General features: G+C 29.3%; 2 protein-coding genes across 2 annotated transcripts; one reads left to right on the forward strand and one right to left on the reverse strand.

Moving 5' to 3' along the window:
• Positions 1-15,808: 15,808 nt before the first annotated feature.
• LOC113375343 (protein TRI1-like) lies at positions 15,809-16,852 on the reverse strand. Its single transcript, XM_026615280.1, has 2 exons — positions 16,766-16,852; positions 15,809-16,273 (listed from the first exon to the last, which is right to left on the reverse strand). Exons 1-2 carry the CDS (start codon positions 16,850-16,852, stop codon positions 16,013-16,015), a joined length of 348 nt encoding a protein of 115 aa, XP_026471065.1. The 3' UTR covers positions 15,809-16,012.
• A 3,638-nt stretch (positions 16,853-20,490) lies between these two features.
• On the forward strand, positions 20,491-21,440 carry LOC113376869 (protein TRI1-like). Its single transcript, XM_026616949.1, has 2 exons — positions 20,491-20,577; positions 21,070-21,440. The coding sequence occupies exons 1-2, from the start codon at positions 20,491-20,493 to the stop codon at positions 21,328-21,330; spliced, it is 348 nt and encodes a 115-aa protein (XP_026472734.1). The 3' UTR covers positions 21,331-21,440.
• The last annotated feature ends 37,296 nt before the right edge of the window (positions 21,441-58,736 follow it).

The raw sequence follows: 58,736 nt of genomic DNA on the forward strand, positions 1-58,736 counted from the left end.
TTTATTACTATAATAATTTATTCTTGCAATAACTTGCTATCCCGTAAATGATTATCTGATTCGTCATGAAGTCGAAGTTAGGTGGTTTCGAATAGATTTATTTATTGGCAGGGTTATATTATTTTGCAGGATCCTAAAATAAGATTATGAAATTATGACTTTTATGCAGTTTCAACATAAGATACATCGTGTAAATAGGATTATTACTTAATGATATTAAAATTTGTTTTTGCTTATAAATCAGAACCGATGTTTTATTTGGATAATCAAAATAATATATATGGGATATTAAATTGTTAATATGGTAACATATGGTAATCGTCGATACACACATATATTTATATATATATATATATATATATATATAAAATATACTAGCTGACCCGGCAAACGTTGTTTTGCTAAGTAAGGTATATTCTAAACAATTTCTAGATAATCAAAAATATTAATACTTTGAGTGTATAAGGAAGTGTTGTTTTGAATGTTATATACAATGAAGTATTATAAAAACAATAAATCCTATTAGTTTGTCTATATACAAAATTTTCAAATTTCTACGAGAAGAGACAGAAATTTAATTAAGTATTTCTTCTTTGACCTGCTTTTGGAAAAGTTTCAAGTAACATTCGATAAAATAACTTTTATTATGGATTTTCAAAGATTACAGTTTATCTCCCGATAGCAGGATCATGAGAATCAAGGTTATAGCTGGTCATACATTTGTTCCCTCTAATTTCAAATATTGTTGTTAAAGAATGCTTAACTTTACTGGATTTTGACACATCGATGGTGGATCTTTTTAACCCCGGACCTTAATATTTACTATCTATTCTTCGATAAATTCTGGGAAATTATAACAGGGAAAATGTTATCCGACAAAATGTCCCTTTGATCGATACCTAATTTAGATTCTGAATTTGAATAACTTAAATAAAAAATAATATAACCTAGAAAATGTTTTATAAATACCAATGAGCATATAATTATACAAATGAGATCTTTCAGAGCACCGTGTTTGAGAAAAATCTGCCAAAAAGTGCATTTTTATATTAACATTTCAAAAAAGTTGATATTTTGAGTAATACTTGCGGCCCGTTTACTAACTTTTGTATATAAATAAAACTACAAACAAACTACTTACTACAATTTAATCATAATTAAATAATATTCACGTAAAACATACTATTAAACATAATTGAACGTCATCTGTCAAAAACGTTTGACATTTCACGTAATAGCCACCGTCCATTGTTTTATTTAAATTACTCTTCTACAAAAATTTTCGAATTAAAAATGAAAAGTTTTTACGCGATTTTGGAATAATATCTCACCTTTCCGACCATCTCTGGATTGGCACGAATTTTTCAAGACTAAGACTGACCAAATCGGTTTAGCCGTTTTCGAGTTTTACCGAATCATTTGATCGAGAGCTCCATTTTTATATATAAGATATATATATATATATATATATATATATATATATTTATGATTAAAATTTTATTTTAATATATAAAATGTAGGCTGCATAGAAAATTCATTAAAATTCAAAACGAAAAACTATATGACAAAATGTTTATTTAAATTTTCTATTTTTACCTTCAATTATTTTTATTTTAAATAAGATTGAACTGCCATAAAATAGTTGAATTACAAATAGTACTGAATAATCATGACAAAATCCTGAAATAATATAGCGTAGGCCACAAAGAAAGCGCTATTTAAAGTGCATATTTCTCTGAAGTAATATATGAAAAAAACTATAATTTATTTGATTATCATTTTGATTATAATTTATTTTACTTCAAAAGAATATGTTACAGATGTTTAAGTGAATATATAAACATTTTTTGATTATATTTTTTTACAGAAATAAATGCTTACAGTTTGAATGGTGATTACACTTCAAACTATACTCGATTGATTTTTATTGATAACTGTATTGATAACTGATAACTTTTTTATTGGTAACTGATATATATATATATATATATATATATATATATATATATATCCATATATGACCAAATACCGAGATTAAATTGAAAAATTTAATACGAGTAGAAATGCGATGCTTTCAATAAAAATCTTTTTTTTATAGATCAGAGATGTGGATTCCATAAAACTCTCTTGAGAAATGACGCTGTTGGGTTAATATTATATATATATAAATATATATATATATATATATATATATATATATATATATGAACGTGTATGCATACATATTACCATTTAAAATATAATTTTAAATATCTAAAAGCGTAAAAAACAGGTAATTTTATTTATTTCATTAATATTTCTGTGAATGATTTCGTTTCAATTTCCAAATCATTGTGTCGTAAAATATTCATTTTACATGTAGAACATTTTCTGTTGTATTCGTATATTCGCATAGGTCTGATTACGAATCTTTGAAAGGAATTATTGAAGCCGAAAGCGCACGTCTGCCGGCTCTTGTAGGAATTAGACAACGGAGAGTTGCAATGTCCTAACTAATAACGTTATGCCTTTAATTAAAATAATAACACAGGTTATTATGTTTGGGATACGTGAACTGTGTGCGAATACTGAAAACCACAACTACCGGATCATATGGAAAACGTTTAGAAATTTAGATTCATAATTAGACGCGTCTAGGCCATTACAATCGCACGTATTGCATTACATGCCGGGATAAGAGAAAATGAAAAGCCAGTGGATTTTAATTAAAGCTGAAATCGACGCGTTATTAAATACTGGCTAAACTTCAATACATTCAAAGCAATTTTATAATTTAAAAATATTATGTTGTTATTTACAGGCTTACACTCGATTTTCTATATCATAATAAATCTACAGTGTTAGAGCAGTGTCAAAACGACGATAAAAATTTCATAAATAAAACCCTTGTTAATGTTTTTTATAATATGTAATAATTTTGAAATAAATTATCCAGTTACATTTTTAATCAAATAAAACTAGTGATGCATGGCAAATATCTCGAACTTCCCGTAAGAAAAATTAAAATTTTTAAAATGAATTAAAATATTTTGAAAATTAAAAAAAAAACAGATTTTGACTTGGAAAAATTGACTTTTAAAAAATTTCTTTTTTTTTAAATTTTGAATTTTTTTGAATATTTTGAATTTTTTTTAATATTTTGAACTTTTTTTCAAAGCTATCGCTCTGCGTAGCAGTTTTAGAAACAAAATATGGAAAGTGCAAGCAAAGTATCATAGTTTAACGAAAGATCACTATAGTACGGAACCCTTAGAACTATAAACAAAATTTGTAAGTATTATTAAAATCTCTGTACAATATCTGATAATTAGAGGTGCATATGCCTATTCATCATTTTTGACCGCCAAATGGCATTATTTTACTTTTTATATTGGATCTCCAAAACCGCTGGACCTGGTCTTGCAAAAATTTAACCAGTTCTACATTTCTTAAATGCAAATAAAATGTTTTTTAGAATATTCAAATCGGACGCTCCGTTCTTTCAAAAACTGAATTACCATTTTTGTCAATTTTTACCCCGTATGTTTGACAGTTGAAAATGCCATTGCCCAAAACTATTCAGTATGTCCCTCCATTAATACAAATCAAATGCTTTTTGAATTATTCAAATCGGTTGATCCATGTTTCCGAAATCGTCGACAAAAATTTTTATTCACATACATCGATTTTTCCTAAGATATGCCAAAATGTTCAGAAACCTTTGAAACGTAATGATATGTAAAAGTTTTAATTTTTATTTTTTTGCTATTACTCTAACTTATCCTAAGGGAAGTTAAAAACAGATGGGTCATTCTGCAGTTGTCTGCCTCATTACTCATGTCTGATATATAAAATATTTTCAACCAGAATTTTAATAATCAGCGCATGTCATTATTTTAATTAAACTTTCATTTTAGAAAAACACAAACAACGAGCTTGCATGCAAATAATGAGCAAACATTATCAGATTTCAAAGATACTAAGATTTATACGGATATCATATTATCTTGAAATTCTCTGTAGTAGCAATATGAATAATAATAAATAAAATATTAGGTTTTGAAAGTTGAGAATAATAAACAATAAATACATAATAAATAAGTAATAATAATTTCTCCATGTAACAAGTAGAAGATCATCTTGAATAATATTGCTCCAAAGACGCCACGATTTAGAAATTGCTATTTGGAATTTAAAATAAACTGACATCGTCTCTATCCCTGGGGCTACATATATATATATAAAGCTCAATTTACGTATAAAAGGTTTTCATCAAAATCACTCCGCTTCCGACAGCAAGTGCGTAGTAACTCATGCAAATTGGTCAATGTACGTAACGTACGCACCGTAAAGCAAACGGAGTCTGCGGCCGCGCGCCAAAGTAACGAAAGAGTATCGAAGCGGTTTAGACAAAGGGCTGATTGAGATTTATTAATTTCAACCCTTTGAAATACGATATGACTCCACAAAGCTCACTTTTTTTTGAGCCAGACACACTCCTTAAATAAAATGCTATATATACATTTTCACTTTTAATTCATTTGTCACTAAGTTATACCTAAAATTTTCAAAATTTTTCACGTGCTATTCCCATAAAAAGTTTAATTGAATTGCGCACTATCTAAAAGTTAATATTAAGAGCTAAAACTTCCAGAGAATTGTTTTTTATCAATTTGGAACCATTTGAGCCCTTGAGAGCAAGGAAATTCGAAAATGTCCATATTAAGGACCACCCTAATATATATATATATATATATATATATATATATATATATATATATATATACGAGGTGTGTTCAAAAAGTACCCGGAATTACTAATAATTAAATTTCGCGGGTCTGGAGTGTCTGATTGTCAAAATTTTTTTTATTGTGTTGGTATACATGCCCCTAAAGTATGATGAAATTTTCAGCTATATTCACTGTTTACTTTGTCTGTGGTAGTCGCTAAGGTTCGACGTGTTTTTCTGAGCTCGGCGATTTTTACAATGGAAGAATTGAAAAGTCAAAGAATTTGTATTAAATTTTGCGTAAAAAATGAAATAAAGTGTTGCAAAGTGCAAAAATTCACCAGATATGGCTCCGTGTGACTTTTTCCTATTCCCAAAGTTGAAGAGACCCATGAAAGGACGGCGGTTTTCCTCGATTGAAGAAAATCGCTGAGAGTGCTCAAGGACATATCAAAAAGTGAATATCAAGGGTGCTTCGAAAATTGGAAAAAACGCTGGCATAAGTGTATTATATCTGGGGGGGACTACTTTGAAGGGGACCACATTAATGTAGACGAATAAATAAATATTTTTTTGAAAAAACGAAAATTCCGGGTACTTTTTGAACAGACCTCGTATATATATATATATATATATATATATATAAGTTAAAATTTTTTTAAAACAATAATTGTATGAAGGTAAAAAAAAGAATAGCTAGTCATTACCTTAATTCTTACGACGTCGCTATCAGGAGATAAACAACCATGTTTAATAATGTACAACAAAAGTATTTTCTTTCAAGTTTTTTTTGTTGTGAGCACTGTTGTTTAGTTGACGAGACCTTAATAAGTACGCGTTGTTTAATTGTTTTAAAGATGTATTGTTATTTTTAAGCTAGATTGAACAATTTATTTATATTACCTCTATTAAAGCTTACTTGTGGATATGGTAAAAAAAAACAACTTAACCTCTACCCTGCCAAAGATGTAAATAATAAAAAAATAGTAAATAGAAAAGTATATTAAATTAAAAAAAAAATTACAAGAGACAAGTTAAATTATTACTTATTCCAACGCCGCTGATGAATATTTCTGACAAAATACCAGATCATGTTTATACACAGTGTAATCTTTGAAAAAAATGTGCCCATAAAATTTTTATTTCATATTGGTTATATAATTTAGATATTTTTTCTTAAAATTTCTTTGTAATTAAAAATAAGATATTGAATCTGTCACTTTTTACTCAGCCTATGGAGTAAAAAGAGATAAATAACAAACTTTAGTAAAATTTCAGAAATTAGGAATTAACTGGAAATTTAACTAAACATATAGTTCGATAGATGTTACTCATACAACATTTTGTTCTTAGAATAATTTTGATTGCCGTGCAAATAATAATAATAAAATTAAATATTAACCCTACAACATTTAATTTAGATGTATGTTCTGAATTGAATTTTTTAACTTGAGCGGATGCTTGTACATGCTTTTTAATTTAATAGGCAAAAAAGTCCACATATAAGATAAATTGAAATCATCTTTATCCTTAATGCAATGTACAAAGCACAGTTTACATATGAAAAATTTCGAGTAAAATCTCTCCGATGATAGTAACTAGACAATTCTCAGACTCAATTGGTATTTAGATATTTCATTATTCTTATTCAATTTAGTAGTATCTACAAGTGCTAAATAATGTAAGGCTAGTATTTTATCCATCTGCATTTTCCAGACAAATAGATAAAATTTTAGATGTTTAATCCATTTCACAGTCAGCAAAAACACAATTGATAACTAAAAAATAAGTGTAGTAAAAGATAAGTAAAAAATAAGTGTAGTAAAAAATAAATATTGATAACTAAAAAATAATAAGAAATAAAATAATGACAAAATCATTCACTCTCTGAATATCAAATTATCAAATCATTTATAAAATTTACAAAAAATAAGTTACAATTAAATTTGTTTGCCAAAAAACTAAAATAATTAAATCCATGAACCAAATTAAAAAAAAAACAACTCAAATGCATCAAATTAAATCCTTTTGGGATATGCAATATAGTTTAATAATTTCAAAATTTTATTTAGAGCGCTGTTTCTTAAAGCAAATGTATTTTTTGCGTTGATTATTCCTTGAAGCTCCAAGTCTAGTCCTCGAATCTGTGCATCGAGCCTTTATTTGAAATTCATTTTCAAAAAAAAAAAAAATGCACAAAAAGCAAGTTTTTGGGATATGCTCATATTCATCTTAATTTTTTAAACATTAATAATTATTTTCATAATTAAAATAAAGATATTAGAGCACTGCAAACCTTCAAGAAATTGGAATGACATTATTGAAATTAAATCAAATTAACCCTAATAGAGAACAATCATTTTATATTTTGTGAATAGATATTTGCGAGTAGGATCAAAATATTCAAAATAAAATAATCAATTAGAATTCATAGCAAGTTTGGACTTAAATACGTTTCCGTAGAATGCTCCACCGTATTTTTCTAGACCAGCGCTCTATCTAACGCAGAATGAGCGGCAATTCATCCTCGTCGAGTGGCCGCGGGTCAAGCGAACCCAGATGGTCGAAACTGGGCCTAATCCGGGGTTAGCCGGTAATCCCGGCCAATCAGAATACGTGCCTCCACGTCTCGGGTATAACTTTAATTGCAAATATATGGCATGGCGTTGTGGCATGCTTCATGCATAATTCAGAGTGTAATCGAGTCAAAGATAACAAGAAATCCTGACTGCAAACTACGCCCTCCTCAGGGAGTTTTTTCAAAAAAAATAAAGTTTGAATGTTTTCAAATGTCACAATAATATTTTAATTTCAGTGAACAACGCATTCCTAACCAGCAATGAGTAAAACGTTTAAAATAAAATTAAAACTAGTGGTGTATGGCATTGTGTTTTAAGGCAAATTGCTGGAACTTTTTATATCGTAATTTAACATTTATAAAAGCTTTATTATTTTATAAATTTTGGAATGCAACCCAAACGAATAAAAAAATATTGTACTTGCTAATAAAATCTCTATAAAATATTTTGACAAATAACATTTTTTAACCCTATTTTTATTCCTGAAACCGCTGGACCTGCCTTCCCAAAAATTTATTCATTTCGTCAATACAAGAGAAATGTTTTGTGAACAATTCAAATCAGTCGTTCCGTTCCTCCCAGTGACTTAATTGTATTTTTTTACGATTTTTGCCACGTCTCTTCAAAACAAACCAATCAGAATGTCACTGAAATGGGTTGATCCGTGCTTTGGAAATCGTCGACAAGAAATTGCATCAAAAGTCATTTGTACATTAATTAACTTCCCGTAGGGCAAGTTATAGTAATCGCAAAAATATCGAAAATGAAAATTTTTATATATCTTTACGTTTCAGAGGTTTCTGAACATTTTGGCATACCTTAGAAAAAATTGATGTATGTGTGTGTGTGTGTGTGTGTGTATGTGTGTGTGTATGTATGTATGTATGTGTGTGTATGTATGTGCGGATACAAATTTTCGTCGACGATTTCGGGAACACGGATCAACCGATTTGAATAATTCGAAAAACATTCGATCCGTATTAATAAGGAGACGTGCTGATTAGTTTTTGGCAAAGGCAGGTCAAGCCGTTCCGAAGATACGGGGCAAAAAGTTCCGAAAACGGTAACTCAGTTTTTAAGAGAACGGAGCGTCCGATTTTAATAATTCAAAAAACATTTTATTTGTATTGACAAGATGAAGAATCGATACAACTTTCATGAAGGTAGGTCCAGCGGTTTCGGAGATATAGAGGAAAAAGTAAAAAAATGAGCCATTTGGCGGTCAAAAATGATCATTAGACATATGCACATCAAATTATCAGACATTTTATAGAGATTTTAACAATAAGTATACATTTTGTTAACATTCCTATCGGTTCCGTACCAATGCTTATGCGTTAGACAGCGACGCGGCGCTTACGCGCTTTATATTTTGTCCCTATGTAGTTAAAGCAGTACGATTGCTTTGAAAAAAAAGTTCAGATCTTCCACAATATGTCAAAATAAAGAAAAAAAATTTTTTTTTCAAAAAAAAAAAAATAAAAAATTTTTTATTTTTTTTTTTATTTTTTTTTTTCAAAAAAAAGTAATTTTTTGTCCATATATATAATAGGTTGTCAAATATCTCCCTTCCGCCTTTTTGTATTATAAACCAAGAGCAAAAAAGCGGAAGGGAGATATTTGACAACCTAATAGTTTCTCAAAAATCTTATTTTTTCAAAGTAAATTTTTTTCAAAAATGTTAATCGTTTTTAAAAAATTAATAATTTTTGGTACGGGAAGTTCCAGCAATTCGCCTTAAGGCACGATGCCTTAATTGCCTTAAGACAGAATGCCACTTACAGCTAGTTATCCTCTAATGCCAAAGCTGAATTGATCGCCACATCGCTTCCCGTCCTATTGATAATACATTATATATATATATATATATATATATATATATATATATATACAATTGCCACTATAATATGACAAAATAGTGGCTTTATCTACGAAAATAATTTAGAAATGGTTTCCTGTAGCAAATGATATCATATGGGTTTATAAAAACCTGCTCCAGGCGTTTTTGTTAAAAGAAAGACCAAAATATATTCTGCTTGCAAAATCCTATCTACCTGGATATCGCATGTCATCCCTTGCTGATCCTTTGGGATGCACTAAAGGATTTTTACTGATGCAAGCAAACACGCTAGGGATCCTATAATGGACATATTATTATAGCAAAGGTGATACAATGTAAATTGGAAATCAGTTCTGCCGCACGTGCACACATTGATATATATATATATATATATATATATATATATATATATATATAAAGTTAGTATGACATTGTTTAGCCGCGATGGACGCCTAAAATACTGAACCGATTTTAAATTTTGCTCACCGTGTGCATATAGATCCAACTTAGTCGGTAGGCTATATTAAAAATCTCAATTTTTACCCCCAGGGGTCCATGGAAACATTCAAGGGGTCAACGGCAGGGTAAACAAAATTTGAGGGTTTACGAATAAAAATGGGAGGTTTACGAATAAAAATGGGGGTCCACGGCATATTTAGAAATGATTTAAACTTTAAATGTTAGTATTGAGCGCGGAGCCAGCCACCCATCAACCTCGCATATTTCAGAAACGGTTGAATGTTAAATTTTTGTCAAATAATAAGTAAAGTGTAGTAACAATGTGTGTCAAGTTTCATCAAAACGAAATTATGCATTTTTGAGAAAGTACGATTTGCTTCAACACTAATATTGAGATCGGCGCCAGTCACCCATCAACCTTGCATATCTGAAAAACTATTGGATGTTTCAAATTTAAATTTTTATCAAATATTTAGTAAAGTGTAGTAACAATGTGTGTCAAGTTTCATCAAAATCGAAATATGCATTTTTGAAAAAGTACAATCTGTCTCAATACTAATATTGAGAGCGGAGCCAGCCACCCATCAACCTCGTATATGATGAGATGATAGCTTAATTTTGTGGCAAAGTACAAATCGTACTAAAAAAATGGTTTTGAAAAGTTTGAAGTTCGCTCTAATCGTTATATCGTCTTCGAAGAAACTATATTGCATAAAAAAAAGAAATTTGCCAAAAAAATTGGTTTTTCTAAGTTATTCTACGGATTTATTGAGTGATGTGAAATATATCGTTTCCAGATATTTGATGGGTAGTTGTAATTTTAGTATCAATCATTGCGAAGATTCGATTTAAACCTATACTTTTTGAGACCGCGGCACAATCCGGGCCGAAAATTGATTTTATAAAAACCCGGATCACTAGATAGAAATCCGGCGAAACTGGTACGTGTGTAGCTTTTATAGGGGGTCCATACCAAAACAAAAAAAATTGCAAAGGGTCCATGGCACAAACAAGTTTGGGAACCTATGATCTAGACCAACGACCTTCGAACAATTCGAGCGATGACTTTGGGATCAGTAGACCCTCTGCGTAGAAGACTACGCCATACCACAGGGTAAACAAAATTTGGTCTATGATTATATTGTAATAATTGAATAAAACGGTTTATAATGCGTTTCTGTGTCATCAACCCGTAAAACAGTTGAATATATATTATTATCTGCTAAACTAGTGGGGTGCATAGCATCGTGCCTTGATGAAAATTGCTGGAACTTCCCGTACCGTAATTAAAAATTCGAGGAATGGAAATAATCAATAATTGTTTTAAATAATTTCACATAGGTTATTTATTATAAATACATACTTTAAATTTATATGTGCTTATTGGACGACGAGCGTCCAAACAACTTATGTGTATTAAAAAAAAGTCTAGCAAATGTAATAAGAGAAGAAGGTTGTAGAGTGTAGTTCAATATATGTCATAAATTAAATAGTGGTTATTCACATCTTCTTATGGTGATGAAATATTTATAATTTACAGTCCACTCAATATCAAATTAATCAAAGTGATCCTTACCATAATAGATTTTTTTTAAATTTAATTTTGTTTTATAATTCTAAAATTAAAAAAAAATCGATTTTTTCAAATTTTTTGAAAATTTGGAAATTTTTGAAAATGTCCGATTTTTGGAAAATTTCGAAATATTCTCAAATTTTTGTAAGAAATCGTTTTTTTTTTTTAAATTTTGATGTTTTTCAAATTTTTCGAAATTTAGATATTTTCTTCAAAATGATGAGAAATTTCAAAAATTTGAGTTTTCTGAAAATTTAATTTTTTTTTGAGAATTTTGAATTTTTTTTGAAAATCTTCAAACTAATGAAATTTTTTGCACACCGTCTACACAAGCAAAAGGTTTTTTGAATTAATCTAATCGGATGATCCGTTCTCTCAAAAACTGCATGACCATTTTTACACCCTTTGCGATCCATAACTGCGAAACGGCAGGATGTGCTTTCTGCAAAAACGCTTCGCAATCGAGTACTGAAATATATACATTAAAAAAAATATTGAGAGTCCATAACCGTTAGATCTGCGTTTCCAAAAATTTTAACAGTTCTTCGTTTAATAAATACAAGTAAAATCCGACGCTCTGTTCTCTCAAAAATTGAATTACAGTTTTTAGACCTTTCTGTCCCGTATCTTTAAAACGGCTTGACCTGCATATGCCAGAAACTAATCAGCACGTTTTCTTATTAATACGAATCAAATGTTTTTTAAATTATTCAAATCAGTTATTCCACACTGTCGAAAATATCGAGAGCATTTATTTGAAAATTTACGTGAAATTTAAAATTAAAAATCTTGGTACGGAACCCGAAAAAAATTATACAAAATGTGTATACAATATTAAAATCTCTATAAAATATCTGATACTTTGATGTACATATGTCCAATAAACATTTTCGACCGCCAAATGACACTTTTTTAACTTATTTTTATTGAGAGTCAATAACCGCTACACCTGCCTTCCCCAAAATTTAATCAGTTATTCATCTTGACAATACAAGTAAAATGTTATATCGGACGCTCCGTTCTCTTAAAAACCGTGTTACTGTTTTGACACTTTTTGCCCCGTATCTTCGGAACGGCTAGACCTGTCTCCGTCAAAAACTAATCAGCACGTCTCCTCATTAGTATGAATCGAATGTTTTTTGAATTATTTAAATCGGTTGATCGGTGTTCCCGAAATTGTCGACGAAAATTTGTAACCGCACACACACGCTCACACGCACAGACACACACTAAAACACACATACATACACACACACATACATCCATTTTTTCTAAGGTATGCCAAAATATTCAGAAACATTTGAAACGTAAAGATATATAAAAACTTTCATTTTCGATTACTATAACTTGCCCTACGGGAAGTTAAAAAAAAGTATTTATTACATTCAAGAATTATAGAACACAATAAAATATCAATTAAAGTTATATTAATTGCCTTCTATAGGTATGTATATATATACATCATAAAATATATACTATAAATAATTTTTTAAAGCATAAATATTGGTCAAAATTATTAGTCAATTTTCTGCAAAAACAATATACAACAATGCAAACAATACAACGTGCTTTGCAGTGGATAAACTATTTATTAACTTCCCGTAGGGTAAGTTATAGTAATCGCAAAAAAATCGAAAATGAAATTTTTTATATATCTTTACGTTTCAGAGGTTTCTGAACATTTTGGCATACCTTAGAAAAAATGGATGTATGTGTGTGTGTGTGTGTGTGTGTGTGTGTATGTATGTGTGTGTATGTATGTGCGGATACAAATTTTCGTCGACGATTTCGGGAACACGGATCAACCGATTTGAATAATTCAAAAAACATTCGATTTGTACTGATAAGGAGACGTGCTGATTAGTTTTTGGCAAAGTTAGGTCTAGCCGTTCCGAAGATACGGGGCAAAAAGTGCCGAAAACGGTAACTCAGTTTTTAAGAGAACGGAGCATCCGATTTGAATAATTCAAAAAACATTTTACTTGTATTGGCAAGATGAAGAGTTGATAAAATTTTCATAAAGGTAGGTCTAGCGGTTTCGGAGATATCGAGGAAAAAGTAAAAAAATGAGCCATTTGGCGGTCAAAAATGATCATTAGACATATGCACATCAAATTATCAGATATTTTATAGAGATTTTAACAATAAGTATACATTTTGTCAACATTCCTATGGGTTCCGTACCAATGCTTATGCGTTAGACAGCGACGCGGCGCTTACGCGCTTTATATTTTGTCCCTATGCAGTTAAAGCAGTACGATAGCTTTGAAAAAAAAAAGTTCAGATCTTCCACAATATGTCAAAATAAAGAAAAAAAATTTTTTTCAAAAAAAAATAATAAAAACAATTTTTTTTTTTAAATTTTTTTTTTCAAAAAAAAGTAATTTTTTGTCCAATTTATAGTTTCTCAAAAATCTTATTTTTTCAAAGTAATTTTTTTTTCAAAAATGTTAATCGTTTTTAAAAAAATAATAATTTTTGGTACGGGAAGTTCCAGCAATTTGCCTTAAGGCACGATGCCGTAATTGCCTTAAGACAGAATTCCACTTACAGCTAGTATATTTTTTTGTTAGCTGCCTCTTTCGCTTATATACCAATTTGCAATCAATTAGTTATTTTTATACTAAACATGTTTTTCATGGCAAAACACCGTTTGCCGGGTCAGTTAGTATAAATAAATAAATAAATAAATATATATATATATATATATATATATATATATATATATATATTGAAATGAATAACAGCCAACGCGTCGAATGTAAAGAATTTATTTTATTTTTTATACGTTTCGAGACTAGATGTGTCTCATCATTCAGCTAAAAGAAATTTACATTATAAAAAAAAAGTTTTAAAAAATTGAATTTATATTCGAAAAATTAATTGAGAAAAAACAATTATACACACCAGATCAGGAAAAACCACACTATATTAACACATTTTACAACACCACAATCTTACTACTGTAGGAAAGCAAAAATAACTCTAGAAAAGACCAAAAAAGGTAAAAGTAGAATTGTATGAAACACATATTTTGTTTTTAAGGTCTGGATGTTTCAAAGATACGAGGCGAAAAGAGACAAAGATCTTAATTCAGTTTTTGAGAGCACTAAGCGTCCGGTTTGAATAATTAAAAAAATATTTCATTTGTATTGAAACGAAAAAATGTCTGAATTTCTGGAAAGCAAGTCCAACAGTTATGAACTCTCAATAAAAAAAAGTTAATTAGTAGTGCAAGGCAAATTGCTGAAACGCCCCGTACCATAATTAAATATTCGAGCAATTTCAAATGTTTCTGGCCTGAATTGAAATCTGACTAATTTTAGATATTAAAAAAAAATTAGCAAGAACCTTTTTTTCGCTTTTCCTAAAAATGAATCATTTCTTCAACATGAGCCAAATGTGTTTTGAACTGAAAACAGATTGAAATAATGAAATTCTGATTTTCTTCGTGCGTTTTATGCTTTCTACTTACATAAATCATGTTGTTTGTAAAACCAAAATTATGTTAGATTATTTAAAGAGCACTATACTATATATCATTTGTGAATTCATTCGAAAATGGAACGCTGGATTTACATATTATTATTATACATACTTTTGGATCTCAGAGATATCTAACATACCAGAATCTCGCGTAGCCGCAGTGAATTTTTTATTCGCAAAATCACAATTGCAAAATCTTCAAAAACTATAAGGTGTTTGATTTATTTGAATATTCCGTACTTATTCATATTACAATTATCAATTAACGTAAATTATACAGCATTTATTTGTATCAGAATGCTTTGAAGACGATACCATATACATCACTAGTTACAGAATCGTGTTTATTTTTTTCCTTTTTAGTATATTTACTATGTAGTAGTGTTGAAATATGTGAGATTAAATCTTCAGGACAATATGACAATTAAAAAATGTAGAGATCTATAAAATAATATTGATTTCGTAATATATTACTTTTTGTGACCATGGATTTTATTTGAATTTTCGTAATCTAATTTTATCATTTTTTTTTAACATACTATTTAGCATTTAATTTATTGATTAAAATAATAAAACTATACAAATATGTTAAATAAACGGATTATGTACTATTTTCTTGACTTACACTTATTATTAGATCATTATTCTAATTCTCATAAATTGTAACTGAATTTGATACCAAAGCTATCTGATATTCAAACTATTGGAGTATTATCATGAGCAGGAATTTGTTAACTAGTGGTGTATCACATTGTGCTCAAAGGCAAATTAGCAAACTTTCAGCTTCAATCAAATATAAAATAAACATATTATTTTGAAAATAAAATTTAAAAAAAGTCTTGTATTTCTTTAAAATTATTTAATCATTATAAATTTCTTAAACATATTGTATTTTATATGATCATTAGAGAACAATATTCAACCATTTGATAATCACACAATTTTGTATAGATTGTACAAAACCACGACAAAATTTCACCTTAGATGTAAATCAATAAACTATCTAAAATAAGTATTGTAAAATCAATATTGTCTAAAAACTCCATGTTGCCTGTTAGTTCTGGTCTCTCTGTTAAAGGCATCATTTTGTTTATCCTACTGATGATAAAATTTCGAATTGGCGTTGTATAACGTTGAAGCTAACTAAGTGGTTTATTTAAACTCCAGAAAACATGCAAAATCACTTGTTGGCGAATTTTGGTTGGCCTTAAGAGCAAGTTCAACCTTCTTGTTCTCTTGCGTTTTTGGTCCCGAGTGAAAACTGATAATTTTCGTTCATTTTCTCTTAATTTGGTACATTGATTTCTTGATTAATATTTAAACAATTTTTGTAGGCTATCGACGAGTTCCGGCTATGGCAGTAGTAATTATCCTAGAAAGTGTGGCCCTAGGTGCTTAATCACCGTAAACCCTTTAAATCTTGCCATACCGGTGACGGCCTCGAACTCATCGTCACTAAGTATATATGCAGGATCATCAGGATCCTGCAGCTGTCTTTTTTTAATCTGGTCCCAAACGAGTTTAATGACGTTGTACCGGGTCTGTGGCTCTGAAGACCCGATTAATTTCGCCAAGGATTCAGATAAGAAATAACGTCGGTGAATTCCTACGTTTGATGCTGCTCGTGTCTGCAAAAAGATACAAATACTTTTATCAAAAATGATAAATGGGGAGGGGGGGGGGAGTGTCGTATCGATTTTTATTGAGGATTTTAGTATTGTTAATTTGTGTTGTTTAGATTAGTACTAATAAAAGTCATAGGTGAAAATAAAGGTCAATTGCTTGGAAATATACTACATTATCTAGGAAACGTTTTTACTTAGTAACTAAAATCTATATTTATTGCAAAATAATCGTTATTTACATAGGTATTAATTTTTAATAGTATTTGTTCACATAGGCATTTATTTTTATGATATTATTTAAGTAAAATTGTTTCTTCTTTTCTCATTAGTAAATCTACTTACAGATTTTTTTTTTAATATGTCATAGAATAAGATTTTATTAAAATCTTACAATTTGAATGTGTAATATGAATTAATAATTGTAAAACAATATATCATGAATAAATCAGCTTTCAATATATATTTTCACATCTATTGTCTAAATCAATCCATTACCTGCTTTTTCTTGTTGAAAAGAATGTCAGACAGGGTCGATCTGTGTTTCCTTAACTTCGCCCCCTTTCTATGGCGCTTGGGAACCATCGTGCTGAAATTAGTAGTGTATGACATTACTGTTTCACATCAATTTATATATCTCCATTATAATTCAAACTATTTTTTTTAGTGGACACTTAATCTAAGCAGTAATAAAATATTATGAAATTTTGTTTTTTGGAATTAATTTTATCGAATATAATAGAAAATTGGCAGTAGGATAATGAAATAGAAAAATAGCATTAAAAAACTAATATCGGATAAAAGAAAAAATGAGCATACAATATATATTAAAAAGCATATTCATTCATATCAAGTTTTAATTAAAATAAAATAAATGTACACAAAATATTTCAATTAAATTAAAATGTTCAAGAATGTTGTCAAATTGATTTATAGTACGATTTTTTAGCCTTGAATTATATTCAAACGTTTTATTAGTAACGATCAAAAATAGTTTATAGCAGATAAGTGACATTTGTACGAAAACGAAAAAATCAAAAACTCGAAAAATTTTTAAAAAATCAAAATAAATTTCAAAACACATTGTGTAAAATCTAATATTATTATACTGAATTTTACTTACTTTTTTATTATGCCTCGTAATTTTTTACACTATATAATTTAGAAAAGAAATACTTCAAAAAATTTTGAAATTGGTTAAAATTTTGTAGGGTTTATTTGTTTTTGTGTTTGCAGCATACTATAATAATTTGAAATTTAAACAAAAATTAATTCATAATAAAAATGTCTAGTAGGTCATTAAAATAACTGATTCTAGAAAATTCAGTGTGCCAAATCGTTTCGGACATCTTGTCAGGCAAGTCAAAGGTGTTAAATAACGACGATTTCTAATGCATGTATTCATTTATGCATTTAAACAAATGCTTAAACAGCCAGAAGCAAAGAAAAGTTATAAAAATAAAAACATATTTTAATAAATACTCAAAAATGTATGTTGTAAATGATACTGTATAACTTATATACATTATCAACCAAGCTCCGTGTCATTTGTAGTTTTTAAATGCTTTACTTTTTGCTGGTTTGAATATTGAAATACCAAGAATGACCGCAATGTCTGACGAACAAGATTTTATTATTTTATTCAGTAAGGCTGACTTATCAGCAAATAGAGCATTTGTTAATTATATTATGACACTGTTAATTACAAAATTAATGAAAAACATTCTACGTCTGGCATTGTAAAAATTGCTTATACAAAATTTGAAGACTCTTATAGTATTGGTAAATACTCTTGTATAAAATTACACTTAAATTGCAAGTTGTAAAGGATGTGGCATTTTGCAGGATGTTGCCTGAATTTTCTAATACGTGAGTGTGTATATATATATACGAGGTCTGTTCAAAAAGTACCCGAAATTTTCGTTTTTTCAAAAAAATATTTATTTATTCGTCTACATTAATGTGGTCCCCTTCAAAGTAGTCCCCCCCAGATATAATACACTTATGCCAGCGTTTTTTCCAATTTTCGAAGCACCCTTGATATTCACTTTTTGATATGTCCTTGAGCACTCTCAGCGATTTTCTTCAATCGAGGAAAACCGCCGTCCTTTCATGGGTCTCTTCAACTTTGGGAATAGGAAAAAGTCACACGGAGCCATATCTGGTGAATTTTTGCACTTTGCAACACTTTATTTCATTTTTTACGCAAAATTTAATACAAATTCTTTGACTTTTCAATTCTTCCATTGTAAAAATCGCCGAGCTCAGAAAAACACGTCGAACCTTAGCGACTACCACAGACAAAGTAAACAGTGAATATAGCTGAAAATTTCATCATACTTTAGGGGCATGTATACCAACACAATAAAAAAAAAATTTTGACAATCAGACACTCCAGACCCGCGAAATTTAATTATTAGTAATTCCGGGTACTTTTTGAACAGACCTCGTATATATATATATATATATATATATATATATATATATATATATATCTTTTAATACTGACCATCCTATAATTTTATATAAAGAAAAAAATGTAGACCTTAGAAGATTTTCTGAATCATATTTTATCTTTTTAAATTCAAATTGTGTGAACAAACGCAGTTCTTCTTGCTTACTCTCAGAAAGTTATCAAAATATAATTAATTTCTGTAAATTTGACTCTCTACTACGCCCCTGATATCCCCACTTCTCCATGCTCGCGTTCTGTCAGCATAGCATACTACTCGTCGCCGACGCAAATAAGTCAAACCGTGTCGCTATGCTATCGGTTAAAAACAAAATATGTGTTTCATACAATTTTACTTTTACCTTTTTTGGTCTTTTCTAGAGTTATTTTTGCTTTCCTACAGTAGTAATATGTGATTGTGGTGTTGTAAAATGTGTTAATATAGTGTAGTTTTTCCTGATCTGGTATGTATAATTGTTTTTTCTCAATTAATTTTTCCAATATAAATTCAATTTTTTAAAACTTTTTCTTTATAATGTAAATTTCTTTTAGCTGAATGATGAGACACATCTAGTCTCGAAACGTATAAAAAATAAAATAAATTTATTACATTCCAGACGTATTACTATTACTATGCCAGACGTAGAATGTTTTTCATTAATATTGTAATTAACAGTGTCATAATATAATTAACAAATGCTCTATTTGCTGACAAGTCAGCCTTACTGAATAAAATAATAAAATCTTGTTCGTCAGACATTGCGGTCATTCTTGGTATTTCAATATTCAAACCAGCAAAAAGTAAAGCATTTAAAAACTACAAATGACACGGAGCTTGGTTGATAATGTATATAAGTTATACAGTATCATTTACAACATACATTTTTGAGTATTTATTAAAATATGTTTTTATTTTTATAACTTTTCTTTGCTTCTGGCTGTTTAAGCATTTGTTTAAATGCATAAATGAATACATGCATTAGAAATCGTCGTCATTTAACACCTTTGACTTGCCTGACAAGATGTCCGAAACGATTTGGCACACTGAATTTTCTAGAATCAATTATTTTAATGACCTACTAGACATTTTTATTATGAATTAATTTTTGTTTAAATTTCAAATTATTATAGTATGCTGCAAACACAAAAACAAATAAACCCTACAAAATTTTAACCAATTTCAAAATTTTTTGAAGTATTTCTTTTCTAAATTATATAGTGTAAAAAATTACGAGGCATAATAAAAAAGTAAGTAAAATTCATTATAATAATATTAGATTTTACACAATGTATTTTGATTTTTTAAAAAATTTTCGAGTTTTTGATTTTTTCGTTTTCGTACAAATGTCACTTATCTGCTATAAACTATTTTTGATCGTTACTAATAAAACGTTTGAATATAATTCAAGGCTAAAAAATCGTACTATAAGTCAATTTGACAACATTCTTGAACATTTTAATTTAATTGAAATATTTCGTACATTTATTTTACTTAATTAAAACTTGATATGAATGAATATGCTTTTTAATATATATTGTATGCTCATTTTTTCTTTTATCCGATATTAGTTTTTTAATGTTATTTTTCTATTCCATTGTCCTACTGCCAATTTTCTATTATATTCGAAAAAATTAATTCCAAAAAACAAAATTTCATAATATTTTATTACTGCTTAGATTAAGTGTCCACTGAAAAAAATAGTTTGAATTATAATGGAGATATATAAATTGATGTGAAACAGTAATGTCATACACTACTAATTTCAGCACGATGGTTTCCAAGCGCCATAGAAAGGGGGCGAAGTTAAGGAAACACAGATCGACCCTGTCTGACATTCTTTTCAACAAGAAAAAGCAGGTAATGGATTGATTTAGACAATAGATGTGAAAATATATATTGAAAGCTGATTTATTCATGATATATTGTTTTACAATTATTAATTCATATTACATATTCAAATTGTAAGATTTTAATAAAATCTTATTCTATGACATATTAAAAAAAAAATCTGTAAGTAGATTTACTAATGAGAAAAGAAGAAACAATTTTACTTAAATAATATCATGAAAATAAATGCCTATGTGAACAAATACTATTAAAAATTAATACCTATGTAAATAAAGATTATTTTGCAATAAATATAGATTTTAGTTACTAAGTAAAAACGTTTCCTAGATAATGTAGTATATTTTCAAGCAATTGACCTTTATTTTCACCTATGACTTTTATTAGTACTGATCTAAACAACACAAATTACTAACAATACTAAAATCCTCAATAAAAATCGATACGCCCCCCCCCCCCCGTCCATTTATCATTTTTGATAAAAGTATTTAAATCTTTTTGCAGACACGAGCAGCATCAAACGTAGGAATTCACCGACGTTATTTCTTATCTGAATCCTTGGCGAAATTAATCGGGTCTTCAGAGCCACAGACCCGGTACAACGTCATTAAACTCGTTTGGGACCAGATTAAAAAAAGACAGCTGCAGGATCCTGATGATCCTGCATATATACTTAGTGACGATGAGTTCGAGGCCGTCACCGGTATGGCAAGATTTAAAGGGTTTACGGTGATTAAGCACCTAGGGCCACACTTTCTAGGATAATTACTACTGCCATAGCCGGAACTCGTCGATAGCCTACAAAAATTGTTTAAATATTAATCAAGAAATCAATGTACCAAATTAAGAGAAAATGAACGAAAATTATCAGTTTTCACTCGGGACCAAAAACGCAAAAGAACAAGAAGGTTGAACTTGCTCTTAAGGCCAACCAAAATTCGCCAACAAGTGATTTTGCATGTTTTCTGGAGTTTAAATAAACCACTTAGTTAGCTTCAACGTTATACAACGCCAATTCGAAATTTTATCATCAGTAGGATAAACAAAATGATGCCTTTAACAGAGAGACCAGAACTAACAGGCAACATGGAGTTTTTAGACAATATTGATTTTACAATACTTATTTTAGATAGTTTATTGATTTACATCTAAGGTGAAATTTTGTCGTGGTTTTGTACAATCTATACAAAATTGTGTGATTATCAAATGGTTGAATATTGTTCTCTAATGACCATATAAAATACAATATATTTAAGAAATTTATAATGATTAAATAATTTTAAAGAAATACAAGACTTTTTTTAAATTTTATTTTCAAAATAATATGTTTATTTTATATTTGATTGAAGCTGAAAGTTTGCTAATTTGCCTTTGAGCACAATGTGATACACCACTAGTTAACAAATTCCTGCTCATGATAATACTCCAATAGTTTGAATATCAGATAGCTTTGGTATCAAATTCAGTTACAATTTATGAGAATTAGAATAATGATCTAATAATAAGTGTAAGTCAAGAAAATAGTACATAATCCGTTTATTTAACATATTTGTATAGTTTTATTATTTTAATCAATAAATTAAATGCTAAATAGTATGTTAAAAAAATGATATAATTAGATTACGAAAATTCAAATAAAATGCATGGTCACAAAAAATAATATATTACGAAATCAATATTATTTTATAGATCTCTACATTTTTTAATTGTCATATTGTCCTGAAGATTTAATCTCACATATTTCAACACTACTACATAGTAAATATACTAAAAAGGAAAAAAATAAACACGATTCTGTAACTAGTGATGTATATGGTATCGTCTTCAAAGCATTCTGATACAAATAAATGCTGTATTATTTACGTTAATTGATAATTGTAATATGAATAAGTACGGAATATTCAAATAAATCGAACACCTTATAGTTTTTGAAGATTTTGCAATTGTGATTTTGCGAATAAAAAATTCACTGCGGCTACGCGAGATTCTGGTATGTTAGATATCTCTGAGATCCAAAAGTATGTATAATAATAATATGTAAATCCAGCGTTCCATTTTCGAATGAATTCACAAATGGTATATAGTATAGTGCTCTTTAAATAATCTAACATAAATTTGGTTTTACAAACAACATGATTAATGTAAGTAGAAAGCATAAAACGCACGAAGAAAATCAGAATTTCATTATTTCAATCTGTTTTCAGTTCAAAACACATTTGGCTCATGTTGAAGAAATGATTCATTTTTAGGGAAAGCAAAAAAAAAGGTTCTTGCTAATTTTTTTTTAATATCTAAAATTAGTCAGATTTCAATTCAGGCCAGAAACATTTGAAATTGCTCGAATATTTAATTATGGTACGGGGCGTTTCAGCAATTTGCCTTGCACTGCTAATTAACTTTTTTTTATTGAGAGTTCATAACTGTTGGACTTGCTTTCCACAAATTCAGACATTTTTTCGTTTCAATACAAATGAAATATTTTTTGAATTATTCAAACCGGACGCTTAGTGCTCCCAAAAACTGAATTAAGATCTTTGGCTCTTTTCGCCTCGTATCTTTGAAACATCCAGACCTGCCTTTGCCAAAAACTAATCAGCATGTCATCTTATCAATACGAATCGAATATTATAACTCATTCTACGGGAAGTTAAAAATAATATTTTCAAACAGGAGTGCTCCTGCTGAAGGTAAATTTTAAAATTTTACGAAAATTTTGAAATAGATTTTTTAGAGAATATAAAAATTTCTAAAAAAAAGTTTATGCAATTTGTTTGAAATGTATAAGTAAACTTTAAAGATTAGGAATTTTGATACGAAACCCATGAAAATGAAAAAAATATATTGTACATATTATTAAAATCTCTAAAAAATATTTAATAATTTGATGTGCGTATATGTAATAATCATTTTTGACCGCCAAAAAGTATTTTTTCCACTACCTTCGTGGATCTCTGAAACCACTGGACCTGCTTACAGAAAAATTTATTGAATTCTTTAATCAATACTAGTGAATCATTTAAATCGAATCATTTAAATCGAACGCTCTGTTCTATCAGAAACTGAATTGCCACTTCTTGAACTTTTTGCTTTTGGCAAAATGGCTGAACCTTTCTTTGCCAAAAACTAATCACGTTTCCCAGGAATCAAATCTTTTTTAAATTTTTCAAATTGGTCAAGTATTTTAATACATTTGCATATAACATTTACTTCTTTATCACATAAAAAATATTCTAATATGAGAACACTGCTTGCGCTTAGTCTTTTATCCCTCCACATTAAAAATCAAACCACATCAATAAGCGTCGGTTAAACAACCACACTCTTTGTTATCCCTTGCATAAATATATTATAGGATTTTATATTATATTTCACAAGAAATTATCTGTTTACTCGATAGCATATTCGTCACCAGAAAAATCATGAGCAAGAGGCGAAGGGAATCATATACAAATATGATTCTCCCCCATTTATTGACATTCGGCAGAGGCGGAAGTGTTCAGTCAAGACCCGGCTTACGGAAGATAAGCACTCGCATATTTTTTCATACTTCCTCCTGGCAAACAAGCGTGAGTATGGCTACACAAATCAAAAATTATGGAAGCCAAAGTGGATTGCAGTAGAAAGTTACTAGCGAAATAGAAAATAATGAGGTAATGATTGTCTTGTCGGATTCTAATGAAGCCAAAATTTGACTTTTTCAAAAAAAAATTAAGAAACGGTTACAATGGTATTAAATTTTAAAACCTTTAGTTGTTGACTACAAATAAATTAGAACGAGAGTTAGCCTCGCGAGATGATAAGCTACACCGTTTTTAATTAGCAGATTAGTGTGGATAAACAAAAAAAGCATTGGTCAAATTTGACCAACATACGTTTTTAGATGAGACTATTGATTAGAGTTTTTAGATGAAACTCTTACTTTACTTCCTGAACAAGTTTATGTTTAAGCTAGAGTCTAAAGTGATTTCCAAAGTGGTCCATATAGACACCCAGGGATTCACGACAACTTTCAAGAGGTCCACGACGGCGAAAGCAAAATTAGGGGGTCCACCGCAGTGAATTACAATATACCATGTTAAAATGTATTTATTTACGTTAAACGTTAATATAATATACAAACTTATATTGAATTTTCTAATATAGTTTCTAATATAGTATAGTAATAAATCAAAACGTAAAGAAAAACATTACATGTATCATATGCATATAAAGTGTGTAAGTTGTAGCATGTAGACATTCACGTTGCGGTCGAATCATAATAAATAACCTAAAATTATATAAACCTACTAAAAGTTGTTTGATTATAAAAATTATTCAAAATTTGAAACAATGGACCGTCTCAAAGTGTTCGATCTCAATTATTATCGACTAAGTCGTTTAATTTCACATAACAAATAGTTTTTAACAACTTTGTGGAAAAACGCCACATTCACCTAGTGATTTGGGGCAAGTGTAACTTTTAATTTACAATTAAATCACCATAATTTTTATATTACACTGAGTTCTAAATTCCATCTAAAAAAAATATTCAATTCGCAATTCTCGTTAATATGAATTTAGAAACTCCTAATTTTAATAATGCTAAATATTAACAATAACTTATAATTGTGAATACATTATGTCCTCAAAACTTTACAAAATAATTTGTTTTAACTTTTGCCAGTTCTTTTCGAACAGGTCAATTAGAGTATTGAAGAAAGCCTATCAACTTTTCAACATGACTCTTTAAGTGCATAAGTGAAACACTCGCAATTTGCATAAAATCGCATACAACAATTTGCTACTGTAATAGGTTATGCTTTTATGTCTGTTTATATGTTTGAATAAATTTGTTTAATTTATTCCCAAACTGAATGCTTGCAGACACAAAGCATTATTACGAATATCCTCTTTCAGTTATTGCAGTCCCTTTGGAGATATTCAAATTTCTAGTTTTATTTGTAAAATGCTTTTAACTTATTTCATTTGAGGATGACTGTGAAAGACTAAAATAACATTACGAATGAGGGAATAGAACGTATTTCAAGCAATCGCGATGCATCACAGACATTTCCAGTTGTAGCAGAATAATCGCAAAGCGCGGCACGCACGAGCAGCCGACAACCTCCGCAGCCTTGCTTATCCATATGCGTGTCCCAATAAATCAGATTTCAGAATAAGAGAAAAAAATGCATTCACATTATATATAAGCATAAAAAACGTCACAATTTACATAAATTTTATGTAGAGACGGTGCTACGTGAGGCACTCCAAAACTCGGTGACATTGATGCAGGAATTCGGGGATGATTTTAGAATTTTCGGTAAAGAGTAAATGCGAAAAAAGTTCTTTGTTATAAGATTGGCACTGACACATATATACACACCTATATTTGCATTATATGTTACAGGGGAAGTACGGACATAATGGTATGGTATTTTGTTTTTTAAGTAAAACTTCTTTAGACGCGGCTAGAGTGTAAATCCGTACAAATGCAACGGAAGTGCGTTACGGTAGATAAGAGTCGAGTGCCAATGATTCGTCATTCGCTCTCGATGATATTATTTCTACACGGGTCGATTGTGATTAGTCGTCGCGTATGTGAATAGAGATCTGTCGTTGTATGCGTAACGACATCAGCGTTGTATGCGTAACGACATCAGCGTTGTATGCGTATAACGGCATCGACGTTGTATGCGTACCAATACCAACAAAAAAACGGCATAGATAAACATTTTAAAATTACATCGTACTACAAATCTTGATTTAATGAAAAATGCTTGAATCAGAAGAATATTTTACCATGTTCCTTGAAAATAATAAAACAAATGAAACATTTGTTCCGTGAACTAAACGTAAGTTTATTGATTAGAAATTATTTCTATATTATTCGTAGTTTCTAGAAATCTTTGAAGTTATTAAAATGGAAAATTTTAGGCAAAACAGATATTACAGCTGTTCAAAGAATGAGATTAAATCGCCAGAGAAAAAGTAAAAAAAATACAAGCAGTCAATGAATGTATGTTAATTTTAATTACATGAAGTTCTTTAAACACAATAACATGATGAGTGAAGTTGCAAAAACAATATTTGTTCATGCGTTGTTTAACATAATCCACTGTGTGAACAAATATTAAACAATTAAGTACATTATTGTTTTTAAATATTATACATATTTTTAATGCTATTATAAATATATAATTTATAATTTATCATTATATAAATGTGTATAATGGTTGACATTAATAAATGTGTGCATTACGAGTGTTACCATATTACTAATAAACATTATTCATAATTATTATATGATGTATTAATTTTTACTTAACTTAGCTACTTTGTACAGTAGCAAATAAGTTTTACTTCAATCGCATGTGATCCTTATATGTTTTGCTCATCTTTGGTTCATTGACTAACAGTAAGGTAGTATAGTAGAAACTATAAACTATAGTATTATATTTAGATACTATAAACTATAGTAACATATTTATTACGGAAACATGCAACTTATTACAAAAATCATTTTGTTCATATACTACAGACAAAATGGCCTATGGGGTAAGAACATGCTCAGATGCTAATTTTTAAGAATGCTGTTCACAAATAAATCGTTTTGTCCTCTTTGGTATATTACCATATTAAGCATATACCCAACAGGTACAAGTCAAACATCGTAACCAATCTTCACCGGACTCAAAACGAAGAAAGAGGGTTTTGCAACAAATGCAAGTCTCTTGTTTTTTTTCGATAGATCTTTTGGTCAATTGTTAGCAATTATTTTAAGCATCCTTGGAGCAGAAGTCTAAAGGCAATCTTCTTTGAACGGCTTTAATTTTATTTCTTGGCTCTGTCATACTTGCAAAATAGTACTATGTCATTTTGTCCAAAATTGAACAAAAATAAATGATTAATCAAAATTTCACCAAACACCTGATTTTTGCGCCACTAGTATAAGTTATGTGAAATAATGACGAATATAAATAAATAGTATCCCAACATTACATAAAAACTTGTATCAATGACGCACTACATCTGACAGGTTTGTTATTATGGCTTTCTTCACGTTATACAGCCACAGAACCGTTGATGAAGCTAGTCAATTTTTGAATAAGGCCGCTGTGTCATTTTGTTCATATATATCATTTGTCTATTTTTTCCTCAATTTCAACAAAAACAAAAAAATATTGTTTTGTCATATCTTATTACAAAAGCAATTACAAAGTTAATTGTTATAATTGTAATAGTTATAAAATAACGAGGAGCGTTTTAGCTAAGAAACTTTTCAAGCGCATTGTCAAGACATTTTATTAAATATATATATACCTAAGTATGTTTTTACACGGTCTTTTTGTACACGGTTTTGATATAACACGGTTTGCAAATTGAATATTTTTAATTTTTTTACACGATTTTATTCCATTTAGCACGATTTGAAATTTTATGTGCTTAATTTTTTTTTGTCAAATTTAATTTGTGCGAAGTATGTTCATATCACAAAAAAGTATTTATGAAAGAAAAAAGTCTGAAACCATCGATAGTATCGATAGTTTGCAAAATACTAGCTTAAAGATTTGAGTGAATTCCCCTTTAGCGCGTACAAACAATTTTTACTGGTCAAAGCAAATGTGAATAGCACTAATTTAATTCTTGTTCTTAAAAATTCTTGTTTTTCACCAATTTTAATAGGTTTTAGAGATAAGGAACAAATCACCCATTTTTGTATAAGATCAATGTCTTTTTTTACACGTTTTTTTTTACACGGATTCTTCTGGAACCAATCTCCGTGTAAAAACAGACTTAGGTGTATATATATATATATATATATATATATATATATATATATATATGCATTTACATAAACGCGCAGGAAAATGTGTCCAATAAAGAGAGCATAGAGAAAATGGCTTTTCACATAATCTATTCAGTTGAATATATTCGGAAGTACAATGGCAGAGAATACGATTTTCTATTTACATAAATTTAACGTTCAAAGCACCTAAACAAAATTAAATATCTTGAGTTCGTAAAAGCACAAAGCACTAGTATTTGAACACTAACTTCAACAGTGAGATTCACATATTTTTCCGTAGAATTTTCTATGACCACAACCAAATTACTTAACTATTTGGCTGCTAAATGTTAGTATATTATTCACATTCCCGCAAGGTTTAATGACCTGTTTGACTTCACAATAATGTATTTTAACGAGACTCAGACTCGGATAAAAAATGAATAATTCTCAGAAATACGATGCCAAAAGTATATAAAAATCGAGTTTTTTGATTACGCAAGAAATAAACACCCTAAGCTAACTCCAAAAATAAATTGCTAAATCCCCTAAACAGAAAAATTTATACTCACGGATATGTCAGAGACGGGCAGAGTCGGTTTAGAATATACATTTTATACAATCTTAAAATTTAAAAACTTGTATAAGTACAGTAGTTACACTTTAATAAACTTTAAGTAATTGCACTTTATTTTTATAATACTCCTAAAGTGTCCTTATTATTTCTATATACAATAAATCTCATAAAAAACGCAATAAATATATAAATAAATATACTATTAAAAATAAAATCAAAATCATTTTATAAAATTTTGAAGCATTCATTAAAACAAATTTCAAACCAAGTTGTGTAAATCAATAGTAGTTATAATATAAAATACTTATATATGCTAAACTTCCGCTTTATCAACAGATTATTTATCCATGTTTCATATAAAAAAATTTTGAAACATTTTATTTATTATTAAACAAAACAGCATATTCTTGAATTACAGAACAAAATTTAAATTTTAAGAAATGTTGAACGATTTTGTATTTTTAAAAATATTTTTTTCTAAAAAATTAGGTTTTTTGTAAATAAATATTTTTCTTAATTTTTATTTAAATTCAATTCAAAAATTAGAAAGTACACAATCCTAATTTTTACAACAAAAGACAAACTTATCCATAAGTATCATTTTATTTTTTACGGGAGTAAAATTTCGTGTACCTACATGAATACGTTACTTTTATCTAAATCTCTAGATAATCCCATACTGAATTTATAAATTTTTCAAACAAAAACTATGAAGTTTGATTATTGTATTTGAGATTTTGATTATTGTTACTTCAGCAAATCTTATAAACATTTTGAAAATTCTCAATTATATGAACGTAATTTAAACTTTAGTAAATTAAATATGTGCATGGTATTAAGAACTGTATAAAACTCAGTTATGTTTTGTTTATATAAAATAGTCATTTGTGGTCAAAAAAATGGCAGATGTTACCTGTTGGTCATACGTCTTACATACTTATATATGAAGAGTTGGTAACTATCACACCAAATACACCTGGACGACATTAAACTGTGTCGAGCTCAATTTAGCAATTTTTTAAATGTTTTTATATGATCTGCATTTAGTTCAGATACAAAATAATGCATTAATACTTGCGTTATTTTACTTTAACGCTTCATTATATGAATAAAATAGAATAATAATATATTTTACATTAATCCCATTATCCAATCTGGGTTTTCGTAAAACGCGAAACAACTTCAAAGCTAAGGGCTGATTTTTTGCTACCATTCACAATTTTGCTATCGACAGATATAAACAATATGTTTATTTCAGTCTGGCAACATTATTTTGTGAAAAACTCATCATATTCTCACCGTCTCTCAGTTTGCCTAAATTTGTATGATGGTCCACTATAGTAACCAACTCCTCATGTGTTCTTTTGCAGATAAACAATAATATCACTTAAAAACATTACTCTCTAATTGTGATCGCTAAAAATATATTCTCCGAAGCGGCTCTGTCAATTATACTCCCGGTACAAAGGCATCGTTCAAACATTTGCACCGCTCTCACGGAGCATCGGTTCAGCGAAAGAAAAGCGAGTTGAATGTCGCGCGACTTCAGCACGAAGTCATCCCTCAGGGAACGGGACGGATGAGTTAACAATGGATTTCTTTTTCGATTAATCGAAATATTATACATCGAGAAGTAATAAAAACGACTCATTTTAAAATAAATCTTTATATTGTAATGGAGTATTAAATCTGACACTGAAGTAATTTGAAGAAATTTTTTATAGCGTAGTTCATAGTCAAACATGGCTAATAAATTTCAAATTCAATTAATAAAATTTATATATATATATATATATATATATATATATACATTTTTTTGAAAAATCTAATTAGTTTTTGAAAAATATAACTAGCAAAGTTAAGTTAAATGCAAAAATTTTCATCCGCGTTTTAGGCCCAAATAACCGAAACGAATTTGAAAAATCAAATAATTTTCGAAAGGTATCACTTGGGTATTATATTGATTAGATTTTGGTTCATTTGAAATTAATGCGCTATCGTAGGATAGCGATCCTTCACACGCTGTAACATTTTATATGATAGATTCCATGCCCTTACCAAATCCTAATATATTATATTATAAAACTACAAGAAGTGGTTTAATTATAAAAATCATATTTAATTTATTTTTATATGAATAATGGCGGTATCAAAATTTAAATTATTGGTGTAAGTGGCATTTTGCCTTGTGGCATTTTGAAAAAACTTCCGTATAAGTGCTTACCTAACTGATTTTTTCAATATTTTTTTTATTTATATATAATCCATCCACTATCCACTATCTGTATGTCTTCCTGTGTGCCTATTTCCATCTATATGTTTACCTATTTACCAGTCTACAAGCCCACCTATTTACCTATATACGTATCCACCTGTTTACCTGCCCAGGTGTCTACTTGTTTTGCAGTTTATCAGTGTGTCCGTTCGTCAGTATACAAGTAAGTACTTTTTATCTGATTACCTGTTTACCTATTCAACTGTCGAGTTGCCTAACTATCTACCTGTCTACCATTTAAAACTGTCAATCTGTTTATGTATCTATTTTTGTTCTTTTCTATTTTTGTACCTGTTTACCTGTATAGCTGTCTAGCTATTTGCCAATAATTTGATTTGTATATCTACATATATATATAAATAAGTCGGGTTTTCCTTCCTGACGATCGAGATAAGTAATGAATCCCGATCCAGAACGCGCAAACCGATTTCGACAATTTTGCATTCGTTGGAAAGGTCTCCGCAAGGTTGATAGCTGAGAACATTAGTGGTGCATGGCATCGTGCCTTAATGCAAATTGCTGGAACTTCACGCACCGTAATTAAAAATTCGAGAAATGACATTAGTGAGAATTATCAGAATTATGCTTGGTTAAGTCATTTCTTGCCACAAACAATAATGATGTACACGCATTGAATTTCACCATTCAATCAAAAATTGCAGGCGATTTGATGACATACCAATGATTCCGACTGGTCTTCCGTTTGACTTCAAACGATTACAATTTCCAATTCGTCTTCCGAGTTCCAGTTCAAATATAAAACAAACAAAAAAATTCTTCATCTTTCTCACCAAATCATCTGGTGGCGAAACGGAGTTCGTCGGGTTTGCTAGTGAATTAACGAAAATTAATTTTGAAGATCATATTTTGTCAATAAATGTCAATTTAAAAAAAAAATCTGCATTGCCAAAATCGCTGGAACTGCCTTCGCAAAAATGTAATCAATTCTTTATTTCGTCAACACAAGTAAAATATTTTTTGAATCATTCAAATCGAATGTTTTTGCCAAAAAGTAACCAGCACGTTCCGCCGTCAACACGAATCGAATGTATTTTAAATTGATCAAAACAAATTTTCCAGATTGAGGTAACTATATTAGCTCATAGAACATAATTCAAAATGAACATCTAAAAATAAAATCATGGTTTAGAAAACAACAATAATTTTTATTTGGTCATATTGGATAGAGCTTTGGCGATGCAAAATAAAATACTTGACAATGATGTTGAGAACACAAAATAAAATACTTATAATGGTGACAGCTACACCATGGTATGTGAGCAATAAACTCTGCACATTTTTTTTTTATTGTTTCCACAGCAATCAGAACTCTTTATCACTGTTCTAAAAGCTGTTTTTGTGTATGACTTATGACCTAAGGTATTGATATGAGAAGCAACCCATCGGTTCATCATTCTCCTATGTGTGGGGTTTTTATATATTAGCTTTTATGTCTAATAGTGTGCATATGATTGTATGCAACTATGTCCACGAAGGACGATTTCCGCTTGGAATTATATTGTGATCTATAATATAAGTGGAAATTTGACATCAAAGTTGCCTGATGTCTGGCTTGGCGGTAGCGGGAATCGAACCAGGGAACCTGGGTCTTGTTGGTGCTAGCCCACGCTCTAACCGATATCGCCACCGCTGGCCCCACTCTGCACAATGATCTGAATGTGCTACACATTAAAAACTTTTTAAAACCAATATCGACCAATTACCATCACAAATTAGAAAGTCACCCTAATCACTCGTTGTTGTGCTGATTTCTAATTCATAATTAAGAAGAGTTAAAATTTATGGCCAATTAACTTGGTTCAATATATTGTATCTAATAGTAATTACCCACTGGGGTAACTACTATCTATAATTATATGAAGATAATGTATATCAAAATAATTTATAAAATTTATTTATATTTATATTCTGATATTAATGAAAGAAAGAAAAAATAATCAAAACCTTTTTTTTCGATCTTTGAACCATTACTATAACTTATCCAACGGTAAGTTAGCAATAAAAGCTTCAAAGACCAAAGTTGTTTCACTCAATTTAAAGTATTATTTAAATTTTCATTTACTGAAAACAGATTTCTTTCTTCGGTTATGTCGATGCCAAAGAATCATATTTGAACAGTTGATGCCGTGAGCCGATTTAATCATTTCCCCAGTGCGCATCCCTACGGTCGAGTGCCGGATAAGAAGCGGAATCACTACCGCGTAGGAGAATGGGCTTCGATCTCCGTTGTTACGGAGCTTCGAGTGTAAATATGTACAGACATCGCGAGGAGTCGAGTCGCCTGTTTCGATTGAATCCGAGACACTCTTATGTCGTAGGGTTAATATCATATCATCCCCGACGAGATTCGGAATGAGTTGACATCAGTTGCTCTGCTGAATCTAAATCCCTTCATATGTCAATCGGCACGCGAATTACGACGCGGTGTGTGTGTACAAGATTAGGCCCGAGACGCTGACGAGTGATTTAGTGATAAAAACGATTCTTATGATAATGCCTTCAGTCAATATTTTTATTTACTATGATAATACCCAAATTTAACGTTGTATATATATAGTGATTTATAATATTGAATAATATTCATTTTTCTTTATTTATTATTAACATGATTAACATGGTTAAGCTAGGTTAGGGTAGAGTGGGGCTTAAAGTTCTGTGGGTAAAAAAACCTAACACCGATTTCTCAAAAAACAGTGAAATCAAGAACATTTTAACAACACTATTTGAAAGTAGGAGGAAAAAATATAAAACCAGCTTTTTCCTGATTCTCACAATGTTGCCATAAAAAAATAGCAATATTTGAACATCCATAACAAATGTAATTCTTTTGCTGTTATTCGTTTTGGTTGTTGGCACTATTGTTAGTTTATGAGACTTTAAAATAAGTATTCGTTAATTATTCTATAAGACGCATTACTAATGTTGTTAGATTAAATAGCTTTTTTAAATAACCTCTATTAAAATTTGCGTCTGGGTGTGATAAAAAAAGGACCAACCCAATCTTTACCCTTGCAAAAATATAAAAAAATTAAAAATAGTAAACAAATAACTTGCAATTCTACAAGAGATGAATTATATAAATAGTTATTCCAACTTTGCTGATAAATGTTTCTGATAAAATACCAGATCAAGATTATTTACAGTGTTATATCTGTAAAAAATTCACCCATCAAATTTTTATTTTGCATTGGTTGAATAATGCAGCTTGCATATAATAAAATCTTTTTGAAATTAAAAAGGGACATTGGATCTATTTGTCTCCTTGCTGTCCCAATTCAACACGTCCATGGGGTAAAAAGAACCAGGTTATAAACTTTTAAAGAAACAGCAAAAAACACATTTCTACTTGATAAATTAGCTGAGAGTTTTACTGAACATAGTCAAATAGTTGTTTGATTTATATGTTATTTGTTGTGACATTATTTGTTTGGTTTTCTCTATATAATTGCTCAAAGTCAAATTAGATCTTTGCTCCTTATTATAACATAAGATACATAATTCCAATTAGAGTTTTTACAAAAACCGACCGATTTAGAAAACCGGATTTTAAACAACAATTTTTCTTGAAAACCCGTTTAAAAATTTAATATAAAATGTAGCGATATGATAGCAGTTTGGGATTTAAATTATTACTATACAGTGATTTTTTCATTCAATTTAGTGTACGAAAGAAATAATAGTTGACCCTGATCAAAGAACTTTAAAAAAACTTTAAAATTCGTTGTTCATGCATAATTTTTACATATAAAGATGCAAATATTTTTATAACAGTAACAAAATTATTCAATATATTTTTTTATATAATACCTATGAATTTTTTTTCAAATAATGTTATTAGGTAAAGATTCTTGTTACAATTAGAAAACATATATGGGTATCATTTAATGTAAATTGTACTCAAAGTCAAGAAACAAGAGAAAATAAAGTTTAAGCATTACAAACTTATTGAAATCAATTTTAGTTCTATTGATGAGTAAGCAAGTCACCAAAGATTTTTTATACTGTCCAATTTTAATACAAATTTAAATATTCTATTCATTTTTTGTAAGTTTCCAAAAACGAAATCGCTTGAAACGGTGTTTTTATCAATTTGGTACATGTGGCTGCATTTTTTTTTCGAGTATTATTCACATAATGAAAATCGATATTTTATACTGAAAAACAGGTTCTCAAAATTGTTGATGTTCACCAAAAAAAAAAAAACGACAAACCCTATTACCAAGTTTTCTGGTTTCGTACCGGCCTATATAGAGTATATTACTTGATAAAAACTAATTTGTAGCTCCATATTCAAAATTTTTTTTTTTTTTAAAGTTAGTCAAATAAATGAGAATAATACTTGAAATGAAACACAAATTGTAAGATGCAAAGAACAAAATTTTATAAATTTATCACTTACGGTTTAGTAGAGTAATTCAAATAAACGAAGCCATTCTACTGAAGTCACTTGACACTTTCCACCAAAATTCGATCCTGCAAATTAAATAAAATTAGAGTATGTATCTCTTATAATTTGCTAAAAATGGTATAATTCTTTGACGAATTAAGGTATATATATATAATAGAGAACATTCTCGTTAGAAGCGATTGAGTTAATATTATAATCTCGTATCTGAGTAGAGAATGGGTTGCTAAAATTTGCTTTGGCAAATCGAAATCCCTCAATATACGTCTATCAGTATGCGAATTACGAATATGATGTGTGTATAAGATTTAGTCTGACGGAATAGATTCGTGGTAACTCAGAAGATTACTAATTGCTACCGTGATGACTTAAATGTAAATAATGAATATGCTAATATGTAAATGAGATAATATGTCGACTATGATTTCAGTATCATTTTTGTTACTATCTATAACCAAATGATTAGACTATATTTTATATCAACCAATTTCATATCTTAAACATATGCAACATGCACATTAAATATTTAAATATTATTATTAATTAAATATGTTATGTAACAGAATTAATTTTATAAAGTACATATAAAATGATTGAAATTATTATTTCACAATTCAACCAATAAACTAAAAATATTCATATAAATATTTAATATAATTTGACTTCTAGGTTAACTTTTTTTTAAAAAATACTTTGATGAAATTCCCAGTTAGTATTGGTATTATGCAATATCAGAGCTTAAATTGTTGGTATAACTGTAGTACTGATCGACACAATTATGGGTGAGTGATCAGATGATAATTTTTTTTATTTATTTATAATTAGCAATCAAAATACATATCCTATAAGCCAATATGTGACGTATACACAAAATAAAAATTAAATAAAGTAATTGAAATAAACAATAATAAAGATACAAAACAAAGATTATAAATAAATACAAATAATATAATTATAAGCCAATTAGGAAAAATAAGTACGTTAGGATGCCTCCATTGAGTTAATCATAAGAGGAGAAAGTCAGAAATTATATGGTCAGGTCAGTAGGCCATTTTTTATTAAATATTTATATATTGTAATTTATTGTAAAAACTAATAGTGCATATTCTACTTTTTCGTAAATTTTGAAACCCGTTCAAGTCGGTTGAACCATTGATCTATATAAGCACATAACTCATAGAAATGAAAACAAATATTGTACTTATTAAAATTCCTATGAAATATCTGATGTGCATCTATTTAATGATTATTTGCAATTGGTATATTTATTGATCAATCAAATATCCCCCACCAGTACAGAAATTTTAATAATAAATCATTTCAAAATTTGCCAACATTTGAGTTATCTACTAAAAGACAACGTTGTTAGGTAAATAGTTACATTAGCTCAACTACCTTTTATTTCCGATTGTAACCAAATATATATGTAATTAATCGCAAAGTACTTATTTCTTCTAACCACAACCAAATATATATAACGAATTCGCCATTTATATATGAAATGTGTGTATTTGTGCTATGTGTTTATATTTATATAAAAGGATAGACAATTCGCATAGTTGAATAAGAAGTCTTTCTTGAAAAGTAAAAAAAAGTTGAATAAGAAATTTTTGCACACATCTTGTACATGCAAGTCGTAAGAAGTGTGAATCATGATGGGATCAAAATTTGCATAGAATATTTTGAAATCACGCAGGAGAACGTTTCGGCGAATACATTTTTTAGATTGAAGGGGTGCAAAGATCAAATGGAAACGGGCGCCGTAACTATACCACCAGAGCATTGCTCTGTATTAGATTATTGAAGTTTTACTTTTCCTTTGTGCCTTACGCCTTCTGAGAATTCCGAAAAACTTACAAGTTGCGGAATCCGAGCTGAATCTATGTACCCGCATACTACCATACATAATATATCGATAAAAATATTGTTTTAATCGGATATAAAAAGAATTCCAATGGTAATAATTACATCACAACGAGGTGTAAGCGCAATTAACTCTCTTCACCTATCCCACAACTATAAATAACCGAGTTTGATTGAAATATTTTTGAGTATTTAAAACTATATAACATTTCTTACTTTCAACAATTTGTCTTTTAACACAGAAATTGATATCTTTACAATAAACTGTATTTTTTTAAACGAAATACAGTCTCCTTGATATACAGTTCCTGTGTGTACAGAACTCTAGTCTTTTATTGTAATTTCTAGTTCATCCTTTTTGCGCAATTTTAGATTTTTTAACACGTTTTTATTGATAATCATAAAATTACCGTAAAATATATTGTTAGTGCACATGAGCGGCACGCTGTTCCCGTACAGCAGTGACATTTCTGCGGATAATACTCTCGTAGCGAAAAGGTTAATTACAATCTTCATATAAGATCGGTGAATTTTTAAAATCTTGGAAATAACTCGGCATTCTCTAATTAAATAAACATTTAAAAAAATGAAGTTTTCAAGCTTTAAAAATATTATATTATACAAACTAGTAAGTGCGAAAACAAACTTCTTTCTTGGCAAGCAAAACATTTTGAATATACATATCACATATATTATTTCATTTATCAGAAAGGCAATAACTAGTTCAAAACTTATAGAATTCAAAATAAGTTGTTTCATGTCAATTAACGACTGGTATTAAAAAAAACATTTCCACATAAAAGACATCATAAGAAAAAAAATCGCATTAAGTAGATATTATGGTTTGTCGGTTTTCAAAAACCGATTTTAAAAACCGTTTTTGTTTAGCGAAAATTATGGAATTCGAAAACCGGTTTTTAGTAAAAAAAAAGCGTTTTGATTCTTGAAATCATATCGGTTCAATAACATTTGATATCTTATCAGTCTACAATGGTTCCCAGAAAGGTTTTGTATATATTTAGATTTTTATACCAGTGTATATATTAATTTAACTCAAAGTGACTTATTCTTGAAGAAGTAACTTCTACTCAAACTTAAAACGCTAGAAGCCACAAATAAAAGAACAAAAAACTTAGAATTATTATATCAGGCTTTAAAAACAATTAAGCATAATTTGGTCGAAAGTATGAGAGTATTTTCTATTTCAAAAAATTTTGTGAGTGAACAAAGGACACGTCTAAGTAGCAATTCGATAGACGTTCTCAGTTATTTAAATCATATTTTATTAAACAAAAAACAATTAGAATGTTTAAAATTAGTTAATTAAAACTGCTCGGAACATACAATATCCGAGAGGTTAGCTTAATTGTTTTTAAAACTAAAATTGATATTAATAAGTGTGTATCAACATGTATCCAATATATTTTTTTTATTTAATGAATGTTTTTTACTTAAAAATGCATTATTTTTATTTATTCGAAAACTTTCCTTTCACTATCATAAAAATATTTTCATTCTTATATGTGAAAGTGATGCATAAATAACGAATAATTATTTTCAAAGTTATTTAATCAAGATAAACTATTATTTTTTAGTTCTACTAATTAAAATTAAAATAATTTTGTTTACTATCCATAAAATTGAATAATAAATAAATTCAGTCAAATACTGCTCTTAATCACACTTTTGCGGATATATTATAAAATATTCGAGCAAACATTTATTTTCTATATAAAATTCGAAAACCGGCTAAAACCGGATTTTTAATAAAATTAAAATTCGAAAACCGGTTTTCTGAAATGTCGGTTTTTGTATAAACCCTAGTAGATATCTACTGTTTGAGCAATAACAATTTACAGGCAAAAGTGATTGATCTTGTTGTTGAATGATAATGTTTAATATAGTAAGCTTTACACTCGGTTATCTGAATGTGTGGAACTCCACATCTAATAATTTAAGATTTATAATCAACGCTCATATAGTCTGCGCATTTAAATGTAGGATCATAAAAACAATTTCATCTGCTCTCGTGCGGAATGTTACTCGATTTCTTTCTCAATAATAAAAAAAATATAAAATCTTCTCATTCTATATTAAGAAAGTTCAAATATTTTCTTCATTCGATATTTTCCACTTTAGATAGTTCGAAATAATAATGATTCAATTTGCATTACATGCACAAGTAACATGCCTTGCACCTGTGTCGAACATAATATTTTGCATTAACCATTCTTATGACTAAAATTTATAAATTTAATAGTTTTATTATATATATATATATATATATATATATATATATTTCCTATTTGCTTTAGTTTTTTTTAACTTCCCATAGGGCAAGTTATAGTAATCGCAAAAAAATCGAAAGTGATTAGTGGGGCGCATGACATTGTGACAATGTGCCTTAAGGCAAATTGCTGGAACTTCCCGTACCAAAAATTATTATTTTTTTTTAAACGATTAACATTTTTGAAAAAAATTTACTTTAAAAAAATTAGATTTTTAAGAAACTATAAATTTGACAAAAAATTACTTTTGAAAAAAAAAAAATGAAAAAAAATGTTTTCTTTATTTTGACATATTTTGGAAATTCTGAACTTTTTTGCAAAGCAATCGTACTGCTTTAACTGCTTAGAGACGAAATGTCAAAGCGCGTAAGCGCCGCGTCGCACTCTAACGGATGAACATTGGTATGGAACCCATAGGAATGTAAACAAAATTTATACTTATTGTTAAAATCTCTATAAAATATCTGATAATTTGATGTTTATATGTCTAATGATCATTTTTGACCGCCGAATGGCATTTTTTTTACTTTTTTTTACTAGATCTCCGAAACCGCTAGAGCTGCCCTCATCTTATTGAACTTCATCTTGTCATACAAGTAAAATGTTTTTTGAATTATTCAAATCGGTTGATCGGTGTTCCCGAAATCGTCGACGAGAATTTGTATCCGCACACACACACATACACATACACACATACACACACACATAGGCAATGTGTGTGCCCGCGATTTGGTGCTCTACGGGATGATGTGGAAAAAACATTGAGACGCAGAATTGCCCCAGGTAATGTTGTTGAAGTGATGCTGGCAAGTGAAGCTGCTTGGAACGCCATAGACAGATTTGCGAGAGACGTTTTAATTGACCTACGTTTTATAGAAAGAGAAAGGGGGAATGGGACTTCGCCCATTTAAAAGATGAGTATAATGTTTATGAATTATAACATTGATTATAACAAGTTAGGAATTACATCATTCTAGATCCTCCCCCCACGAAGTAATGCCTAACGGCGGTTTCCGTGGGGACCAGAGGCAAGGGCAAAGCGGAGGTTTTAGTCGGTATTATACCAGGGCGGTATTGAGTCCGACATACCCAGACAGAACACCAGTCTGGGATGCATAAAGGCATTTCCTTCGCTTTACAAAAAAAAAACACACACACACATACATCCAATTTTTCGAAGGTATGCCAAAATTCTCACAAACCTTATAGTTGCTTATAAGTTACAAAACATTAATATAATTTTTAAGTATACTTTATTTCATTTTTGTAAAATGTTTTGTTAATATTAAGTTAGATTGAGTAGCTTTTCATAAAAACACATAAAAGCTTACTTATTTTTTCTCAAAAAAAAATTCATTTTGATTTTTTTTTGCTTTCCCAGAAAGAATTGTTTTTTCATACTGTCCTATTCAAAATGTTTTTTGAATCATTCGAATCAGACGTTCCGTTTTTTCAAAACCGGTAATTTTTAGCACTCTCTGCTCTGTAACTCCCGAAAAGTAACAAGCACGACAACGCTGTCAAATCCATTTTGAATCAATCTAATCGGATGCCCCGTTCTCGCAAAAACCGAATTCCTGTTTTCTGCACTCTTCGCTACGTATCTTCAAAATGGCCGAACCTGTCTTTGCCAACAAAAAAAACTAATTAGCACATTTCTCCATGAATGAGAATAGAATAGTTTTTAAATATCATTCAAACCAGTTGAGCGATGGTCCCGAAAACGTCGACAATTATCTGTATATACGCATACTTCATACTCACAATAAATTATTAATTAAATAAATTCATTTTTTGCAAGGTATGCCAAAATATTCAGAAATCTCGAAATCGTTAAAATATGCAAAAAATTTCACTTGAGATTTTAGGACGATTACTATAACTTACCTAAACTTATCCTACGGCACGTTAAAAAAACTAAAATTTTTCAAAAAAGTCAACTTTATTTAAAAATTTCAAAATATTTACACTAGTTATGTTTACACTATTATATTTGCCTTCACTAATTTCAGCGTATGTTTTTGTATAAGTAAAATAGCAATCGTCGTTAATAACTTTTTGAACTCGTATGACAATTTGCTCAGAGAAATTTGGCTCACTAGATTTTATAAATTCAGTTGAGTGGACACTTTGATTATGATTTTTTATTTTGTTTGAATTTTAAATTATAGTAGTATGCTGCGAGGACGATAACAAATGCGCTATATAAAATTCCACTAAAAAATTTTAAATTATATTTTTTTTATAAATTTTAAAGTAAGAGTGAGGAACAAAATAAATGTAAGTAAAATTAATTATAAAAACATTTGTTGTATTACCACCTAATGTATTTTGTAAAATAATTTTGATTTTTAATTTTTTTTTTTTTGGGTTTTCAATTTTATGTCAATGACAAATGTCATTTATATGTTACAAAGTTGTTTTTTTTACAAATGTCATTTATATGCTACAAATTTAATGATATGCTAACTTGATATGGAGATTTTTTATTTATGGGCGTTTAATTTATCCGAATTATCTGAAATATTTGTTAATTTATCCGATATTGATTTTCAAATGTAATTTTGCTCTTACATCACTTATATTAAAGAAAAATTTATTAAAATTAATTGAAAATAATGAAATTTCGTATTGATTCGAATTTTCAGTTTAAGTTATGATAATTAGATATAATAGTATTTGAAATAGCATTCTCATACGCTACTAGTTCTATTAAATATATTTCCGCAGTTCAGCACCATGGGGTCAAGGAGGCATACGAAAAGGGAGGCAAAATCCAGAACAAACAGTTCCACTACCCTGTCAGAAGTATCAATTTATGAGGCAAAAAAAGTAATTGAAAAATAAAATTAATATATACTAATAAAAAAAGATGTATCAATACAACTAAAATAACATCATAAAAACAAAAATATGAATTTAGTATGATAGGCATTTACAAAGACTTCGTAATTTAAAATGAAATCAATGAAGAATATATTGAAAAATAAATATAGATTTTAGTTATCACATTGGTTTTTACTTAAAATTTTAGATAGCAAAATATTTTTAGTAAAAATAGCCCTTATCTGAAAGCATTAAAAAGCAGTGAATAAGTAATAATAAAAATTCATCACAAAACAATCGGATAATTGTTGGGGTTGTTATCTATAAACGTTGTTGTTATAAGTCAAAATTTATTACAACTATAATGCCCATAAGTTCTGAGTTTTGTTCAAATAACTATATATATATATATATATATATATATATATATATATATATGTTTAATTTGAGTTTAATATTCGGGCGTAACATCAATAAAAATATATTATTTTTATTGATGTTACGCCCGAATATTAAACTCAAATTAAACATATATATCAACATCAAATTCAAGAATATTCAAAAATATATATATATATATATATATATATATATATACATATACATATACATATACATATACATATATATATATATATATATTTATATATTTATATATATATATATATATATATAAATATAATAATTCATATTATTATTATTTATATTATTGTTATTTTTGCAGAAACGTGTTGCTAAAAATTCTGGGATTCATAAGAGGTATAGACTATCCCCCGAATTAGCCAAATTAATTGGTAGTAATGAACCCGAGACACGGTACAACGTAGTCAAATTAATATGGATTCAAATCAAGGAAAGAAAACTCCAGGACCCGGAAGACCCTGCCTACATCGACTGTGACGAAGAATTTGAGAGCGTGACCGGGATGGTGCGCCTCAAAGGCTTTACCATCATGAAGTATTTGAAGTCACACTTTCTTGAATAACTTCAAGAACACATATTGAATCATTCGATAAAACATTAACAATAATTTGGAATCATTTAGACTCGTTTATTATCTATGCTTGGAACCGTTCTTGTCTTCGTATTACTATCCTCATTAAAAAAGTGAACACAATTTTTTCATTTATGATTTATTTTATGAAGTATTGACATTGTTGTTGTTTTTTCAACTTTCGGAAAGAGATGTTTGCTTTCACGAAAAAATCTGATGTTCTGATTGAAAAAAGTATGTGTATTTTTAACTTCTCGTAGTGTGAGTTATAGTAATCGCAAAAAAGTCGAAAATGAAAATTTACATATATCTTTACGTTTCAAAGGTTTCTAAATATTTTGGCATACCTTAGAAAAAATTGATGTATGTGTGTGTGTGTGTCCGGATACAATTTTCGTCAACGATGTCGGGAACACCGATTAACCGATTTGAATAATTGGAGTCTGAAAGTAGTAAAATATAAAATAAAAATATCCCATACAGTTTGAAAGTTATAAGCTGTTAAGTGTAACGAGTGTAAGCTAGGGTTTTGATCAAACTGTGATAATTATTTGGTTATTGTGGTTAATAATTATAACTTTTGTTCATTTAAATTAAACTGTGCGACCGATCCCCTAAATTTCATTTCTAGAAAACCACAGTCAAGAATAATAAATTTGATGCAAGTTTTCGAGCATTCAAATTCTTAGAACTTCAAATTTTTAAAATTGATCTACCTTGAAAATTTTTGCGCAAGTTCCATGAAGAGTTTTCGCACTTAAACAGGATTGCAAAATGCTACAATTCTTGTTAGTTTCGTACAGAAAAAAAACAAGTAAACTAGTTGTGTATGGCATCGTGCCGGCAAATAGCTGGAACTTCCCGTACCGTAACGAAATATGTTCGAGAAATATTAAATGTTTTTATATAGATTATTATAAATACTGTAACATTGTCTAACTTTTATAAGACTTATATAAACTAAATTACAAAGTTAAAATTATTCCTTTAAAGCATGTAAGATTTTTTTTAGAAAAGTAATTATTTTGTCAAAACAAGCAAAAGGTTTTTTGATCAGATGCTTAGTTCTCTCAAAAACTGTTATTTTTTGCACAATTAGTTTGTTATACCCAAAACGGCTAGACCTACATTTGCCAAAATCGAATGACCACTTCTCCCCATCATTACGACTTGATTATTTTGAGATCATTCGAATCGGATGCTCTGTTTTCTCAAAAACTCAATTTCTATTTTCTGCACTTTGCCAAAAACTGATCAGCACATCTCCCGATTAATGAAAATCGAATGTTTTTTGAACCATTCAAATCGGTTGATCAGTGCGCCTGAAAACGTGGACGAAAAATTGTATCCATACATACATACACCCACACACACATCCATTTTTTCTGAGGTATGCCAAAATGTTCAGAAACCATCAAAACGTGAAGAAATGTAACAATTTTCAATTTCGATTTATAAACGATTACAATAACTTACCCTTCGCGAAGTTAAAAATAAAAATATAAAAACAAAATATTTAAACCCATTTAACTCACAATCAGTTCAAATGTTTCAAGCAGTTTTTTTTTCTATGCACAAACTCAATTACCAGGAGTGAATCATTTACCAAAAACAATATTTAAATTATTGTATTTTGCAGAATGTTTGAATTGCATTTGATAATAAAGAATTTAGAATTATTGCATTTTTATATTTTTAATATAATATTATATTTTATATTTTATAATATAATATTTCTATTATAGAATTTTTAATATAATATTTCTATTAAGGAGGTATTCTAGTGTAGAAATTAAAAAAAAATGATTTTTTTTATTTCATATTTTCAAAGTTTAACTATCTAAGAATATGGGTACGAGAAGGTTTTTGAAAATTTGAATTGTTTTCGAAGACATAGGCATTTTACTGACTCGGTCTCCATACTGGTTTAGCTTCTCGCAAAACTTTAAATACGTTTTTCTCAGAACAGACTTTTTCAGTACTGTTGACATGATTTCTCGAGTTTTAATCGACCGATTCACTTGAAATGTTCAGAAATTCCTGTTTATAGACCTATGTATAGCTCGAACTAGGATTATCCCCAAATTCCAATTTTTACTATTTTTAAAAAATTCGAGAAACTCAAAAAAATACTAAAAATACACTTTTTTTTTCAAACAGTCGCCTATTTGTAAAAAAAATTGTTTTTACTCATCGCTAGTTCGGGCGATTGCGACATCATTGTAGAGTAATAATCTTTTTATTTTTTGCATTTTCGATGGCTACGAGGGCTGAAATCGTGTCAAGACTGAAGTGCCAATTTTTTGAGACCACCCACTTCATCAACTGCCAGTTTTCACAATTTTCAACTTTTTTATTTTTTAATTTTTGTATTGTATTTTGATAATATTAATAAACAAGTGGTAAAAAAAATAGATAGTAAAAACATTCATTGCCTTCTTTTACGACACTTTAAAAACGACCTAAAATTCATCGCTCTACACTAGAATACCCCCTTAAGAAATCGATAAGAAAATAATGCGATAACATATTACTAGTTATAGTTATATTTAACTAACAAACTCATAATCATAATAGTTCATCCACTTTTCCGCTATAGTTCTATTTGCAAAACAACTATTTGCATCGAACGCACTTCAGGCGACTTTGCGCGGAGAGACACTGCGTATAAAAAATCTAATTACTGTGAACAGATGGAATCAAAGTGGGAATCTGTTCGAAGCAAAACCATGCGAATTAAATACAGATCTGGGCGAATAACTCGATTAAGATAATTTAAATTGGTCTAAAACAGATTACTGGCACCGCAGGAAGCCATTCGCCAGAGTGCTCGAGATAAGACAGAACCCCGGAATGGATTCACAGGTAGCAAACACTTACTAAAGTCCGCGCTACGAGACACCGCATGCCATTGTCATTTGCCGAATGCGAACTAACTTTTAATATCGCTTGCATTCGGATAATCGTGATTTGATTAAAATTATTACTAGACAGCTCGCTAAAACTTTCTGTTTTATGACAAACTATTAATAAATTAGTAATTCGGGAAACACATCTTGAAAACTTTTTTCAAATGTTTGGGGGGATCTCAATATTTTCATAAGATTTTGTAATTTTTTATCTCTTTAAAACTAATAAAATATTCCAATATTTCTGTAAACCAAAAATATCATTTCTAGAATAATGGGTAGTACTGCCCTAGAGCAGGACCGTGAGCCAAGTTGAACAAGTCGATTCAGGGAAGAATAGTGTAAGAGATTTCTGATTGCCATTTCACACCGCAGTGCATCAAATGGGAAATTTTCAATAGAAAACATTTGATGTCAGTTACCCAAAGCGGGGTTTGAACTTACGACTCCATCTACACGAGTCCATGACTGAGCTTAGCAATTATCCCATTACTAAATAAATAAAATTTATTTTGGCTTTTGTTGTATTTTCCGCAATTGACACGACTGTACAGAACAGCGAGCCGCCCAGTAGCACTGCTCTGTGGACCGGACAACAACATATTTCAAGATTTTTCAATCATTAACAATGCAATCGTATTTAAAATCGTATAAAACTCCTTTTGAAGTGCTAAAAATTACAACAATAAATGACAATTCTTAATAATATTACTCAAAGTGATAAATTTTGGAACTAGTGTCGACACACTGGATGTCGTCCATAAGTGACACCCGTACACATAGGTAGGTAGTCATGTAGATGCCGCCTATAGGCAAAGCTCGTAGTGAAAGAGTTAATGATGCAATTAAAAACTTTGGTTTGTATAAAACTAAAATCATTTTAGCGTTATTAACATTCCGTAGGGTAAGTTATTGTAATCGTCAAAAAATCGAAATTGCAAATTTTTACATTTCTTCCCGTTTTGAAGGTTTTTTCTGAACATTTTGGCATACCTCAGAAAAAATGGATGTGTGTGTATTTATGTACGGATTTCGTCCACGTTTTCGGGCAAACGGATCAACCGATTTGAATGGTTCAAAAAACATTCGATTCCTATTGATAGGGAAATGTGCTGATTAGTTTTTGGCAAAGGCAAGTCTAGCAGTTACGGAAATAAGAAGCAAATAGTGCAGAAAATAGAAATCGAGTTTTTGAGAGAACGGAGCATCCGATTTGAATGATCTAAAAAACATTCCATTTGTAATGAATTGGAGAAGAGATGATTAGTTTTTGGCAAACGCAGGCCCAGCCATTTCGGAGATACAGAGCTAAATGTGCAAACAATTGCAGTTTTTGAGAGAACTAAGCGTCCGATTTGAATGATTCAAAGAATTTTCTGCTTGTTTTAACAAAATAATTGCTTTTGAAAAAAAAATGTTTGTTTTCATTTTTTTTCAATTTTTTTTTTCAAAAAATATTGATTTTTTGGCTATCAAAAATAATTCAGATTTTAATTGTAATTCTGACTTAAGTTCTAATATACTTTAAACAAATTATTTCAACTTTGCAATTCAGTTTATATAATTCTTATAAACATTAGACAATGTTACAGTATTTATTTAGAATAATCTATTTGAAGACATTTAATATTCCTCGAACATTTCGTTACGGTACGGGAAGTTCCAACAATTTGCCTTAAGGCACGATGCCATAAACACCAGTAGCTCTATTATAAAAAACAGATCAAAATAAATGCTGTTAATATCTGTTCTATCTATTAGAAATTCTGTTTTATCTTCTTATAATTTAAAAGCTTCATTATATAATTCTCGATTTAAACTGACCTCAAAAGTTTGATCGTTTCCAAATTTATTTGCGATGAAATAATGTGGTCATTCTTCAGCAAAAACTAATCAAAACGACTTCCAATATAATTATATGTCAAAATAATTTTATTTTATATCTTTTGTTAATAGCATCAATAATTATCTTTTTTTCTCCAATTGTTGTCTCGTAAGACTATTAAGTCCTCATAAGGTTTCTGTTTATTCAAAGTTGAGTTTTAATTGACAAAAAATATTATATAACTAGCTGTAAGTAGAATTCTGTCTTAAGGCAATTAAGGCATCGTGCCTTAAGGCAAATTGCTGGAACTTCCCGTACCAAAAATTATTATTTTAAAAACGATTAACATTTTTGAAAAAAATTTACTTCGAAAAAATTAGAGAGAAACTATAAATTTGACAAAAAATTACTTTTTTTGAAAAAAAAATTTTTTTTGGAAACAAAATTTTTTTGAAAAAAAAAATGTTTTTTTCATTTTGACATACTTTGGAAATTCTGAACTGTTTTTCAAAGCAATCGTACTGCTTTATCTGCATAGAGACAAAATGTCAAAGCGCGCAACTGCCGCGCCGCCGTCTAACGGATAAGCATTGGTACGGAACCCATAAAAATGTAAAAAAAAATTATACTTATTGTTAAAATCTTTATAAAATATCTGATAATTTGATGTGCATATGTCTAATGATCATTTTTGACCGCCAGATGGCATTTTTTTTTACTTTTATCATTAGATCTCCGAAACCGCTAGACCTGCCTTCATGAAAATTTGATCAATTCTTCATCTTGTCAATACAAGTAAAATGTTTTTTGAATTATTAAAATCGGACGCTCCGTTCTCTTAAAAACTGAGTTACTGTTTTCGGCACTTTTTGCCCCGTATCTTTGGAACGGCTGGACCTGCCTTCGCCAAAAACTAATCAGTACGTCTCCATATCAATACGAATCAAATGCTTTTTGAATTATTCAAATCGGTTGATCCGTGTTCCCGAAATCGTCGACGAAAATTTGTATCCGCACATACATACACACACGCACATACATACATACATACACACACACACACACACACATACATCCATTTTTTCTAAAGTATGCCAAAATGTTCAGAAACCTCTGAAACGTAAAGATATATAAAAATTTTCATTTTCGATTTTTTTGCGATTACTATAACTTGCCCTACGGGAAGTTAAAAACCTATATATTTCAATAAAGTGGTTTCAAAGGTCATCAAACCAAAAAACAATAAGTACAGTTATTATTGAATGTTATCGAAATTTTTTAAATCGGTGCCACCCCCGTCGAGAACCGTCCGCAAAGGACAATATGACAGCAAAATATTAAATTTTAATTTTCAAGATTTTATGAACCAGATTTACCCTCAGAATTCCCATAAAGAATTCAATTTAAACTTAGACACCCTTCATTTTATAACCACTCTAGTTTGATATTGCCGAGGAAAAATTTAATATTTCGAATGATACGCTAAGTAAATATGTGATGTTTAATTTTAAGTGCAGTTTAGTAGAGCTATAAACTCTTCACAATTTTTCAAATAAATGTAGAGTTTATGACTAAATTAAATTCTTATTCATATCAAGATACAATTGTTAACTTACCGTAGGGCAAGTTATAGTAATCGCAAAAAAATCGAAAATGAAAATTTTTATATATCTTTTCGTTTCAAAGATTTCTGAGCATTTTCGCATACCTTATTATTAGATAAAATCGATACAAATACAAAATACAAATACAAATTTCGTCGACGATTTCGGGAACACCGATCAACCGATTTGAATAATTCAAAAAATTATTCGATTCGATTTGTATTAATAAGTAGACATGCTGATAAGTTTTTGGCGAAGGCAGGTCTAGCTGTTCCGAAGATACGGGGCAAAAAGCACCAAAAATTGTAATTCAGTTTTTGAGAGAACGGAGCGTCCGATTTTTATAATTCAAAAAACTTTTTATTTGTATTGATTAAACGAAGAACTATTAAAATTTTTGGTAAGGCAGGTCTAGCGGTTATGGACTCTCAATATTTTTTTAAAAAAATGTAATTTGGCGGTAACAATGTTCATTAGGCATATGTACATCAAATCATCAGATATTTTATAGAGATTTTAATAATGTGTACACATTTTGTGACATTTTTTCTGGGTTCCGTACCAAGATTTTTAATTTTGAAGTTCATGTCTATGGTTCAAACAAATGTCCTCGACATTTTTAACAGTATGGAATAATCGATTTGTATTATTGAACAAACATTCGGTACTCGATCGCGAGGCGTTTTTGCAAAAATGAAAATTCTCAAAAGTACATCCTGATTAGATTAGATCAATTCAAAAAACCTTTTGTTTGTGTAGACTGTGCAAAAAATGGTTTTACAAAAAAATTCGTTGTTTTGAAAATTTTCAGAAAAAAAAAATCAAAATTTAAAAAAAAATTAAATCTTCAGAAAACTCAATTTTTTTAAATTTTTCATTATTTTGAAAACAATATCTAAATTTCAAAAAATTTGAAAAACATAAGAATTTAAAAAAAATATTTCTTACAAAAATTTGAGAATATTTCGAAATTATCGAAAAATCAGACAGTTTCAAAAATTTCCAAATTCTCAAGAAATTTTTTTTTTTTCAAAAATTTCAAAATTTCAAAATTCTAATTTTTCATTAAATTTCTATATTATCAAAAAAATCAAATTTAAGAAAAAATTATAAAAGTTTTTTGTAAGCATACACGTAAGTTGTTTGTAGAAAACGCTTGTCGCTCAATAAGCACATACATTTACAGTATGTACCATATTTATAATGAATCATTTGAATCTATATGAAATTATTTAAAACAATTATTGTATTTATATTATATTCATTCCTCTAATTTTTAATTACGGTACGGGAAATTCCAGCAATTTGCCTTAAGGCACGATGCCATGCGCCCCACTAGTTATGGGTTATATTTGCTTTCACTCATTTCAGCACATGTTTTTGAATAAATAAATTAGCAATCGTTTTTTATTAAATTTTGAACCTTGTTTGACAATATGTCCGAAAGCTTTGGCATACTTGATTTTTTAAAGTCAGTTATTTTAATGACATACTTTGTTGATGACTTTTTTCTTGTTTCAATTTTAAATTATAGTAGTATGCTGCAAGCACAAAAACAAATGTGCTATGAAAATTTTCGTATAAAAATCTTTCAAAATTTTTTTTCCAAATTTTCAGTTATAAATACCGGGGAATAAAGTGAAGGTAAGTAAAATTCATTATAAGAATATTGTATTTTCACATAATGTATTTTCAAATTTAATTTTGATTTTTTTTTGTAGTTTTCAATTTTATGCCAATGACAAATGTCATTTATCTCCTACAAAGCATGTCAATTTAAATATACTACATCGTACTGTAATCTAATTTGACTAATTTAGTGGATTTATTTTTCTTGATTACAACTTGACATGAATATTTTTAGATTTGTTTGTATGTATTTGCTAATTTATCCGATATTAGTTTTCTAATGTAATTTTTCTCTACATTGTTTAATTTTCAATCATCAATTATATTAAGGAAATATTTATTAAAATGAACTTAAAATAATAAAATTTCGTATTAATTCAAATTTTTAGCTGACATGTTGTTGTTGATATTCAAATATTTAGAATGATAATTATAAATAATAGTATTTAAAATTGCATTTGCATACGCTACTAGTTCTATTATCATTATTTTCGTAGTTCAGCACAATGGGGTCGAGGAGGCATACGAGAAAGGCGGCAAAATTATAGAGGAAAAGTTCGTCTACCCTCTCTGAACTACTGTTTCGTGAGGCGAAGAAAGTAATTGAAAAATAAAATTAATATATACTAATGAACAAAGATATATCAATACAATTAAAATAACATCATAAAAACGAATATATGAATGCAGTATGATAGGCTTTTACAGAGACTTCGTAATTTAAAATGAAATCAATGAAGAATATAATGAAAAATAAATATAGATTTCAGTTACCACTTTCATAGATTTTTACTTGAAATTATAGATAGCATATATTTTTAGTATAAATAGCCCTTATCTAAAAGCATTAGAAAGTAATAAGTAATCTTGAAAATGAATTACAAAAAAATCGGATAATTGTTTGGGTTGTCACCTATAAATGTTGTTAAAAATCAAAATATAATACAATTTATAATACTCATAAATTCTGACTTTCTTCAAATAACTACACACACACATACATACATACATACATATATATATATATATATATATATATATATATATAATTATTATTATTTTCGCAGAAAACGTGTCGCGAAAAACTCTGGAATTCATAAGAGGTACCGACTATCCCCCGAATTAGCTAAATTAATTGGTAGTAATGAACCCGAAACACGTTACAATGTGGTCAAGCTAATCTGGATACAAATCAAGGAGAGGGAACTTCAAGATCCTGAAAATCGTGCATATATTGATTGTGATGAAGAGTTTGAGTTGGTGACCGGGTTGGTGCGTCTTAAAGGCTTTACCATTATGAAGTACCTCAACTCCCACTTTTTAGAATAGATCAAATCCACAACACATGTGCAGTCTTATGACAACTAGTATTAGAACAAAATATCGAGTACTGAGTAAATATCTACACTATGCTGTCAATGAATACTTTTCACCGACCAATTATATATGCAACCAAATCCAATAGTCTCCATGGATGGTCATACTGTTCGAATTAGCATCAAAAACCGATCTTGAAGGGTCATCAGTCCGAAATGTATTGCTTAAAAACCCCAAATGAATAGGACCACACTAATAAATAAAGATGTACCAAATGTACATGGACTAAACGTTTTAATGTACCACAACAATACTTTATAAAAATATATTAACACAATTGCAATACTATATTATATTACATAAAAAAGAAACGAGGTACAATTATTACAAATGATAATACTCAACAATTTCAGCATTAGTAATAATTATATTTATATTCTTCTTCATGTTTCTCTAGACCGTTGTTCTATTGTACTAGTGTAGAAATATTATCTTGATCCGTCATTAAATTGAATATTTATTCTTTCCAAAAGGCTTTATGCACTTTTATGTAAACATGTAACGGCTTTTTGAAGTTGCATGATCGCTAAAATTGTTAATACAAAAAATGTTCAACAATTATAAAATAGTATTTTACTTAATAAATATTGCATTTTGAAAATATAGTATCAAACCATATAGACCAAGAGCCAGTGAACCTTTTGAATAACGGTGTTCCTGTAAGGCTAAAAATTTTTGTACAGGTGATTCTTAACGTGCTAAGTACGGAAACGACGGTCTGGCAGGTTTTAGCCCTGCACATCATGGTCGTCCAGGCGTTTGAAAGTGTAAAAAACACCCGAAAATTAAACTTGTTCCTGTAAGGTTCAAATTTTTATACGATGTAATTTACTCATTGAGAAGTTTGAAAATCAATCTGCCAGACCATTTCGACCTGCACAAGTACCTGCCAGACGAGCCGGAAAGTGAGCAAAAAATGCCCCAAAATAAACTTTGTCCTGTAAAGCTGAAATTTACATATGTGTTTATCTAAGCAATTCTAAAAAGGTCTGTGCAATTGCCAGACCATTCTGGCTAGCATAAGCCCTTGCCAGACGAGGGCAAAAATGCTATGGCGGGAGGCGAGTAATAGGCGTTGCGTGAAAACTTATAGCATATATTCAAACTATATTATGAGAAATTACAAATTATGGTCAAAATAAATTTAATTAGTCACAATACTAGCTGTAAGTGGAATTCTGTCTTAAGGCAATTAGGGCATCGTGCCTTAAGGCAAATTGCTGGAACTTCCCGTACCAAAAATTATTTTTTTTTTTTAAAACGATTAACATTTTTGAAAAAAAATTACTTTGAAAAAATAAGATTTTTGAGAAACTATAAATTGGACAAAAAATTAGTTTTTTTGAAAAAAAAAATTTTTTTAAAAAAATTTTTTTTTTAAAAAATTTTTTTTTTAAATTTTTTTTTTTTTGAAATAAAAAATTTTTTTCTTTATTTTGACATATTGTGGAAGATCTGAACTTTTTTTCAAAGCAATCGTACTGCTTCAACTACATAGGGACAAAATATAAAGCGCGTAAGCGCCGCGTCGCTGTCTAACGCATAAGCATTGGTACGGAACCGATAGGAATGTTAACAAAATGTATACTTATTGTTAAAATCTCTATAAAATGTCTGATAATTTGATGTGCATATGTCTAATGATCATTTTTGACCGCCAAATGGCTCATTTTTTACTTTTTCCTCTATATCTCCGAAACCGCTGGACCTACCTTCATGAAAGTTGTATCGATTCTTCATCTTGTCAATACAAATAAAATGTTTTTTGAATTATTGAAATCGGACGCTCCGTTCTCTTAAAAACTGAGTTACCGTTTTCGGAACTTTTTGCCCCGTATCTTCGGAACGGCTTGACCTGCCTTTGCCAAAAACTAATCAGCACGTCTCCTTATCAATACGGATCGAATGTTTTTTGAATTATTCAAATCGGTTGATTCTTGTTCCCGAAATCGTCGACGAAAATTTGTATCCGCACATACATACACACACATACATACATACATACATACACACACACATACACACACACACACACACACACACACACATACATCCATTTTTTCTAAGGTATGCCAAAATGTTCAGAAACCTCTGAAACGTAAAGATATATAAAAATTTTCATTTTCGATTTTTTTGCGATTACTATAACTTGCCCTACGGGAAGTTAAAAATATATATTATCATGAATTAATCATCATTATCAGATATATCGTCAATTAATACTTCATCGTCATAAGATTCGGCATTGCTGACTTATCGTCTATAAACAAAAACAAATTTAAATATATTAATAATATAATAAATATAAAATATTACAAATTTAAAAATTTTAACATTACCGCCTATGTGTTGATCAGCTCTGTTTGCATCCTCCTCAGCAATACGAGAAGGATGTTGTGATATTATTTCAAAATTTGAAGAAGAAACGGTATCTCCCACAAACTAATTGAAATCAAATATTTTTCAATCAATATCCAGCCAGTATTTTGAGATTTAAGAATTGTTGGTACTTTTAAATGACTATTTGAAAACTATATCTACTCGTGCAGCATGTGCTGCCGCTAAAATAGACATTATTTTTTCGAAATATTACCGAATGTTTTTGGTATATTTTTCATTGAATGCAGTAAATAAAGTCCATCGAAAACAACAGCATCATACCAAATTGTTTCGTTATCAGTTATATTTGCTTGTAAGACTCCAATCATTGCTGTTTTCGCAGTTTTATAGATAGTTCCATCTGCGTGGCAAAGTGACATTAAAACTAGTTGGTATTCGTATTTTGCCTTGAGGACCAGTATTCGTAGAAGTTTAATGGTTCAGTATGTTCTAATTTTAATTTTAACAAATGTGAAAATAAAAATTCACAAAGTACTCATACTCATTTTTTCAATCTTTGATGAATTTTTAAAATTAAACTACTTGTCGTAATACGGTAATATTTCACTAAGTTCTATAAGACCATGATATATATATCCCCAAAAAAGTTCCATAAAAATCGGCTTAAATTTTGTTTTCAACAGTTAATTACAAGAAAACGGCTCGGTAGATTTTCACCTAAAACTAATCAATATCATTCCCAACTAATATCTTTCGAACAGTTTTTGATTTTTTAAAATCGATTCGGTAGTATGAGCTTAAATGTGGATGAAAAGTTTAACACATTTTTCCAAATTACAAAGAAACGGCAGATCGTAGCACAAAACTGACAAACGATAGTTCTCATCGATGTACATCAAATGGCTTTTGAATTTTTGAAATCGGTTCCGGCGTTTTTGAGCAAACGTCGATAAAAGGTCTAATTTTGACAAATGCCAAAAAGCGATATTAATTTTTGCAAATTTTGATGAATTCTTAAATCGGTCCAGTCGTTTTTTAGAAAACGTCGATTTACTTACGGAAAAAAATCTGTTCACTTTTTCCAAATTTGGTCTCGTTCGATTCAGAATGGCTTGAAACGTCGAGAAAACATAAAATTATTAACCAATGGGATTTTTTTATGAAAACAAACTTCTTCGGGAAGCTAACAATTGTAATGAGATATGATAAGGTTTTTTGAAGATCAATATTATATTGGATTTATCGCGCCAACAGGCGACCAACCAAATCACGTTGGACACGAATTTCGTGAATTTTATTATTAGCTTTAATAGGTTTCTTTTTTTTCTGAAAAAGAAATTCATAATTTTTACCTGTGAAATTTTTTCTTCAAATCTGTTACCCTCCGTTGAACATTCAGAAATAAATGTTTCTTTCCAACTTTCACCTATTTCAGAAAATTCAATTGATACTCAATAGAAGCCTGAATTGAAGTATTATTTAGCGATATATCTGATAATGATGATTAATTCATGATAATATATATTTTATTGTGACTAATTAAATTTATTTTGACCATAATTTGTAATTTCTCATAATATAGTTTGAATATATGCTATAAGTTTTCACGCAACGCCTATTACTCGCCTCCCGCCATAGCATTTTTGCCCTCGTCTGGCAAGGGCTTATGCTAGCCAGAATGGTCTGGCAATTGCACAGACCTTTTTAGAATTGCTTAGATAAACACATATGTAAATTTCAGCTTTACAGGACAAAGTTTATTTTGGGGCATTTTTTGCTCACTTTCCGGCTCGTCTGGCAGGTACTTGTGCAGGTCGAAATGGTCTGGCAGATTGATTTTCGAACTTCTCAATGAGTAAATTACATCGTATAAAAATTTGAACCTTACAGGAACAAGTTTAATTTTCGGGTGTTTTTTACACTTTCAAACGCCTGGACGACCATGATGTGCAGGGCTAAAACCTGCCAGACCGTCGTTTCCGTACTTAGCACGTTAAGAATCACCTGTACAAAAATTTTTAGCCTTACAGGAACACCGTTATTCAAAAGGTTCACTGGCTCTCAGTCTAATATTGTTTGACCTAAAAATGACGATTCGACTAATAAATGACGATGTTTGAAAATCCACAACACATTTTTTTGTTGTTTTTTTTTTGGTTTTGTGCGCTGTTCTTTAGTTTACAACACCTGAATAAAATTTTTAAATATACGTAATTTAATTGTTTTATGAGATGTATTGTTAATTTTAAATCAGACTGAACAGTTTTTTTTACAAAATCTTTATAAAGAAAGCTCACGCGTGAGTGATGTAAAAAAGAACAACTTAACCTTAATCCTGGCAAAGGTGTGAACAATAAAACATTGTAAATAAAAAATAGATTAATTTAAAAAAGCAATTTTACTCAAATTAAATTAATTAAATATTATTCTAACTCTGCTGATGATGTTTTCTCATTAAATACCAGATCAAGGTCACATACAGTGTTATCACTATAAAAAATGTAGCCATGATAATTATATTTTGCATTGGTTGAATAATGTGGCTATTATTTTGTAAAATCTCTTTTAAATTATAAATAAGACGTGTTTTTTTCCCTGGCCTGCCTATTATATGGGTAAAAAGGATCAGGTGACATATTTTTGAAAAAACAGCAATAACACATTCTACAATGACGAGAGAGCTGAGATTTTTGCTAAAAATAATCAGATAGTTGTTTGTTTGATATGTGATATTTGTTATGATATAATTGTTTTGGTTTTTACAAATTAATTGCTCAAAGTTGAATTGGACCTTTTTGCCCGCTCCACCTTATAGCAAATTGCGTTTTTTAAATAAAAAATATATATTTACAAACATCAAAGAGTAGTTGTTCAATTAAAAATGAAAATTTTTGAAGTTAGTATAACCACCTTCATCAACTGAATATTGTAGAACATGTAATTCAAGTAGAGCCTAAATGAATTATCTTCCTGAAATGTTTGCAAGCGCTACCCTGATTATAATAACGCAGAGAGCAGCAAAAATGCGGCGTCTGCAGCCGAACCGAGGAGCAGGCGAGCGGTGAACAGGTGACAAAAGTCTTCGCGGGTTAACGCACCGTGGATGATTTAAATTGCATTCTCAATGACACGAGAGCAAAGACCGCGCGTGGCTACGGGCATCTCTCCTTCTACGGTCTAACGCGACCATAACGAAATGCGCATACCAAATGAGGACTTTTTTGGTTTCAGTCAAAATTTATTTTAACTACAATTGGTAGTTTTGGATTAAATTTTGAATAGATTTTAGAAAATAATCAGTGATCAAATACAGTAGAAATGTGCCAAGTCCAACCAATTTCAATAAATCTCAATTCATCGTCAAAATATTAAATGTATAGTAACATCAATGAGCTTTGGTAGATATGAATTCAGAAAATATACTATTGTTGAGCATGGCAAAGTTGCGAGCACAGTAAGCAAATGAAATT

This window comes from Ctenocephalides felis, unplaced genomic scaffold (assembly GCF_003426905.1).
Source record: "Ctenocephalides felis isolate EL2017-DRISC unplaced genomic scaffold, ASM342690v1 CF-g0.4_SCAFFOLD_01886, whole genome shotgun sequence".
NCBI classification, from domain to species: domain Eukaryota; kingdom Metazoa; phylum Arthropoda; class Insecta; order Siphonaptera; family Pulicidae; genus Ctenocephalides; species Ctenocephalides felis.

What these genes read in the sequence shown, in the direction of transcription:
- LOC113375343 (XM_026615280.1), bottom strand. Translation starts at nt 16,852, where the DNA reads ATGGTTCCCAAGCGCCATAGAAAGGGGGCGAAGTTAAGGAAACACAGA. An exon ending in TTTTCAACAAGAAAAAGCAG is followed by an intron (nt 16,274 to 16,765) that starts GTAATGGATTGA and finishes ATCTTTTTGCAG; the next exon opens with ACACGAGCAGCATCAAACGT.
- LOC113376869 (XM_026616949.1), top strand. Translation starts at nt 20,491, where the DNA reads ATGGTTTCCAAGCGCCATAGAAAGGGGGCGAAGTTAAGGAAACACAGA. An exon ending in TTTTCAACAAGAAAAAGCAG is followed by an intron (nt 20,578 to 21,069) that starts GTAATGGATTGA and finishes ATCTTTTTGCAG; the next exon opens with ACACGAGCAGCATCAAACGT.